General features: G+C 35.6%; 6 protein-coding genes across 10 annotated transcripts in view; 1 reads left to right on the top strand and 5 right to left on the bottom strand.

The window, feature by feature from the left end:
- LOC113307838 overlaps positions 1-108 on the bottom strand; it is a 5,566-nt gene extending 5,458 nt beyond the window's left edge. For all 3 annotated transcript variants that reach the window (XR_003339349.1, XM_026556297.1, XM_026556298.1), the window contains exon 1: positions 1-108. This exon is cut by the window's left edge. The gene's annotated coding sequence lies outside the window, so the exon portion shown is untranslated.
- Positions 109-15,011: 14,903 nt separating this feature from the next.
- On the bottom strand, positions 15,012-15,341 carry LOC113312116 (auxin-induced protein 15A-like). The gene has a single exon (XM_026560875.1). It carries the CDS (start codon positions 15,339-15,341, stop codon positions 15,012-15,014), a length of 330 nt encoding a protein of 109 aa, XP_026416660.1.
- Positions 15,342-56,160: 40,819 nt separating this feature from the next.
- LOC113312115 (uncharacterized protein At2g39795, mitochondrial-like) lies at positions 56,161-57,268 on the bottom strand. Its single transcript, XM_026560874.1, has 3 exons — positions 56,959-57,268; positions 56,421-56,791; positions 56,161-56,320 (listed from the first exon to the last, which is right to left on the bottom strand). Exons 1-3 carry the CDS (start codon positions 57,244-57,246, stop codon positions 56,161-56,163), a joined length of 819 nt encoding a protein of 272 aa, XP_026416659.1. The 5' UTR covers positions 57,247-57,268.
- A 489-nt stretch (positions 57,269-57,757) lies between these two features.
- Positions 57,758-61,398, top strand: LOC113311002 (U-box domain-containing protein 14-like). The gene is made up of 4 exons (XM_026559836.1): positions 57,758-58,203; positions 59,004-59,120; positions 59,341-59,754; positions 59,841-61,398. Exons 1-4 carry the CDS (start codon positions 57,931-57,933, stop codon positions 60,921-60,923), a joined length of 1,887 nt encoding a protein of 628 aa, XP_026415621.1. The 5' UTR covers positions 57,758-57,930; the 3' UTR covers positions 60,924-61,398.
- Positions 61,399-61,417: 19 nt separating this feature from the next.
- LOC113311003 (acylphosphatase) lies at positions 61,418-62,157 on the bottom strand. Its single transcript, XM_026559837.1, has 2 exons — positions 61,898-62,157; positions 61,418-61,802 (listed from the first exon to the last, which is right to left on the bottom strand). Exons 1-2 carry the CDS (start codon positions 62,123-62,125, stop codon positions 61,536-61,538), a joined length of 495 nt encoding a protein of 164 aa, XP_026415622.1. The 5' UTR covers positions 62,126-62,157; the 3' UTR covers positions 61,418-61,535.
- A 45-nt stretch (positions 62,158-62,202) lies between these two features.
- On the bottom strand, positions 62,203-64,923 carry LOC113311000 (cysteine-rich receptor-like protein kinase 10). 3 transcript variants are annotated; one of them, XM_026559833.1, is made up of 7 exons: positions 64,093-64,923; positions 63,816-63,947; positions 63,598-63,719; positions 63,273-63,483; positions 62,928-63,165; positions 62,708-62,849; positions 62,203-62,593 (listed from the first exon to the last, which is right to left on the bottom strand). In XM_026559833.1, exons 1-7 carry the CDS (start codon positions 64,916-64,918, stop codon positions 62,285-62,287), a joined length of 1,980 nt encoding a protein of 659 aa, XP_026415618.1. In that variant the 5' UTR covers positions 64,919-64,923; the 3' UTR covers positions 62,203-62,284. The 3 variants fall into 3 exon arrangements, with proteins under 3 accessions (XP_026415618.1, XP_026415619.1, XP_026415620.1); XM_026559834.1 differs by having other exon boundaries at positions 62,708-62,786; XM_026559835.1 differs by having other exon boundaries at positions 64,173-64,467.
- Between the last annotated feature and the right edge of the window lie 7,166 nt (positions 64,924-72,089).

Below are 72,089 nucleotides of genomic sequence, written 5' to 3'. Positions count from 1 at the left end.
GTTATATTTACGTTCATCTATCCTTCTCGTTGATACAATATTTTGATGGGAAACGGAAAGCGAACTCGTGGTAAATTTCATTCTGTTAAAGTGATTGTTTGTCCAAGATCGACAAAGATTCGGTCTCTTAATGCAAGTTGATTAATTTGATGTAGGAAAGGGCATATAATTGGTGCACTTATTGGAACCGTGATATGATATATGAAGTAGAATTAATAGCATTATGTTTGTTGGGTATGTTTTGATTATTGTGAGATGGAAAAAATACTTGACCATCTTTCAATCGAAAAACTAGTATTATAATGGAATACAATAGAGACTCATAATCTGTAATTCAAGAGTTAAGTTTAGTAGATTTGTGTGTTAAAATTTTGATGAACCTATCCTAATAGGCATACTCAAAAAATTTGAGGCATACAAATAGATTATCATACCTAGGGTGGGGTGATAAGGGATGGTTTATGGGTAGTACATTACTTAGATATGCTTGAACACTTTAAATTACAAAACTATTTTTTATTAATTTGAAGCCTAATTTAAAATTTTAAAATCATAAACTTAATTACTACAAAATCAGTTTTATTTTTCATCATCTTCTCTTCTCAAAGGAACTTACTCGTGAAATCCCGATTTCAAATTTTCATCATCTTTGATTAATAAAATTTTGATTGCAGATTAAACACAACAATTGGGAAAGTCAAATGAGATTTCTACAGTGATAAGTATGATCTATGTACCTTGGTGACTATTACTATAGAGGCGGAATTCAGAATAATAATACATGAAAACTAGAAAACAAAACACACTAGAAACCAGATCCGAAGAAATATATCTTCTCTAGATTATGAACTAGAAAATATTCAAATTCTCTCATTGTTATGCTCATAATCTCTCTAGGTAAATAACCTTAAACTATTTGCTAAGATTGTTTTTATAATAATTAATTGTCTCACAAGATTCTCTCTAGGTATGTGTGTTAAACCTCCTGTTCTAAGTGTCAAACCACACTCTCTAGATGTCCTTAGCTATGAGATAAACATCTTTATTTATAGATTTTGGTTTGGTTTCTGAAACCTTCCAGAAATCTATTTCCTTATCTAGGAATAATTCAGTTTCAAGGTATATTTCCCTTTCTAGGAATATTACCTTGTTAAAGAAGTATTTCCTTATCTAGGTATACTTCCTTACTTTGGTTTGGTTTCTCAAACCTCCTAAGAATCTATTTTCCTTCTATAGGAATACTGCCTTAAATCAGTAATCCCTCCTAAATTACAATTTTATCCTCAATCTGTCTTGAGGATCATTAGTTCCCGGGGAGAGAAAGATACACATGTATCACCCCAACCCCCCACCCCACACCCCACCCCACCCCAAGAACTTGAACTCCTGTGAAAGTTATATTTGGAGGTTATGAAACTCAAGAGTTCATTTCACCCTGCTGAACCATCTCTCTTTGCTGGAAACTTGACCTTAACGTCTAATTTGAAAAACGTCCATATATGCTCCTCTTTTCTTAGTCACTCTTCGCTCCATAATACAATCTTTTTCGAGTGATTCTTTTTTTTCCTCGTCCTTTTCTTCAAAAACACCAGATGAAGACGTAGTCTTTTTCTTCGCCTTCGACTTGGGTGTATGAGAAAAAAAATATTCAATCAATTCTTTAAGGGTAGTTTGAATCAAATTCATGCATGTCTATTTGTTTTGTAGACACCTTTTCTTCCATAGTTTGTGGTTTGCTTTGCTTAGGATCATCATCTGACTTAGTCATCCTTGATTCCCTTATTCTCCTAAAGTATTCCAATTTTTGAGTAACTCACCAAGTTGTTTGTAGAGATATCTAGTGAAGACCATAAACCACAACAATCTTCCCAAAAAGAAACAAACCTTGCGCTCTGTTACCAACTTGATACGTATGATCTATGTACCTTGGTGACTATTATTATAGAGGCGGAATTCAGAATAATAATAGATGAAAACTAGAAAACATAACACACTAGAAACCAGATCCGAAAAAATATATCTTCTCTAGATTATGAACAAGAAAACTATTAATACTCTCTGTTTGTTACTCTTACAATCTCTCTAGGTAAATAACCTTAAACTATTTGCTAAGCTTTCTTTTACAATAATTAATTGTCTCACAACCTTCTCTCTGGGTATGTGTGTGTTAAACCTCCTTTTCTAGGTGTCAAACCACACTCTCTAGATGTCCTTAGCTATGAGATAAACATCTATATTTATAGCTTTTGGTTTGGTTTCCCAAACCTTCTAGAAATCTATTTCCTTATCTAGGAATAATTCCTTTTCTAGGTATATTTCCCTTCTATGAATATTACCTTGTTTAGGAAATATTTCCTTATCTAGGTATACTTCCTTACTTTGGTTTGGTTTCCCAAACCTCCTAGGAATATATTTTCCTTCTATAGGAATACTTCCATAAATCAGTAATTCCTCCTTTACAACTCTGTCCTCAATCCGTCTTGAGGGTCACTAGTTCCCGGGAAGAGGAAGATACACACGTATCATATAAACTTTCATAGATTTTTATATGAGAGTCGTTCTTATGATTACAAGTTGGAATATGTATGATTTTATTCTGCTTGTTAGAATTCCGGGAAGAGGAAGATACACACGTAATAAATATTTCTAGTGATTCTCAGACAGTATTTTAGAGAGTCTTTATAACTTGTAGAGACAAAAAACGAGATTTCTAAAGAGTTTCTGTGATTTATAGAGACAAAAAAATGTATAATATCTAACTAAAAAAGTTTTTACTATGCACGTTGTAAACGTTAATAAAATTACCATGGATACCTATTAAATTATTTTTTTGTTGCCAAAATAAATCTCACTGTTGTCCTATGCCTAATTTTCAGTCATCCCACATTTTTCTATTTTCTATGCTATCTCATTAGGGATGCACATCGGGTCAGTTAGGTTGGGTTTGTCCTCACCCGCCACCCAACCCACTAATGGAGGGTAACAGAAGCTGTCACCCGAAACCGATCAAACATCACAACGGTTCGGTTTTCACCTGATCCACATTACGGCGGGTTGGGTCGGGCGGGTGGCGGGTATACCCATCAAAACCAGCTTCTTATTTTTCTTATTCGATTCAGACCACCTCTTTCGAGAATTCCAATCACCCATCGATTCAGACCGCCTTTAGAAACTCCCAAATCTCTATCTGTTTCATCTCAAGAACAAATCCATTTCATTTAACTTCAAAAACACCCCAAAACAGATCCATTGTCGTTTCAATTGAAGCTTGATTACATCGTCCTATGAATCTGTTAACAATTCAGGCATAAACTTACTGGTGATTTATAACACCACTATATATCCTACCCAACAGTTACTTCTAATACAATTATAATTGTATAAACATTCAATCAATCATCTCAAATCAATCACCATAACACACTTCATCTACCTCCACCAGTTCTTCCTGCAATAGCGTTATTTCCTTCTCCAATTGTCTCATTCCTCACTATAAAATCCCGTTCCAACAATTCTTCTCAACTTCTAACAAATCCATAGCATCACGGCCATCAACAACAAACAACACAAGTCCTTGTTGTTGACATGGACCAAAATCCAGTTCTTATGGTGATGCGTGATTTTATTTATAAAAAGAAGAATGAAAAAAAGAAACTTAGAACTTGTTTGTTTGCAGCTGACTCGACGTCTGGATCTGAGTCAATCCCTGACTCGCGCCGAGTCAGCAGTTAGACTGTTTGTTTTCCATTTATCGTAACCCCTGACTCGCGATCTGACTCGCTACCAACCTCTAACTCGGACCATATGGACTCAGGTTTGAACATATCCCTGACTCAATTGCCCGAACCCCTGACTCTTGAGAATATACGAAAATACCCTCGATCCTTTAAATCACATATTTCATTTCCTTTCTCTTTTCCTCGTTTCTTCTGTCCAAGTTTTTCAGAGAGCAGAGTTGGAAGATGGGGAAAAACCCTAGATCTGATTTCTCTTTCATCCCTCTCTCAAAAAATCTACAAATATATCTTACTGATCATCTCCTTTATCAGTCTCAACTAATATCTCTATTCTTTCAACTCATCAGCTTGTTTTAAAAAGAGTCATCAACATCACGTATAATTTCAACATCCATAATTCTTCGTCCATATGTTTTGTATCATTTTCATACGGGTTTTTGATGATTTTGGAAGTTTTTTTTTTTTTTATATATTCTGATTTGAGTTCTTAATTGGCTTCAAGGGGGAAGGAAATAAGGAAGAGGGACGAAGATTAAAGTTTTGTGAAGGTATAATAATTTTGTTCCATGTTGTTTTCTTTTAGAGCCAAGGGTTTCCTATGCACATACTCACTTGATTACCTTTCTTCTAGAATGGTTTGCTTTGTTGGTTGAGTATTTGATGGGTATTTTTTTTAGCTTCTAGATGGTGTTTGTGAAAATGCCAAGGATAGAAGTATGATCATTAAGCATGATAGCATATGGATTTTCAATTATAGATTCCATGCATTGTTATTAGCCTGTTTTTAGTTGATTTGGATGCCTTTGATTAATAATCAATCTTCTGTGAAACAATCACTCTTGAGCATCCTCTGCATGGACCATTCTGCCTTGTATATATCGATACCAATATCAACATCTTATATTGTTCAATACGCATATACTAATGAAAGTATAAGAAGTGGTATAAGTAGTTCAGAATATCATCTAGCAAGTGTTTTAGTTTCCCCTAAAACTGCATTTTGTGTTTCGATTTGGCTATGTTATTTTGGTTTTGAACCTTTCTAACTATACGGTATGTTAGCAGTATCGATTTATCTTTTGTTTATCTTTCTTCCATCAGAAGTTGAACAAGTTACTAGTCTTAAACAAGACTTCTTCCTATATTTCTATGAAAGTATTATTACATAGTAGACTACTCTTTTCTTGTGTTCCTTCGTATGTGACTCGTCGTACTTTTTATGTGTTTGTTTAAAATTTCAGTTAGAAGATTTCTTCTACTGTGTAGACTTTGAATTTATGGATGAACCACTTCTGTGATCTTTGCTTTATTCTTGTTGTATATGGAATAATGATCATTACTTTTGTATGGTGCAGGTAGTAACATTAGCTAAGTAGTTAACACGCTCTCTTCTGTTTCAAATTACTCACGTCTTGTATTTTTTTTTACTTTATGCTAGTTCTCTATGGAGAAAAAAGAAGATGAGAAAGTAAATAAGATAACTTTTAGGAGCGCCCCAGAATTTTAAGGGTTATTTATTGACCAATGTTTGGCACAAAGTATGGGTTTTCTGGAACTTCTTTGAAGCAAAATTCGTGGGGGAAATTTGTGCAAGTTCTTTTCTGATAAGTATGAATGCACTATCACACAAAAGAAGCTGAGAAACCACTTAGATTACTTGCGCAACCAATATGTCACTTGGTCTTGTCTCTTAGCAAGAACCGGGCATGGGTACAACGCGGAGACGAACACTTTTGATTGGAGCGAAGAGCAATTGATTGAATTAGACAAGGTAAGAGACTATTTGAGTTTTGTTTGGACTTTATGGTTGAATTAAATTTATTTCTACTAGATGTCAATTGTAATCAATAGGTGTTGATTATGCTTTGCTAACTCGTTAGTGTTCTGAATACTTCCTTAACTTCAATATGGAATTTCCAAAGGCAGCAACGGTTATCAAACAATGCCTTGTTATCTACGGATGAGTTCAAATCCTTTATGAATATAGTTTCCTACCCACTTTTTGCTATACTGGGATCACGATGAGAGAACATAATCCTGAACAAATCCCTAGCATAATTGTTAGGTCATGAGTTATGATGTTTGGTTTTGTTTGCTTTTGGCATTTCCTTGGGTTTGCCCATTATGGACTCATTGATCTTGAAAAGTACCATTTAAATTTTTCTGTTGGTGGTTTTCAATGTTATCGAACGTCATGAGCTACTGCTTGGTACTAATTTTATTATGTGCATCTTCCCTGTCAAATGTTTGCATAACCTTAATGAACCAATAATGTTCTGCTTGGTGCATCTAATTATAACTTTGATTGTATAATCAGCTAGACATATTTATTGATTTTACTTTCTAATTGATGCAGACAATAAAAAACTCCAGTCAATTCAAGAATAAGGTACTGGAAGATGCAGAGAAGTTGCATACTTTATTTGATGAGATAGCTAGTCTCCTTTAGATTTTATTGCTTCTTTTATGTTTGTAGGAATTAAATCTTTAGATTTTATTGTTTTGTAATGTCGAATATGTTTAATTCCATAAAAACTGAAGGTTCCTTAGAGTGCAATGGAACAATTTTTGATGTTTTAATAGTGGTAGATGATATGGTTTAAAATGTGCACCGGGGCATTTTCAGATCTGACTCACAAAACAAATATATTTTCTGACTCAGACTTTAGTGAGTCAGATCCAAATGAGTCAGGTGATTTCACTCAGATCCAGACGACTCAGATGAGTCAGCTACAAACAAACAAGGTGTTAGTCTGAGTCTGTGAGGGAGAGAAGAGACTAAAGAGAAGTGAAGTGAAAATAGAAGTGAAATTTAGCGATGTGATTAGGGTTAGGTCTTACATATCATTACTTCAACGGTTGTGATTCATTTTGGGATAGGTATCTAAGGGTCAAAATTACTTAGAAATATTTAGGGAGGTGGCGGGTTGGGTCGGGTGACAGAGGTTGCTACCCGGACCAGACCCTACATACGGTGGTTTTTGATGTTGTCAGCCATAGTCGACCCGCCCCTAGGAGAGTTGGGTCGGGTGTGGGTATTTTTTGGCGGGTGAGGTTTGGGTTGGCGGGTTGGGTCGGTTTTGTGCAGCCCTATATCTCATCACCGGTTAGCATGTTTTCGTTGTTTCATCTTAGGAGATGTCCTTTGAAGTGGCAAAGAGAAAGCTCGGTCGATGTACACAAGGGAAAAGGAAAGGAGAGAGGAGATTCCAATATATTCGTATGAGATTGGCTGTATTACTGCACAAATGGCTCGTCCTTCGCCATCAACTCAAAAAAAAAATGGTTCTACTCTCAAAAACAAATATCCCATGAATTTCTAAGTCTCCCAAAATATCACCACTTGAGGAGAGATTTATACCATGCCTATTTTCATAAAAAAATGTCTCCAAAATTCTTTGAAAATTACAAATTAATGACTTTTAGTTCTCCTTCAAATAACTGGGTTGTTGGAGTGACTCTTATAAAATCCTAATTTAATAACATGGAGTTCCAGAGAATTTAAATGACTTAAAAAAAGTTTCTAACAAATAACAAGAGACATTAGGAGACTTTCCAAAATTCTCTATGGACTATCAGTAGATTTGGAAACTCTCCAGAAGTCATTTGAAATCTCACTTGACTACCTCACTGTAAATTATTTGCACGAAGAATCGTAATTGAAAAAGCGGGGGTTTAACAACCACACTCAATATTTTGCTTAGAAATCTGTATGGACTAACTCCAATATACTTTTAAGAGAATCAACTAGACAGTCAGACTCAATCTTGATAAAAGTATATCAAAGAGTTATATCTCACTTTCTCGATTCAATACTTACTTAAGCAAATAGAAATCTGCGAGTCTAATTGAATACAAGAGAAAATATTTGAACGGTACCAAAGACCAATGTTCAAGGATCAATCAATTTCAATCAACAACCAAAGGTTGGATTTCCCAATTAATCGATTCAACGCACAACCTGTGATATTTCAATTATATAACAAAATATAATGCGGAAAAGAAATAACACACACCAGAAGTTTTGTTAACGAGGAAACCGCAAATGCAAAAAAACCCTGGAACATAGTCCAGATTAAACACACACTGTATTAAGCCGCTACAGACACTAGCCTACTACAAACTAACTTCGGTCTGGACTGTAGTTGAACCCCAATCAATCTCACACTGATCCAAGGTACAGTTGCGCTATTTACGTCTCTGATCCTAGCAGGATATTACACACTTGATTCCCTAAGCTGATCTCACCCACAACTAACAGTTGCTACGACCCAAAGTCGAAGACTTTAATAAACAAATCTGTATCACACAGAAAAGTCTACGGTAATAGATAAATCTGTCTCCCACAGAAATACCTACGAGCTTTTGTTTCGTCTTATGATAAATCAAGGTGAACAGGAACCAATTGGTAACCCAGACTTATATTCCCGAAGAACAGCATATAATTATCAATCACCTCACAATAATCTTAATCGACTGCGAAAGAAGATATTGCGGAATCACAAACGATGAGACGAAGGTGTTTGTGACTTCTTTTATATCTTTCCTATCGGAGAAATCAATCTCAAGCCAATCTTACGATTGTACTCAAATACGATAGAAACAGCAAGATCAGATCACGCAACTACAAAGAGAATAGTTGGGTCTGGCTTAACAATCCCAATAAGTCTTCAAGTTGTTAACCTACAGAGTCTTGAGAAGAAACCTAAGGTTAAAGGAGAATTGACTCTAGATAATACAACTAGTATCACACAGAAGGTGTGGGGATTAGGTTTCCCAGTTGCTAGAGTTCTCCTTTATATAGACTATTAAATCAGGGTTTGCAATCAATGTTATCTTGGTAACCAAGCATTCAATATTCACCGTTAGATGAAAACCTGATTAGATTCAAGCTAATATCTTTCAACTGTTAGATCGAACTTAGCTTGTTACACACAAATGAAATGCATGTTTATTTAGGTTTGTGTGACCGTACCCAAACATGTACACTTAGTTGGTTCAATAGTAGTTAACCAAATGATTATCCATATGATCACTTTCATATCAACCATATTCTTCTTTACCACAACTTGTTCAAATGACTCAAATGAACTAGTTAGAGAGTTGTTCAATTGCTTAGATCTTATAGACGTATACAAGAAACAATCGAAGAAAAAATGATTTGATTCACTCGAATAAATTCATGAACTTTATAGACACGGTTTGCAAGTATGCATTCCTTAGTTTATACAAGTTTAAGTTCACGAATAACCGTTTTTAGAAAATAACCAACTTAAGTACGCATACTAGTACGTGGACTTAAGTACCCGGGATAAGTTTGTTTTCAGTTCACTAACTCCAGCAGAAATTCTCGGGACGTGAACTTCCGACAGTGCGCGTACTGGTACCCGGACTTTAGTTCCGGTTTTACTGAGTAGCAAAGTACGCATACTTTGGTTCAAGGAATAAGGACTTACACACGTATGTGTTACCACACAATGTTTATATCCTTCCAAGGTTATATATTCTAAACTCTCATTTCAATCATTGAAACATTCTTAGAGGACGTTATATAGTTGTTGTTCACAAGCTATTTTTCGTCAAAGCGATTTTCAAATAATTGAAACTAATATGACTTTCGTCACTAGTAAAGATAAACTTGGCCAAAGCGAAAGCTTACCAATACATATTTCGATAAATAGATAAGCGAGATAAACTCGGCTCGAAATAGCAAATGTGTATAATCAAAGCCTATATAGCAATTAATACGACTTTTGTCTCAAGATAGGAGATAGAGTAGATAGAATTTTGAGTGATAGATAATTTCAAGTCTCCACATACCTTTTAGTCGATGAAGTTACACCAGTTCCTTGAGTAGTTCTTCATCTTTGTATGATGATCTCCATGGAGTCTTGAGCTAAACTACACTTTCTATCCTAGTCCGAGACTTAGCTATAAGTAGACTAGAAATCAAGACTTATAGTTTTAATTACTAACATTGACAAACATGCTTGAGATAGCAACGCATGCGAGTTCGACCGAGCAGTGCTCTAACAGTAATAATTCTAATGATTCTTCCAATCCGTGAACTGAAGAAGAAGAAGAAGAAATCATAGCGAGTAAAGTTATGTACAAAGTATTTCCTACAAACTCATGTCTTATTTTCTAATGTTTGATTGACATATTAGGTTTAAATCGAAAAACCTAAGGTGTTATGGCATTACAAAGTGAAGTTTGGTTGAAAATTAAAACGAACTAACAACCGAACTTCTTGTTATTCTTCAATATGAAAGTGCTGATGACAAGTTCTGATTATAATTAAACATGAAAATATAACCGAACTTCACTTTGTTACAAAACACACCAAGCTTGGATTTTCAATTGTTTATTCGAATCAGCCGAACCTAAGTTCGTCAATTACAGAGTGAAGTTCGACTGATAACTTGTCAGACGAACCTATATTTTTTGAAAATATACCTAGGTTCAGCTGAAAAGTTATCAGCCGAACCTCTGGGTATTCTTCATATAAGAAGAACACCCTAGTTTCGGCTGATAACTTTTCAGACGAACTCTAGGTATATTTTCGCAAAAAACATAGGTTCGGCTGACAAGTTATCAGCCGAACTATTCATCTGGTCAGTAGATCTAAGTTGTAAAAATTCAATTTTTTGACAAAATCAACTTAGAAAAAGGACATTAAACCTCGTTTAGAAGTATACCTTTGTGTTAACAATCTATTAGTTCAGCTAGGGGTGTAAATTCGGGCAGGCCAGGTCATCCGGCCCAAAAACTAAGATAGGTCGGGCAGGCCAGGCTTAATATTTGCGAGCCCGTAAAAAAATTCAGGTCGAACAGGCCGGGTAAAAATAGATAATTTGCTACCCAAAGTCCTCCCAAAGCCCGTTTTTATACGGGCAGGCCAGATCGAGCTGGACATGCCACTATTTTGATAATATTTTTTTTGTTAAAAAAATTTAAATTTTCAAATGGATGGTATTAAATTTATTTATTATTAACACAATATCATTTTCTTTCTAACATTGCATATCATAAGTGATAGTATTACTTTATATTTAAATTACAATGACAAATTTCTTATTTTAGCCTATATAATAAATAATTAATTAGAGTACAATAAACTTTCTAAATAAGAAAATATATTACCATTAGTGTTTTGAAAATGTTAATTATAAGTAAAAACAACTATATATTTTATTTTTCTAGATACTAATTGACAATTGGTAACTTTTAAGTCTTTTTAAGAGGATACTAAATGATTGATGGCATAAAGAAGGCTTTCAGGCCGGGTATCAGGTCGGGCATCATAATTAATTGCAAAGTCCAAGCCCGCCCAATAATTTGATCCAGTCCAGGCCAGACAACCCGCGACTGGCCATAACATACTTTGGACTACTTCGGGTACAGGAAGGCTCAAGCGGATACAGGAAGGCCGAGTATTTTCGGGTATTATTTACACCCGTAAGTTCAGCCGATCTCAAAAGTATAATTTCTTCCTCTTCTTTTTCTTCTTTAACAAACCCTAAACTATCTCTCAAAAGAAAATATCTTTGAAACTAACACTTTATAATCATTAACATTAACCACTAATCATTAATATTAGATTTTAATTATTAATCATTAATTAATTCTAATGAAGTAAGGGCATTATTGTCATGATAAAAATATGATGGATAAGAGGTTACTGATTTTACCACATAGTTACTCTATTTTGTCATTACCTTGTATGTTTCAAAAATTTTGAGTATGCCTCAAGACAGAATTCTTTTAAATAGCAAATGAAGGATGTATTTAAGAAAAAAGGGATTACAGATTGTCCTGGTCTTGTTGGATTGAAATTCTAATCCAATTAAGCCATTTATTTGACGAACTAAAATCATTTCCTTGAGTTTTTGCGGACTTAGCTAAAGAATCCACTAAGTTGCGTTTGTTTGTAGAATTCACGATTTCGAGGATTCATAATCCCATGGGATTACAAATTTTGGGATTGATCTAAACCCCTGTGTGTTTGGTAACTCATTTAAAATTCATAGGATTCATAGAATTATCTTGTTTTAAAGTCCACATACTGTTTGGCATTACCCTCAAAATCTTAAAATTGTATATAGATGAGATTTAAAGTTAAAAAAAGTGGGTCCATAAATCCCTTAATAAGTTTCCCAACAAATCTTAGGGGGGAGGGGTCGAACTCCAAATGAAGGATTTGCTGGAAAACTGATTCCCGTGGGAAATGTAATTCCAGGTATTTGGGCAACCAAACATATCGAAGGAAACGTAATTCCACCAAATCTCATGGACCCATAAATCCCATATTTAAAACTCTACATCCAAACCCAATCCATAAAGGATCCCTTGACACTTTTATTCTCACACTATCTCACATGTTGGACGTCATTTTTATGAATAAAACCTAAACCATAACGTATTTAAAGCTAATATTTTGGGGATATTTTCTCTTACCGAGTTCTACATGCCTGTCAAAAATGATCTCATTCCGAAGTATAAAACCTCGCAATCTACCGGTCTAAAATTCAATGGTTAAAAATCCGTTGATTTTCAACGGTTCATTTTCAAAATAGTGGATGGTAGTGTTATACGACTCGGATTACACTCATTTTCAATAGGACGTAGAGTTTTGTAAAAGGAACATAACTCCAAAAATGTTAACTTCAAATTCGTTATGGTATGAATTTTATCCACACAAAAATAACGTCCAACGTTTGAAATAATGTGAGAATAAAAATATAAAGGGATCCCTCCTCATGATTAGTATCTCTGTAGACATAACAACAAGTCCAACTTTCAAATGTATTCACAATAAATCATGGTACTCATAAAACTGGATAAGTACTCTTTTCTCATACAGGTTGGCAGGTTGTGCAGCTCAAGTGATACAAAGTACAAACACCATAACCGACACATTCTACGAAAAAAAAATTAAAAACAGCAAAAAGCTTCTTCTTCTTTTGTCGGACGTTGCTACGCACTTGTATTTCACAAACTAGTTACTTTCTTTTTTTTCGATGGAAAGACAGTATATTAGAAAGGGAGAATGTACAAGATCTATCAGAGGTAGATAAAGAACGAGAAAAAAACTAAATTACAGGAAAAGGTTTTCCCAAACATTCAGTACATCACCAGCAAAATTAGCATGGACTCTCCTCCTTCCAGCAGCTGCAGCCCAAGAAAGTGTTAGAAAATAAGTGACCTGTAGATTGAGAGAAAGTAATCTAAAAGGAAAGATTGATATTAGCCTGAGTCGAGGATTGCTCTTTTCTTAAGACAATATTTGCACTTTCTTATTCCCACTGCAATGAGTTACAGCAAATTGTCTCCCAAGATAAAACAGGTTCAGTTCTTCCCTATTGGATATCACTTGCAGAATGATAACGAATTCACAAACAACAACCAGAAGAAAGATATGATCGTTTTTTCATGTCTTTCAAAGTCTGAACATACGTCTATATATAGAGTTTGAATGGTTTCCTTGAACAGTTGCAATCTTTTGGAACTGCTTTATCCAAACCATACGCCTGTTCAAGTATTTCAAATTTGAAATACCTCTTTGTCAACAGACACAATTGTTAAGCAATATTTGTAGTTATCCGAACTGATTTGCAGTTACAAGCAGTTACCCAAATATTCAAAATTCCTAACAGAAACGACCCAAATCATCAAGAAGAGAACTAATTAACTCCAAGAACCAATTAGATACAAAATCACATTTACATGAAATGCACTAAAAAAAACTTTTGAAGGAATGTACCTAAATATTTGGCTGCGTTAATTATTTACTCTACTAGTACTAGGTGGCCGGTGGCCTCATGGGCGGAGCTAGAAATCTTTGTATGGGGGAGAAAAATATTTTTAGGGGTAGCAAGTATGCTTAAATGTGCTTGCAACTCCAATTTCTCTAAAAATTTAAGCTTGATAGCGAGCTGGGACGGGTGTGCAAATGCACACCCTTGCCTCCAGCTGCCTCCGCGTGCAACCCCCTGGACTGGAAGTGGATGGAAAATTTTATTTTTATTCACCTGTTCTAACAAAATAAACAGCCTTCTTGAATATACGAAGTAGGAGAGAGCACTAGTCTACCAGATAAAGCTCTGCAAAGATAAACCGGAAATCTTCTAGCTGGAAGTTGGTTTATTTGGAGAAGACTCGGAAGAGCCTATTTATGTTTGTCTTGTCACTGTCAGACTGTGCGTCGTAATCTTGATGTCTATGTTCTGTATTATGGAGTACATTTTAGTACATACCTACTGTGTATATACGCGGGGAAGAAAGTCAAACTTGAAAATCCATTTTATTTAATTTTCTTCATCAACGATTTTAGTTGAGGCCAGTGAAGTATAATGATCAGAGACATCCCATAAATGACATGTTTCTCAACTACTAAGCTCAGGTATACTTTCTCCTAACTTTATTTTATTTTTTTATTTCATAACAAAATAACAAAATCATATTTCTGTTTTAATTAAAGACGAGGAAATATCAATATGGGCGAAACCAACGTCAAAATAAGCTCAGCATCGATGGCATGTGAGACCAATAAATGAAGAAATATTGTGTATTTGGGTCTTGAATTTGTCAATCCATGTTCGGGACGTTTCTTTCACCATTGCAAAGAATACTGTTAAGTAAGTCTAACAATTTGAGAGACAAGAATGATTCTCAGCTGAAACTTGCGAGGCTTTTCGCGGTGAAAGACGTGTCTGGTTACTGTAACCGCTAAATAAAGATTTTGAAATATGTTTCCCGTGAGCACATATTATTTTCTTTTAATTTAGCTTTCCTACTAAAGTCATCAACGTTCTTCATGTGGGATGTTTTTCCCCTTAAGTAACTTACTTTGCTAACGTGGAATTCTAAATTCTTCTCTTGGAAGTAATACAATTCTACATATTGAGACTCTGAGTACTCAGACTTGAGGTACCCTGGCCGTAGTCGAACCACCAAATTCCGGCGACGTCCTAAACTTGGTCCTTACTATCCAAATTTTGATGAGAACATGATACGTGCTACTTTTGGAAAATAAATTTAGAATCCATCATTTTCTGTTCGGCTTAGGGCTTACTATCCCTCTCATACGTGAAATAATACATAAAACTTTGGAAGAAGTACTAGCACTCTGGCATGTTCGAATTGTTCTTGTTTGAGTCTAGTTGGAGTATAATTAAGACAATAAAATGGCAAAACAAGTAAAATTAATTAATTAATAGCATCAAATTTCTTAGTTATGGACATAAAATTTACCATTAATTATCATCGGAAGCACTAATTTCTTCTACCAACTCTAGTACTTAAAACTCTCTTGAGCTCATCTGGTTTACAAGGCAGCGCAAGGACTCCACCTTGTTCGAACCCGAATTCCTGTTCAGCTTTCTCTAACAGTTTCAAGAATGCAGGATTATTTAGACAATCCAGTTCAACGATAAACCTCTTAGCTTCATTTCCTTCGGTTGCAAATACCGCAAACTGCCCTTTTTTTACATCGGCTGGTAACTCCAAGGTATTCATTTTCTCGTCTTCAATGAACCTGTTGTACTTGTAAACATCGCGCCTTTTAATTAGCAGTTTTTCGATCATTACCTTAAGCATCACCATTGTGCTCTTTTTCTGGCTCTTGTGTTTCTATATGCTAACTTACACCTTACTCAAACTCTGAGCTCAGAATTGATACTGAATTAGAAGGATAAAGATCAGAATGAGACTAAGACGGGTCGAGTAAAATGTGTGAGAGGGATATGTATCCGGCATATGCATATGTTGGATATATATAGAGGAGATATTATGATTAGTATGTAAGGATTCTGTGTGTGTTAAATTTCGTCCCTCTACGTACCATTAATGCTGCTGTTTGTTTTAGCAATGTAGGGTCTAATGCTGTCGTACGGGTTCTCTACGGATCACGCGGAGAAACAAAGGTCATCATCCATTGCCTATTTCCTCGATCCATCCTTTTTCCTACTTGCATTTAAGTCTTTTTTGTAAATTTTCTCTTTTTCATAATCAACCACAAAGAAAATTGTTTTGCCAAGGAAGAACATGATGGTCTTGTATGTTTTAAACTTCAAAAATGATCGACCCACAGAGGGAAATTTTTCGGTGGGCGATCAACCACACTGAACTTGCATGAGTATGATAGCTGAAATTTTCACAGTTTGAAGTTAAAAGAACAAAAAAAAAAAAAAAAACTTGTTGAATCCATTGAAACGGAAACACACTTTATGGCATTTAGCCATTGGTTGTACATGACTTCTGTATGAGACAGGTCATTTCGAAAAGTTTCACCATATTCCTATATCTAGATTGTGTAAGGCGCCTAACCTAAAAGTCAGTTAGTCCTTCCTTCAAATTGGTCCTTCCTTCATTTAGACTAATCAAATTGGTCCGTTGTTAGTCCTTCCTTCATTAAATGAGTCAGTTGTAGGTTAAAAGTGATTATGGACAGGAGCTTTTAGATTGAATGCGATTTGATTTCATAGTTTCATGTGAAGCTCGGAAGAGAGGACTAATATCTAATGCCGTATATCAATCACATGGGGGTGGTGTCAACTATTACACCCTGGACAGACAAACTTTTCTTCAAACTGACTAGATATGATATGTCACCTAAAGGTACAGATTTGAGTTGAGTCCTTTGCACTGTCCTTTAGATTTTTGTTTTCCTTAAAACAGTTCTTAGTAAGTTGGTGATTCTTCTTCTTTTTACTTCAACTTGCCATAATCTGGAATTCCTTGTGCTTAATTTTGTGATTGATGTTTTTCTAGATCTATACCATATGTGCATCGGATGCAACTAGGAAATTGCCGTTAGTGGCTTGCAAGTTGCAAGGCAAACCGCTACTTTGCTTGTACTTGTAATTGGATAGTAATTTGCAACTAGCGTAAAAATTTAAATTTGGCGGCATCCTTCAAAATACTGCCGACTTCCTCTTAGATGTAACCAATCCTTGCCAAACCTAGGTGCTATAATTTCCGTGGCCATAAGCATGCCGAACGCAAAGGCTGCATATAGTTCGATAGTAGGTTGAACTTTCAAGGTATTAAAGTTTCTGTCTTTGAAGGTTTTTCTTCTCTTTAAAGTTCAACGTTCAAACTTGGGGTGGCAAACGGTACTGCATTTTTGTCTGTACGGATAAAGCAGTAATATTTAAGCTTTTACATTAATCGTCAAATACATCGGTGCCTTTGGGTCGAATTCATTTGGAAAGTTTATGAACTCTAACTGGATATGTCTGACATTTAGCCAAGAAACCTCCATCATGGGTTCTCCAATATCCGTACTACCCAAGTGTTTCATATTCTTGCCTTACCCAGTCGGCAAATTGTGGAACCCTGACACGTCTTGAGAAAACAAAGCCTTATCATACATGTACCTCATGATTAAATTCGTGTGCCGGTGACTGACAATTAATTGAGAGACATGAAATGTACTGTGTCATAGCTTAGGAGCTAGACTTGTAGAAGTAGCACATTGACTAAACCAGAACGAAGCATTATGGCATAAGCGAGTTACGTTGTCTCAATGTCGTCCAGAAAAAAAAGAGAGGTTCTCCTCATACTTGTACAGTTATGCATATGTTGTTTTAATGGTCAGGGGCTTTTGGATCTGATTTCACAGCTTCATGTGAAGCCTAGAGGTGAGAACTAAAATCTTTTGCCGTAGCTCACCTGGATGGTGTCAACTGAATCAACCAATTACAATCTGGACAGACAATATTTTCCTTGAAATTGAGCTGAGAAGTCACCTAACACAAAATATTCCTTAAAAGCTAAAAGCTATAATGGACGGGACCTTCTATCCGGGATTCGGTTTTAATGCATTGTCTCATACAATTTTATGAGGTTACATATAACGGGCGTTTTGTAAGTGTCATGTGAATATCTAAACAGAGGACTAATATCGGGTGTTAATTGTCAACCACATTACAACCTGTACAGACAACCTTTTCTTGAAATTGACCTGAAGTTACGTACAGCTTAGAGTCCTTCAAAATTGTCGTTTTGATTACCGGTAATTAATCTAGTTTATGAGTTACTTTAAAAATTCCTGCATTTTGTTTATGATTGTTGATTAAATATATGATTGGTGCTCCAAGGCAACATGCTCTATCTCTTCATTTTCTTCCCAAGTTGTTAATTAAGGATGCCTTTCTCTTGAATTCGTAACTGATCAACAGCGATGAAAATTGTGTCGCCAAAGCATATTGCCGATTACATATGGAATAGAATGAGTACTTCTAGCATCCAACTTATACTGTCGAGGCCACGGACTCAATTTCTACTAAGGACTCTTGAATTCAATTTCTACCCTCACGGACTCCTCAAATTGCGAAAACCGCAAAGGGAAATATGTCCTATTGTACTTTTACAGCATAATTAAGTGTACTGGGTGATTGAGAAATTATTGAGGGACACACATTGTACTGTGTCGTAGCATAGGACAGAAGAATTGTAAACCAAGAACCGATCAGTATCACATAAACAAAAGTAGGTTGTCTCTATGTGAGAATGATGCATGGGGTTGCTCTGGTAGCATTCAGTAACAAACATGGGTGCCAAAACAGGACACGAATGCAAAGTAAAATAAGAGAAGAAAAAATCTTAAGTTCGTAAACAAATTAAATTAGAATCAGATTTTTTTGAGTTCTCTTGATTCCCAGTTGGACATTTAGTTATTCAATTTCTTCTCTTACAGAGACACCTTAAAGGAAACCTTGTCAGTACTTTTACCTCATGATTAATTCAATGTACCGGGTGATTGAGAAATTATTGAGGGGATATAAACTGTACTGTGTCGTAGCATTGCAAAGAAGAAGCATCTGCAGATTGATCCAACCAAAGGGTACGTACCATTATTGCAACAAAATAATAACGTTGGCTCAATGTCGTCCAGAAAAACGATGGGGATGGGGTTCCCTTTTTCTTATAGCATTTAGAACGCAAGGTTACATAAGTTTTAAAAGACAGACTTTTTTGGATGAAATTTGATTTGATTTCACGGGTTCATTAGAAGCATTGTAGAAAAGAAGCACTTGCAAATTGATCAAACCAAAATGGACCATGATCCAGAAAACAAATAGCGTTGTCTCGATTTCGTCCAGAAAAACGATGGGGTTCCCTGTCTCTCTTATAGCATCGTATGCATTTGTACTATCCATGTTATGCATATGCAGATTATAAGTTTTAATGGACAGAAGGATTCAGATATGGAATTTGATTTGATTTCAAAGAAAGGAAAGCATCTGCAGGTTCATCAAACCAAAATGGGCCATTATCACGAAAACAAATGACGTTGCCTCAATGTCGTCCAGAAAAAAGATGCGTTCCCTTTTTCTTATAAAATTATGCATTTGTATTGTGCATATGCAAGTACCTGTTATGCATATACTGACTATAATGGACAGAACCTTTTTGAAGGAATTTGATTTCATAGGTTCGAGTGAAGCTCAAGGTGAGGGAGCCTAAAGATCATATGGTTACTTCCATAGATCGAATGCTGAAACTTCCGATTAATCTACCGTTTACAAAAGCAACCGAAGTAGCATACTAACTTCGCAGTATATGGAGATTTAAAACAACAATTAACCACAACCAGAAATGTCTGTAATTTAGTTAACAAGCTTCACTCGTGGGTTCTCCTGTTCTCCATGCCAGAAATTTGTGCCTGCAAAGTACTCTTCTATTATTGAGTTTCTTCCCTTGCACACACTCCACATATTGTGGAATCTGTGAAGCATACATGTCCCAGGATAATACATCTCATCAGTACTTTTACCGCATGATTGAAGGTGTACCCGGGAACTGCAAAATAATCAAGGGACACAATTAGTACTGTGTCGTGGCATAGGACAGGAATAAAAGTATGTGTAGATCAATTATACCAACAAGGATCATAGTAGCGAAAAAAATAACGTTGTCTCTATGTCGTCCAGGAAACAAAAAAAAAAAAGTTAAAAAACCTATATCTTGGCATTCGTATGCATTTGTCCAATGCATATGCGAGTTACCGAGGCCTAGGGCATAAGTGCTAAAGAAATAACCTTGTAGATAGGTCATGTGTGTTTCCTATTTTCAAGATTGTTTGCCACAATCCGGGGGTCCGGAGGGGAATTTTTCCCGGTTTTACTTTGGAAAACCTAGGAATTTCCATTCAAATTTGAACATACGGGTCTCTTTCCATAAGCCACCATTGATGGCTTTTGGAAGCATCTATTGGTGATGAAAAGGCATTACTAACAGGCATGAATATCCCTATAAATAGTGAAGGCGTTCTCCCATTCTCAATCAATCAATTCAACTTGTTTTCTCTCCATCTAAAACATCATCAGAAATCTGTCTCGTGTGTTCTTGATTGGGTCAAGGGGTGCAAACCTTGAATCCAATTTCTCTGTTGCAGGGCTTTCATTGTATCCTGAAGGCATTATTTCGCATACCTGTTGCAATCGCCAATTGATATTGGGAGGATAGAAATAATCGTCTAAAAGAAATCTATTCGAGCCTTGAAAGTCAATGGTACAACAATTTCTTTGTGTTTATTTCATCCTCTTTTGTGAACCCATTTTCAAAAAATGTGAAGCTCAAAGAGGGGGCGACCAGTAAATGCACATCTGAGCACTTTAAAGGTTTCCTTCTGATTAAGGTGGTATGATCTACATTTTAATCTAATGAGGTCGGGCATTATGGAACCTCATTTCCCTTCCCTATCCCCTATTTGTAGAGAAGGGATATGGGTCACAAGCCAACTTCCCTGTGGTCAGTTTTATCCCTTCTCTACATTACACACAAAGTTTCCGTGTAAATATCTGTTTCAGTCAACTCATTGACTTGACGAAAACGAAAACTAAGTATCTGTTTCAGGGGCATAAGTATATAGAAAACGCACGAATTTCCCATTTCTCCCTCTTCACTCTTTTTTCCACTCTCAAAACCCTCTCAAACACTTTTATCCCTTTTTGATTTTCATGGTGATTTTGTGCGACTCTTTGGTTGATACTAAAAGAGTTTTGAAAACGTGGGGTTGTTTAAATACACCACCAACTTTTTCTTAGTCAACTTGTATGGACTAAACTCAGATATAATTCCGAGAGTTCAACTTAATGAATCTCAATTAGGAAAGATATGAAGATCTTATATCTCCTTCTCTCACAATCAGAATGTTACAGAGACTAGTCTGTGAACCTGATTACACCGTGAGAGTACTTAGACGATTCCAAAAATCAATATTCAAGAATCAATCAAATCGTGTCCAACAATTGTGATGTACTTTTTAACTTGAATTGCGTAGAACCTGTGATATTTCAATTATAAAGATAAACAATATAATGCGGAAAAGAAATAACACAGGCACCAAAAGGTTTGTTAACGAGGAAACCTCAAGTGCAGAAGTACCCCAAAACCTAGTCCATATTTGAACACCAAACTGTATTAATTCGTTATAGACTCTAGCCTATTATTAGAACTTCGGACTGGAATGTAGTTGATACTGAATTAAACTGTCACAGCAATTCAGTAACAGTCGCGTTCGTTATGCCTCTTGAATCCCAGCAGGACTCCGCGCAATTGATTCCCTTAGATGACGTTCTTTACATCCTAAGAGTTGCATCAACTTAATTGAATATTTTAAACCAATATGCCTCCCACGGATAAGCCGATATGTGATTTCCTTTCAGATCAAGGTACGGTAGGAAATCGATTGCAGTATACAAAGTCTAGCGAACCTCAAAATCCGGTATTATGACTCCCGAATGGAAACTGGATTATTATTCACCTCACAAGTATAAACTTGTGGAATCACAAAGTGTGAGACGAAGAAATCTGTGATTCTATTTATCTTGTTTGTTTGAGCTATACTGAACAATCAAAATAAGATCAGGATACACGAACTATCAAGATAACCATAGTTCGACCTGGCTTCACGAATCCTTATGTGAAGTCTTTTTAGTCGCTAAACTATAAAAGGGTTTTAAGGAGAGGACGACTCTAGTTTACAACTAGGACACACAAGAATAGTGTCAGGGATTTAAAGATCCCAGTTGTTTGAGGTTCTCCTTATATAAACTTTCAAGGTCAAGGTTGCTTTAGTTTTAAGCTAAGTTAGCTTTGGAATCAAGCAATCAATAATCACTGTTAGATGAAAAACTTGACTTGAGATTAATATAACAAAATATACACTCTGGTTAGGATGAACAGTAATCGAACTGTGTATAATGTTTGGTTCATAAAAGTTAGCTAAAACTAGCCAATTGAACAATAAGCTTACCATTTTCATATAACACTTTAAGACTTTTGTTGAGTCATAAATGTGAAGAACTGTGTATAATGTTCTCAGAGAGTTATTCAACTTTCGATTATCTCATAGAAATAATTATAATGCGTCTGAAATTATTCGACAGGGTAAGTACGTGTAGTGTACCTGTTCGTGAATGTTCTTGTCATAGTATGTGTATCGCGTATGTGTACACTTAAGAAAAAAACAAGTCAGGAACTTACAGATCTTTTATGGTATGCTTACCTTTCTGGTTTTGAAGCTAACAGATTTTTTCTGGCTTGCATAATAGGTATGCGTAACTTCCCGGTTCACGAGTTCACATACTTTTTGTAGTATGGATACCGGATATGCGTACCAAAAAGTCTTTGACGAACTATAGCTACGCCGATGCGTTACTGGATACATGTACTGCGGCTATAGACTTATAACAGTTCTCCCAATATGTGGACTGGTATGCATACTATCATGTATCCAGATTTACAGTAGTTCTATATCTCTCTAATAATCAGTAAGAAACATTCCCGAATAAAATCAATGACAGATGAAAAAGCGGGGGTCTAAGAACCTTACCCAATATTTCGATTAGCAATCTGTATGGACTAAATCCAATATACTTTCTAGAGAATCAACTAGACAGTCAGACTCTAGATAAAAGTATATCAAAGAGTTAATATCTCAATCTCTCGATTTGATCTATACTCAAGCAAGTGGAAATCTGCAAGTCTTTATCAAACACTAGAGAGATAAACTTGGATGGTACCAAAGACCAATATCCAAGTGTCAATCAATTTAAATCAACAACCAAAGGTTGCATATTCTAATTGATTGATCTTAACGCACAACCTATGATATTTCAATTATATAACAAAATATAATGGGGGATATGTTAGAGCAATGGTCGGTCAAACTCGCATGCGTTGCTATCTCAAGCATGTTTGTCAATGTTAGTGACCAAACTATAAGTCTTGATTTCTAGTCTCTTATAGCTAAGTCTCGGACTAGGATAGTAAGTGTAGTTGAGCTCAAGGACTTCATGGCGATTCATCATACAAGTAGAAGATCTACTCAAGGAACCGGTGGAACTTCTCGACAAAAAGGTATGTGGAGACTTGAACTTATCTGTCACTCAAACGTCTATCTATTTTATCTCCTACTCTTTGAGACAAAAGTCGTATGCTATATATATAGACTAGATCATACACATTTGGTATTTCGAGCCGAGTATACCTCGCCTATCTATATATCGAAATATGTGTTCGTAAGCTTTTCGCTTTGACCAAGTTTATCTTTACCTAGTGACAAAAGTCATGAATGTTTCAATCACTTTGAAAATTGCTTTGACGAGAAATAGTGTAACAACTATATAACGTCCTCTAAGAATGTTTCAATGATTGGAATGAGAGTTTAGATTACATAACCAATGGATTCCTTGAACCGAAGTTTTCGAACTTTGTTGATCAAGAGAACCGGAAGTATGGCAAGTGCCAAGTCCGCGAACTCAGTCCGCGAACTGCCCAAGTTCTCAAACCCGAGAATTTCTGCTGGAGTTGACAAACTACTTGCGTGAGCCCAGTCCGCAAACCCAGTCCGCAAACCCAGTCCGCGAACCGGCGTAGTTCTCGAACCCGAGAATTTCTGCTAGAGTTTGTAAACTCTATATGGTTTCTTAATTCCGCGAACCTAGTCTGCGAACTTGAGAAGGTTATATATCTAAAGATGATTTTTAACTTAATCTTAAAATACTAAGGAGTGCATTAGAAAACCGTGGCTATTAAAGTTCATGAACCGATTCGAGTGAATCAAATCATCTTTGCTTCAATTGTTTCTTGTGTAGTTACATAAGATTTCCTTGCAATTGAACAACTCTATTAACTAGTTCCTTTAAGTCAATTGAACTAGTTATGGTGAAGAAGAACATGGTTGGTATGAAACGCTCATATGGTTAACCTCTTTGGGTAGACTATTGTTGAACCAACAATGTATACGTTTGGGTGCGGTTAACAAACCTAGAAGCGTACAGTCATTTGTGTATGACAAGATAAGTTTTCGATCTAACGGTTGAGAAATATTAGCTTGAATCTAAATCAGGTTTTCATCTAATGGTGAATATTGATTTCTTTGTAACTAAGGAAAAACCCTGATTTGAAAGGCTATATAAAGGAGACATCTAGTATTGTGCAAAATTAATCCCCACACCTTACGTGTGATACTAGTTTGCGTGCTAGAGTCTTTTCTCCTTTAACCTTTGGTTTTATTCTTCCAAAACCAGGTTAACGACTTAAAGACTTCATTGGGATTGTGAATCCATACCGATACTACTTTTATCGTAGTTGTGTGATATGATCTTGCATCTTCTATCGTAACAGTACAATCATATTGATTGGATTGAGATCGTGAGAGTTCTCCGATAGGAAAGATATTAAAAGTAATCACAAACACCTTCGTCTCATCGTTTGTGATTCCACGACATCTTGTTTCGCTACCATACGATTAAGATTGTTGTGAGGTGATTGATTAATCTATGATGTTCTTCGAGAATATAAGACCGGGTTATCAATTGGTTCCTGTTCACCTTGATTATTATCAAAAGACGGAACAAAAACTTTTAGGGTTTTTCTATGGGAGACAGATTGATCCTTTGATAGACTTGTCTGTGTGAAACAGATTTCTTTATTGTCAAAGCCTGCGATTTTGGGTCGTAGCAACTCTTAGTTGTGGGTGAGATCAGCTAAGGGAATCAAGTGCGCAGTATCCTGCTGGGATCAGAGGCGTAGGGAGTACACCTATACCTTGGATCAGTGGGAGATTGATTGGGGTTCAACTATATTCTAGTCCGAAGTTAGCTTGGAGTAGGATAGTGTCTGTACCGACTTAATACAGTGTGTGTTCAATCTGGACTAGGTCCCGGGTTTTCCTGCATTTGCGGTTTCCTCGTTAACAAAATTTCTGGTGTCTCTGTTATTTCAATTTCCGCATTATATTGTTTTATCTTTATAATTGAAATAATATAGGTTGTGCGTTAGATCATCAATTAGAGTAATCCAACCTTTGGTTGTTGATTGTCATTGATTGATCCTCGGATATTGGTCTTTGGTACCATCCGAGTTATTCATTTTATTTGATTAGGACTCGCTGATTTCTATTAGCTTGAGTAAATCAAAATAAGAGAGATATTAACTTCTTGAGATACTTTTACCTAGATTGAGACTGATTGTCTAGTTGATTCTCTAGAAAGTATTTCGGAGTTAGTCTATACAGATTGCTAAGCGAAATATTGGGTGGTGTTGTTAGACCCCCGCTTTTTCAATTGGTATCAGAGCAGGCAAACACGTTAAAGACCTTATAAGTCTGTGTCTGTAGTGATCTGATTATGGACGAGTCTATCTCTAATAACGTACCAGTTCAGAAATTACCAGATGATTCTAAAAGCTTGGATTCACCTAAGAGAACTATCACATCTAAGTCAATATCTAAACATTCTCTTGATGTAAGAACTGTTGATTGGGAAACTCTCCTAGAAGAACAGTTGGATGAACTTTCTGATGAAGGTGATTCACATATTGATAGAGATGTTGATGAGGAAGTCTTAGAGTATGTTAAGTTTTTGGATTCGTGGAAGATGAAGAAGATTACAACTTCTCATATCTCACCTCTTATGACTCCTCTCTGTCGAGAAAACAAGAAGTTGAGAAGATGTTACGCAGGTGTTTATTTTTCGAATCGTTCTAACGAATCGATCCTCAAGGATTCTGAGGAAAACTTATGTATGAAGTCACTTGAATGTGATAGTCTTTATCAAAAGTACTTTTTGTTGGAAGAGAAACTTGCAGAATCTGAAGCAAGGTTTAACTCTCAACAAATTAGTTTTGATGACAGAAAAAGTGCTTGTCTCGCTCGAGAAAAAACGCCTTGAGGCTGATTTAGCTGCTGCTCTTAATAAAATCAAGATGTTGGAAGATGACTTGAAAAATTTCAATACTATTTCAATCAAATTAACCACTATGCTAGGAGCAAGTAAAAATCATCGTGATACACGAGGATTGGGCTATAAGGGAATAGATGCTCCAAGTATTAGCAAAGAGGTCAAATTTTTCAAGGCTAGTGATTCTTCTCAACAAATGGTTTCCACTGATGGCAAAAGTGAAATACCTTCACCGGAAATTAAGGTTCGAAAGAGCAAAGAATATCAACCTCCAAAGTCAGCACATACGGATCGAGGTAAGAACATTCCTTATGTTTGCCACTATTGTGGAAATAAAGGTCACCTGGAAAGGAGATATCGTTTTCGTATAAGGAATAAGAAACTTCATGATGTTCTTGTTTGGGAATCACAAGAAGTTGTGAAACCAAGATCATATGCTAAGGCTAGTCCCCTTAACATTATAGGTTGTAACTTTCCAACCTTTAGGCAAAGGAATCGTCGATGTGATAAACCTAGATTTGCCTATAAACGTTATACGAAGCCTTTTCACAATCGTAATGGTTATCAAAAGGATAACTTCGTAAAGACAAAGACAAGATCCGATGCTCCCAATTGGAGAAATACTAACTTGCAAAAGAATAGTCAATCCAATTCTCTTCCGAGAAATCTTGAAGAGAGTAATGGGAAGAAGGTTCCGGTTGTTCCTAAACGCACTCAAAAGTGGGTACCAAAGAAATCTAATGATTCTTTGAGTGGGAAAAGGAATGATCTTCCAGAAAATTCCATGACTATGGAGAAGGCAGTATCCATGATGTTGGAACTTAACAAGTTTTTTGGAAAAATGGAATTGGATGTGAAAGTCTCTAAAAGTGATCCCTTTCATGATAATCCAAAGGTCAATTGTGGTGAACAAGACATTGTTCATCCCAACACAACTTGATTGTGTTGTAAGTGCATCCTCACCAAGAAATGCCCTGCTATGTATACGGTGAGGGAAGCACGAAAATTGGGGCGCACAGATTATATTCGGTAAGGCTATAGAATTCAATTGGACTTTTCTAAAAAGGTGTGTCTATAAACTTGAGAAAGTTTTATGTTTGAGTACTTATAATGATCCATGTACCTTGCTTATCGTTCATTTCTATCTAACTTGATATGTGTTTAAGGTTCTTAAATATTTAGGTTTGAAAACATTAGTTCGGGATGTTTGGACTTCATGGTACACATACTAAGTATGCATAACATCATTTAAAACCAAAATACAGGGGTTTAAGTTCGCAAACCCCGTCTGCATACTGCCCCAGGATACGAAAATTCGTTTGCAAACCCGTATGCATATTTGACGTCGATATTCGGTAAACTTGTTTTGGTCGAAACTTCTTCGTACGAACTCGAATTTACCTCATTCTTTTTGCGATCTCTTCCTATTTGGATTCTCTTCAAAATGGAGATGAGAAACCTTGAATTTGGATGAGTTAAGATTGGTATTTGTCCCATCTCTTGTTTTTGAGTATTTTGCTCCGTTTCGTTGCGCTTGTTCCACTTCTCTTGAACTTGGGCACTTGGATTCTTGGGGTAATACTCTTTTAAGCTAATTTTTAGATTTTACAAGAATGTTGTTGGTTAATCACAAAGAAGGAAGTTCAAGATTGGAAAGTAGTACGCAGTGCTATGAAATTCTTGAATGTTCACAATCATCCTTTGTGAACTATGGTGCATAGTCGTTATTAACTTTGTATGTTCTTCTTTGTTAAAAAAATCTTTTTATACGCCTTTGGTAGCTATTATTGGTGTAAATCCATGCGAAAAAGATTGATTCTATCCTATAAGGACAAATCATCTTGTATGTGCATTACGAGTTTGTCTTGTTGCCTAGGAAACTTCTTATGAGAATTTATTCTTATTTTTGAGAAGGATTACTAGAGTTTGGAATAGACATTATTGTGATTACACATTGTTATGTCCAACGGTTTCATCTTCATGTTTTTATATTTATTTGTTTAAATTCTAAAAATATTTGGAGGATGATGTTTTTGCAGTATTTAATCTTTATGATTTGTTATATTGCAACTTGTTATGGGATATTGGTGTTTACGTCTGTGAACTATGTTTGTCCCATACCTTGTCAAAAGTAAAGTCGTTTGTGATCGATATTCATGTATTAGTTAAAGAATGAATGGACTTTTGACAAATACAAAAGTTAAGCCTATATTGTCAATCCTTGACAGAAGATAGGTTAAAATCTTTTGATTGCAAGGATTATGTCTAATGAATGTCGTTATGCGAATAGTGATGGAAGATAGAATGAATCCTTGTGTATTCCACAGTATTGATCTTTACTGATCCATATTTTATCTAATACTGTGAGGCTCCGTAATGTATCTTATGTTGAGCACTAAACAACCAAATCGATTATTTTTTATTGGCTTTGTTGTTGCTCCGTAAGGTACTATATGTCGAGCATTATGTGCTAAATTAATCATCTTGTTTGGTTATTTAGTTATTACTCCATAAGTTTTTCTTGTGTTGAGTATATGAACGATTAAGCTAATCATTCCTTATGGTTAAACTTAGTCGTAGCTCCGTAAGTTTACTTATGTTGAGCATAATCAATTAAATTGATCACTTTTTGTGTTTAATTTGGTTGCGTATTCCGATTAAATTAATCATGGGTTTACTTGTGATTAATTTGATTGAGTTTTTGGATATAAAAATCATTCTTATGGTTTTGGTGTCCAATAAAATCCTTCTTTTCTTTCGAAATTAAGGTCGTTCTTGTTGTTCTCTCGGAAATGACATGAAATGGGGGAGAGTTCTTTTGAACTTGTGCTTAATGGTCATATCTTGAGGGGTGTGCGGCTGTGGAATTTTAGAGGGGTTATCTTGTATCTTTAAACTCCTTGATGAATGTTGTTAGCTTCGGCTATATGATTGCATCTAAATAAGATGATGTGTGTTTCTTTCTCTCAGAAATGTCTCTTACGGAAATTTCATTATGATCCCGTTCTTGTACCTTTGCCAATTTTATTGAAAAAAAAGGGGAGAATTAATATGTAGTTCACACTACAAATACATATGGTTTTCGGATCATTGTGTAAGGGGGAGTGGTTTTCATGTGAGATGGAGTATTGACTAAGGGGGAGTGATACATATCACCATAGTATTATTGTTGAAGTTGTGATACAATTGGACTTTGACACTATGTAATAATACTATTACACTGTATAAAAATGATCGAGACCAAAGCTTTATCATTGTTATAGCTATGAATCTTCAACAACGGTGATGCTAAACTTACAACCTTTGGGATCATTGGAGTACTTGGAAGTGACGAAGATTTCGAGGAATGTTGAAGATTAGACATGTGGAATATGAGCTACTAAAGTTTCACTATCTTTTTTGTATTCCATATGTATTGATAGTTTTGTCACTAAAATTGACAAAGGGGGACATTGTTAGAGAACTGCTCGGTCAAACTCGTATGCGTTGCTATCTCAAGCATGTTTGTCAATGTTAATGATCAAAACTATAAGTCTTGATTTCTAGTCTCTTATAGTTAAGTCTCGGACTAATAGATAGTAAGTGTATTTGAGATCAAGGACTTCATGGCGATTCATCATACAAGTAGAAGATATACTTAAGGAACCGGTGGAACTTCTTGACAAAATGGTATGTGGAGACTTGATCTTATCTGTCACTCAAAAGTCTATCTATTCTATCTCCTACTCTTTGAGACAAAAGTCGTATGCTATATATATAGACTAGATCATACACATTTGGTATTTCGAGCCGAGTATACCTCGCCTATCTATATCTCGAAATATGTGTTGGTAAGCTTTTCGCTTCGACCAAGTTTATCTTTACCTAGTGACAAAACTCATGAATGTTTTAATCACTTTGAAAATTGCTTTGGCGAGAAATAGTGTAACAATTATATAACGTCCTCTAATAATGTTTCAATGATTGAAATGAGAGTTTAGATTACATAACCAATGGATTCCTTGAACCGAAGTTTTCGAACTTTGTTGATCAAGAGAACCGGAAGTACGAAAAGTGCCAAGTCCTCAAACTCAGTCCGCGAACTGTCGAAGTTCTCAAACCCGAGAATTTTTGCTGGAGTTGACAAACTACTTGCGTGAGCCATGTCCGCGAACCTAGTCCGCGAACCGGCGTAGTTCTCGAACTCGAGAATTTGTGCTGGAGTTTGTAAACTCTATCTGGTGTCTTAAGTCCGCGAACCTAGTCTGTGAACTTGAGAAGGTTATATATCTAAAGATGATTTCTGAACTTAATCTTAAAAGACTAAGGAATGCATTTGGAAACCGTGGCTATTAAAGTTCATGAACCGATTCGAATGAATCAAATCATCTTTGCTTCAATTATGTCTTGTGTAGTTACATAAGATTTCCTTGCAATTGAAAAACTCTCTTAACTAGTTCATTTGAGTCAATTGAACTAGTTATGGTGAAGAAGAACATGGTTGGTATGAAACGCTCATATGGTTAACCTCTTTGGGTAGACTATTGTTGAACCAAAAATGTACACATTTGGGTGCGGTTAACAAACCTAGAAGCGCACAAATGACAAGCTAAGTTTTCGATCTAATGGTTGAGAAATATTAGCTTGAATCTAAACCAGGTTTTCATCTGACGGTGAATATTGATTTCTTTGTAACTAAGGCAAAACCCTAATTTGAAAAGTTATATAAAGGAGACATCTAGTATTGTGCAGAACTAATCCCCACACGTTACGTGTGATACTATTTTGCGTGCTAGAGTCGTTTCTCCTTTAACCTTTGGTTTTTTTCTTCTAAAACCATGTTAACGACTTAAATACTTCATTGGGATTGTGAAGCCAGACCGATACTACTTTTATCGTAGTTGTGTGATCTGATCATGCATCTTCTATCGTAACAGTACAATCATATTGATTGGCTTGAGATCGTGAGAGTTCTCCGATAAGCAAGATATAAAAAGTAATCAGGAACACCTTCGTCTCATCGTTTGTGATCCCACGACATCTTGTTTCGCTACCATACGATTAAGATTGTTGTGAGGTGATTGATTAATCTAAGCTGTTCTTCAGGAATATAAGACTGGATTATCAATTGGTTCCTGTTCACCTTGATTATTATCAAAAGACGGAACAAAAACTTCTAGGGTTTTTCTGAGGGAGACAGATTGATATACTTTGATAGACTTGTTTGTGTGAGACAGATTTGTTTATTGTCAAAGCCTGCGATTTTGGGTCGTAGCAACTCTTAGTTGTGGGTGAGATCAGCTAAGGGAATCAAGTGTGCAGTATCCTGCTGGGATCAGAGGCGTAGGGAGTACAACTGTACCTTTGATCAGTGGACGACTGATTGGGGATCAACTATAGTCCAGACCGAAGTTATCTTGGAGTGGGCTAATGTATGTAGCGGCTTAATACAGTGTGTGTTCAATCTGGACTAGGTCCCGGGGTTTTTCTGCATTTGCGGTTTCCTCGTTAACAAAATTTCTGGTGTCTGTGTTATTTCAATTTTCGCATTATATTGTTTTATCTTTATAATTGAAATAATACAGGTTGTGCTTTAGATAATCAATTAGAGTAATCCAACCTTTGGTTGTTGATTGTCATTGATTGATCCTCAGATATTGGTATTTGGTACCATCCGAGTTATTCGTTGTATTTGATTAGGACTCGCTGATATTAGCTTGAGTAAATCAAAATAAGAGAGAGATATTAACCCCTTGACATACTTTTACTTAGATTGAGTCTGATAGTCTAGTTGATTCTCTAGAAAGTATTTCGGAGTTAGTCCATACAGATTGCTAAGCGAAATATTGGGTGGTGTTGTTAGACCCACGCTTTTTCAGATTATAAATAACACAGACACTAGAAATTTTGTTAACGAGGGAACCGCAAATGCAGAAAAATCCCGGGACCTAGTCCAGATTGAACACCATACTGTATTAAGCCGCTACAGACACTAGCCTACTATAAACTAACTTCAATCTGGACTGTAATTGAACCCTAATCAATATCACAATGATTCAAGGTATAGTTGCGCTCCTTACGTCTCTGATCCCAGCAGGATACTACGCACTTGATTCCCTTAACTAATCTCACCCACAACCAAGAGTTGCTACGACCCAAAGTCGGAGAATTTAATAAATAAATTTGTATCACACAGAAAAGTGTACGATGATAGATAAATCTGTCTCTCACAGATAAACCTAAAAGTTTTGTTTCGTCTTTTGATAAAATCAAGGAGAACATAAACCAATTGATAACCCGGACTTATATTCCCGAAGAACAACCTAGAATTATAAATCACCTCATAATAATCTAAATTGTATGGTAGCGAAACTAGATATTGTGGAATCACAAACGATGAGATGGAGATGTTTGTGATTTCTTTTTATCTTGCCCTATCGGAGATATAATATCAAGTCAATTATTCAATTGAACTCGGACGATAGAAAATGGCAAGATCAGATCACTCAACTACAAGAGAAGTAGTTTCGTCTGGTTTTACAATCCTAATGAAGTCTTTCAGTCGTTAACCTACAGGGTCTCGAGAAGAAACCTAAGGTTAAAGGAGAATCGACTCTATAAAAACAACTAATATCACACATGAGTTGTGGGGATTAGTTTTTCCAGTTTCTAGATGTCTCTTTTATATAGTTTCCAAATCAGGGTTTGCAATACAAGTTACCTTGGTAACAAAGCATTCAATATTCACTGTTAGATGAAAAACCTGATTCAACCAAGCTAATATCTTTCAACCGTTAGATCGAAACTTAGCTTGTCACACACAAATAAAATGTATTTCATTTAGGTTTGAGTAACCGTACCTAAACGTGTACACTTAGTTGGTTCACAGTTAGTTAACCAATGGTTAGCCATATGAGCATTTCCATATTAATTATATTCATCTTCTTAACATAACTAGTTCAAATGATTCATAATAACTAGTTGAAGAGTTGTTCAATTGCTTAGGTCTTTATGAATAGACACAACTGAAACAAAATCGGTTTGATTCACTTGAATCGATTCATGAACAATATAGCCATGGTTTGTTTAAGTTCATGAACTTCCGATTTGAGAAATATAACCATCTTGGGTACGCATACGGGTACGTGTACCATAGCTATCGGATTTGAGTTTGGAAACTCAGCAGAAATTTTCGGTTTAAAACTTTCGTGGGTACGTGTACCTAAGGTGACGGGTTTAACAGTTTGCAAACTTACAAACTCAGCAGAAATTTTCGGTTCGAAAACTTCCTCTGGTACGCGTACCCAACGTGTCTCCTTCACCAATACCATATGCATACACTTGGTTTCCGGCACATGGATTTATACACTAATGTGAGAACACACTATATATGCTTATATCCATAGTTGGTTACGTAATCTCAACTCTACATTTCAATCATTGAAATATTCTTCTATAATGTTATAATAGTCGTTATTCACAACTATCGTCATCAAAACTATTTTCAAGATTGAAACGTCATCATGACTTTCGTCACGGGTTAAGATAAAAAGTGGTTAAAGCAAAAGCTTACCAACACATATTTCGATAAAAAGATAGGCGAGTAAACTCGGCTCGAAATAGCAAATGTGTATGTATGAAAACTATCATACTTATACGACTTTGTCTCAAGAGTAGGAGATAGAGCAGATAGACTTTTGAGTGATAGATAAGTTCAAGTCTCCACATACCTTTTGGTCGGACGAAGTTCTACTGGTTCCTTGAGTAGTTCTTTGTCTTCGTAAGATGATCGCCATGGAGTCTGGAGCTCAACTACACTAAACTGTCCTAAACCGAGACTTAGCTATAAGTAGTCTAGAAATCAAGACATATAGTTTTCACAACTAAACTTGACAAACATGCTTGAGATAGCAACGCATGCGAGTTCGACCGAGCAATGCTCTAACAATCTTCCCCTTTGTCAATTTTAGTGGAAAAACTATCAATACATATGGGTTATAAAATGAATAAAACTTTGTAGCTTATCGTCCACATGCTTGATCTCCTTGGTGCTTTAACATTACTCGAAAACTTCGTCTTTTCCGAGTACTCCCATGATTCCATAGATGTTCAATTCAGCATCATAGTTTTTGAAGATCTGTATCCATAACAATGAGAAAACAAAAGCTTTCAATCATTGTTATACAGTGTCATAGTATTATTACACGGTATCGCAGTTCTTATATCACAACTTCGACAACGATACTATGGTGATATGTATCACTCCCCCTTAGTCAATACTTTCATCTCAACATGAAAACCACTCCCCCTTACATAATGATCTGTAAAACACGTAAACCATATGTATTTGTAGTGTGAACTACATATTAATTCTCCCCCTTTTTGTCAATAAAATTGGCAAAGGTACGAAAACGGGATCCTAATGTTATTTCCACGGAGATGCTTCAAGACTAAAGAAAAGTACATATCAACTTTGTTTGGATGCAATCAACTAGCTGAAGCTAAATGCATTCATCAAGGAGTTTATAAAGATACAAGATAACCCCTGAAATATTCCACAGTCGCACTCCCCACAAAGATATGGAAATTAAGCGCAAGTTCAAAAGAACCCTCCCCCATTTGATGTCATTCCCCGAAAGAACAACAAGAGCGACCTTACTTTTACACGAAAATAAGGATTTTAAGATAACACTAAGATACTTAGAAGATACATCTACTAGAAAAAAATGTGCAATATAGCCTTACACCTCAAGACATTCCAAACTCAATTGCCCAAAAGATCGAGATAATAACAGGGGCAAGAGTTATGGAAGACTAATGAACCAGAACGACACCAATAGACTATCGTAAGTGTTGAAACGTAGCAGTATCTAATGGTTTGGTGAGAATAGCCAATTGTTGTTCTGAGGGCACAAACTCCATATTAATGATACCATTTTCATAAAGATCTCGAATAAAATGATACCTTATGTCAATGTGCTTAGTCCTTGAGTGCTCAACTGGATTTTCTGTTATGCAAATTGCATTGGTGTTGTCACATAAGATTCTCATTATTGCATTGTTGATTCCATAATCAGCAAGCATTTGTTTCATCCATAGAAGTTGAGTACAACATGAGCCTGCAGCAATGTATTCTGCTTCACATGTTGAGAGGGATTGTGAATTTTGTTTCTTGTTATGCCAAGCTACAAGATTCAGTCCTACATAGTAGAAACCCCCTGATGTACTTTTTCTATCTTCCACACATCCTGCCCAATTTGCCTCTGAATAGGCAGTAAGATCAGTGTTAGTATCAAAAGTGTAAGAGAGACCATACCCTGCAGTGTGATTAATATAGCGTATGATCCTTTTTGCAGCTGCAAGATGAGACTCCTTTGGATTTTCCTGAAACCTAGCACAACAACCTACACTAAAAGCAATATCAGATCAAGTGGCTGTGAAATATAGAAGGATTCCAATGATAGATCGATAAAGTTTTTGATCAACATTTACACCTTTATCATCTCGATGCAGTTTACCAGTGATAGGCATGGGAGTTAGTTTAAAAGTAGACTTATCAAGCCCAAATCTTGAAACAAGATCTCTGGCATATTTCTCTTGAGATAAGTAAATTCCATCCCTGTGTTGTTGAATTTGTAAACCCAAAAAGAATTTTAATTCACCAACATTGCTCATTTCAAACTCCTTTCCAAGAGACACTTGAAACTCTTGTGCAAGTTTCTCTGATGTTGATCCACAGATGATGTCATCTACATAAACTTGAAAAATCACAACATCTTTTCCATTCCACTTGGTAAACAATGTTTTATCAGCTCCTCCTCTCGAAAAACCTTTCCCAAGAAGAGATGAGGTCAGTTTTTCGAACCAGGCACGAGTCTTGTTTCAACCCATATAACGCCTTATAAAGTTTAAGGACGTGATCTGGGAAGTCAGGGTTTTCAATCCCTTAGGTTGAGCTACATAAACTTCTTCCTTTAAGGTTCCGTTTACAAAAGCGGATTTGATGTCCGTTTGAAATAGCTTTACCTTAAGAAAACAAGCATGAGATAATAATAATATGATGGACTCAAGGCATGCCACAGGAGCAAAGGTTTCGTCAAAGTTGATTCTTAAATATCCATTTGGTTTCTAACAATAGTGCCAAACTCATCAGATTTATTCTTAAATATCCACAGGAGCAAAGGTTTCTAACAATAGTGCCAAACTCATCAGACTTATTCTTAAATATCCATTTGGTGCCAACAATGTTGACATTTGGAGGACAAGGTACAAGCTTCCATACATCTTGTATTTCAAATTGATTTAACTCTTCATTCATTACATTCACCCATATGGGATCGCTGAGAGCTTCATCAATATTTCTTGGTTCTACATGAGACAAATAACAACCAAAATTGCATAAATTTTGAAGTTGTCTTCTAGTCTTTGCAGTAGAATCTCTTCCTCCAATGATACTGTTTGGATCATGATTTCTTTAAACCCAGAGATGTTGCGGTGGGACACGTTCTTGTTCAACAAGCACGGTCTGATCAGTGTTTTTCTCCTCGTCACTAGAGAGATCAGGATCAGCAACAGTAGGTATAACTTCAACTGAATCCGGAATCTCTTTGACTTTCTCAGTTGTCTCGGTTGGAGGAAGCTCAGCATGAGAAAAATCATGATGAAAATCACTAATATCATCAATGATAACGTTAGAGGATTCCATCATTACTTGTGTTCTGAGATTAAATACTCGAAAACCACGACTATCAGACGCATATCCCAGAAAGATACCTTCATCACTTTTAGTATCAAATTTCCCTCTTTGTTCTCGATCTTTCAGGATGTAGCACTTACTTCCGAACACTCTAAGATAGTGTAAGTTGGGTTTTATACCATACCACAACTCATATGGAGTGTTTAGGGTTTTAGACCGTAGGTAGACACGGTTGATCAAGTAACATGCTGTAAAGACAGCTTCTCCCCAAAACCTTAGAGGTAAGTTTTTGTTGTGGAGCATTACCCTGACCATTTCCTAATTATTCCTATTCTTTCTTTCAGCAACTCCATTAGCTTGAGGAGTGATGGGTGGTGAGTATTGTTGAATAATCCCTATTTTATCACAGAATTCAAATACTTTGGTATCTTTGAATTAAGTGTCACGGTCGCTTCTAATTTTCTTTAGTTTACGACCTTGTTCATTCTGGATCCTATTAACAATAATCTTAAATTCACCAAGGGTTTCGTTCTTATGAGATAGAAATGCTACCCAAGTGAATCTGGTGTAGTCATCTACCATAACTAAGGCGTACTTCTTTCCTCCAACAGTGGGTTGTTGAATTGGTCCGGAGAGATCCATATGAATTAAATCAAGTGGAGCCTTAGTGAGAATATCTCTAGATGACTTATGTTGAACTTTAGTTTGCGTACCCTGTTGACAGGAACCACATACACCGTCAATCTTTGCATTGATTTTGGGAACGCCTCTAACAAGTTCCTTGTTAATGATCTTAGTTAAGAGACGATAATTTATGTGACCAAAACGCTCATGCCAAAGATGTGTGGATGCCACCTTAGTCAAATTGCAACAGTTACTAAACTGAGTATCAAGAAGATAACAGTTATTTTTGCCACGAGTTCCCTGAAAAATCACTTTTCCAGTTTTGTCTACAATGTCATATCCATTTGCATTGAAAACAACTTTATGGCCTTTGTCACAAATTTGACTAATAGAAAGAAGATTTGCAGTCATACCTTTGACGTATACTACATCATGAATTTTTGGAACACCGGCAAGCTTGATTGTGCCCTTCTTGCTAATGTAGCAACATGTCCCATCTCCGAAAGTAACTGGTCCTCCTTCAAAGTCGCTTGTAGAAACAAGCCATGAAAGATCTCCAGTCATATGTCGGCTACAACCACTGTCAAGAAACCATTGAAAGGGTGGTGTTGATTTTAAGGCAAAATCTCCCATACTAACACTACTTTCCTGTTTAGAATTTCTTGTTAGTATTGTACACCTTTTTAGACAAGTAAACAGTTGTTCAGTTTTCCTGAGAAGATTACTCGCAATATTTATACTTTTCTGAAAGCGTATACACGTATGTTGAGTGTGATTGTGAGACTCACAAAACATACAGGGGACAACATCAGTAATCTTATTTGAGAAGTTCTTCCTTCTATCAAGTTTCTCAAAGCATGCACTTTGTTTAACATTTGACTTACTATGATTCACTAGAGAGGAATCATAGGGATTATTCATCACAACTGAAGGAGTTTTGACAGATTTCAAATTTTGCAATTTTTGCAATAAGATCAAGGTTGATCTGGAATTTTCATCCAACTTCTTTTGAAGAATAACAATATTTTTTGAACATTATATAAGATTGTGTTTTCTTCCTGGTGAAGCGTTTATAGAGACTTTACTGTCCATCAAGTCAGATCGCTTACAAACACAGACTTTTGAGGTCTTAAACGTATTTGCCTTCTCTGATACCAATTGAAAAAGCGGGGGTCTAACAACCTCACCCAATATTTCGATTAGAAATCTGTATGGACTAACTCCAATATACTTTCTAGAGAATCAACTAGACAGTCAGACTCAATCTAGATAAAAGTATATCAAAGAGTTAATATCTCAATCTCTCGATTTGATCTATACTCAAGCAAATGGAAATCTGCGAGTCTTTATCAAATACTAGAGAGATAAACTTGGATGGTACCAAAGATCAATATCCAAATGTCAATCAATTTAAATCAACAACCAAAGGTTGGATATTCTAATTGATTGATCTTAAACCACAACCTGTGATATTTCAATTATATAACAAAATATAATGCGGAATAGAAATAACACATACACCAGAAATTTTGTTAACGAGGAAACCGCAAATGCAGAAAAACCCCGGGACCGAGTCCAGATTGAACACCACAGTGTATTAATCCGCTACAGATACTAGCCTACTAAAAACTAACTTCGGTCTGGACTGTAGTTAAACCCTAATCAATATCACAATGATTCAAGGTACAGTTGCGCTCCTTACGTCTCTGATCCCAGCAGGATACTACGTACTTGATTACGCACTTGATTCCCTTAGCTGATCTCACCCACAACCAAGAGTTGCTACGTCGACCCAAAGTCGAAGACTTTAATAAACAAATCTGTATCACACAGAAAAGTCTACGATGAGAGATAAATCTGTCTCCCACAGATAAACCTAAAAGTTTTGTTTCGTCTTTTAATAAAATCAAGGTGAACAGAAACTAATTGATAACCAGGACTTATATTCCCGAAGAACAGCCTAGAATTATCAATCACCTCACAATAATCTAAATCGTATGGTACCGAAACTAGATATTGTGGAATCACAAAAGATGAGACGAAGATGTTTATGATTTCTTTTTTCTTGCCCTATCGGAGATATAATCTCAAGTCAATTATTCAATTGAACTCGTACGATAGAAAATGGCAAGATCAGATCGCTCAACTACAAGAGAAGTAGTTTCGTGTGGCTTCTCAATCCCAATGAAGTCTTTCAGTCATTAACCTACAGGGTCTCGAGGAGAAACCCAAGGTTAAAGGAGAATCGACTCTAGCAAAACCAACTAGTATCACACAGGAGGTGTGGGGATTAGTTTTTCCAGTTGCTAGATGTCTCATTTATATAGTTTTCAAATCAGGGTTTGCAATCCAAGTTACCTTGGTAAAAAAGCATTCAATATTCACCGTTAGATGAAAAACCTGATTCAACCAAGTTAATATCTTTCAACTATTAGATCGAAACTTAGCTTGTCACAGTCAAATGAAATGTAAGTAACCGTACCTAAACGTGTACACTTAGTTGGTTCACAGATAGTTAACCAATGGTTAGCCATATGAGCACTTCCATATTAACCATATTCATCTTCTTAACATAACTAGTTCAAATGACTCATAAGAACTAGTTGAAGAGTTGTTCAATTGTTTAGGTCTTTATGAATAGACACAATTGAAACAAAATTGGTTTGAATCACTTGAATCAATTCATGAACAATATAGCCATGGTTTGCAAAGATTGCATTCCTTATTGATTTAGTGATTAAGTTCATGAACTTTCGATTTGAGAAATATAACCAGCTTGGGTACGCGTACGAGTACGGGTACCATAGCTACCGGATTTGAGTTTGGAAACTCATAAGAAATTTTCGGTCAAAAACTTCTGTGGGTACGCGTACCTAAGATGACTGGTTTAACAGTTTTCAAACTTACAAACTCAACAAAAAAATTTGTTCGAAAACTTCCGCTGGAACGCGTAAGGGTACGCGTACCCAACCTGTCTCCTTCACCAATATCATATGCACACATATGCACACACATGGATTTATACACTAATGTGCGAACACACTATATATGCTTATATCCATATTTGGTTACGTAATCTCCACTCTAAATTTCAATCATTGAAACATTCTTCTATAATGTTATAATAGTCGTTATTCACAACTATCATCATCAAAGCTATTTTCAAGATTGAAAAGTCATAATGACTTTCGTCACGGGTTAAGATGAAAAGTGGTTAAAGCGAAAGTTTACCAACACATATTTCGAGAAAAAGATATGCGAGTAAACTCGGCTCGAAATAACAAATGTGTATGTATGAAAACTATCATAGTTATACGAATTTGTCTCAAGAGTAGGAGATAGAGTAGATATATTTTTGAGTGATAGATAAGTTCAAGTCTCCACATACCTTTTGGTCGGATGAAGTTGCACTGGTTCCTTGAGTAGTTCTTCGTCTTCGTAAGATGATCGCCATGGAGTCTGGAGCTCAACTACATTAAACTGTCATAAACCGAGACTTAGATATAAGTAGTCTGGAAATCAAGACATATAGTTTTGACAACTAAACTTGACAAACATGCTTGGGATAGCAACGCATGCGAGTTCGACCGAGCAATGATCTAACAACAGATATCATTATTCCAGGCTATTTTCTTATTATTGAATCTTGAATCATAATTTAGGTCATGGGCAATAAACTTTCCTTTAACAAATTCATCAAGTATGAACAGATGCTCTTAAGCTTAGCATATTTCGAGAATTATATTCAAGATAAACTTGACTCGAAATTTATATTATGCATGTACTATCTAATTTAGTCATGCGACAATGCCTTATAGATAGAAAGGTGAAAACTTGAGAAATAGGTGGTTCAGTCTTCACTTACCTTTGTTGAAGAAGTTCTCCAGAGCTCTTGTTGATCTTCTCCTTCAAAAGGTATACCGTAGTGATTTCTAACCTAATTCTGGACTTGACTAGATGTAGACTAGAAATTAAAATATAGTTTTGACGACTAAATTTGACAACAATCTTGAGATAGCAACACTGGTGAGTTCTACCGTGTAATATTCTAACAATCTCCCCCTTTGTCAATTTTAGTGACAAAACTATTAATACATATGGATTAAAAAATAAAGCTTCAAAACTCCATAATCCACCATGCTTGATTTCCTTGGTTCTTCAACTGTCTTCGTTACTACAAGTTGCAATGATTCTGAATGTGTTTAACTCAGCATCGTTGTTGTTATACAGAAAAGTAGTATTATTATCTTCTCAAAAGTTCAATTGTATCACAATTTCGAAGTAATACTATGGTGGTATGTTTCTCCCCCTTACTCAATACTTACATCTTTTGCATAATAGGTGAAACCTATAGATGTTGATTCACTCCCCCTTACGTAATTATCCGTAAACCATATGTATGTAGTGTGAAACTACTAACTAATTCTCTCCTTTTTTGTTAATAAAAATTGGCAAAGGTACGAAAACTATGAGATTGTAATGAATTCAAACAAAAGATACTTTAATACTTTAAAGGAATTACATATAATGATATCACAGAGTATAAAATACTTAGTGCTCATCTAAGAGACTTAAGATACAAGCATCCCCTGTAAATTCCACATCCACTCTCCTTACAAAGATATAGCAATAAAGCACAAGCTCGTTTAATAACTGTTAGAGCATTGCTCGGTCGAACTCGCAAGCGTTGCTATATCAAGCTTGTTTTTCAAGTTTAGTTGATCAAAACTATATATAGTCTTGATTTCTAGTCTACCTATAAGAGTTTCGGACTATGATAGATTGCATAGTTGAGATTTAGACTTCACAGCGCTTACAACTGAAGATGAATATCTATTGTACACTCGGAGGAACTTTATCAACAAAAGGTATGTGGAGACTAAAACTTATCTATTCTCATAAAGTCTATTTATTCTTACTTATCTCCTGTTGAGATAAAATTCGTATACGATATAGTCTTTCGCATCATACACATTTGATATTTCAAGCTGAGTATAACTCGCTTATCTATTTCTCAAAATACGTGTTAGTAGCTTTCTATCTTAGCTAAGTTCATCACTATTCTTGACTTTATGTTAAAAGATGATCATGTGGAAACTGTCTTGAAACATCTTACATGATTTGTGTGAGACGGTCATTTGATGTCAACTTGGAAAGTTTCGTATTGATCATTCGATCACTTAAAAATTGCTTATTAGCTAATGGTGTGTGTGAGACATCCATTGTCGTCTTCTAAGAATGTTTCAATGATTGAAATGGGAGTTAAGAGCTAAAACCCATGTCTGGATACATTACGGTTTGTGTAGTTAGTGTACGAACTGTTTTGACGGAATTCAGGACCGGAAGTTTGCATACCCGTTCGCAAACTTATTCAACTGTTTAAGTCAGGTCCAGAGCTAAAGAATGTGTACCCGTTTGCAAATTATTGGCTTGTGACCAATGTCCGGAACTTAAGTCTGCATACCCGTTCACGAACTTAAGTGGTTCAAGTTCTTAAATCGTTAAAGTATGATTTCATACTCAAGAACAAATACATTTATATAATAAGGAATGCAATTTTGCAAACCGTAGCTTAAAATTTCATGAATTGATATTTTCGAATCAATCGGATTTTGCTTCGATTCGTTCATGTATTTTAGTATAAGATAATGAAAAATTGAACAACTCTATGAAGAACACAATTAGATCCTTTGAATATCTTTGATCATCATAATTGATCTCGATGTGTTAGATGAATGTGGATTAGAAAAAAATGTTCATATGGATAACCTTGGTTAACTATTATTGAGCCAACCTCATGTACACGTTTAGGTACGGTTACCCATATCTAAATGAAGTATATTTCATTTGTGTGTGAAAAGCTAAGTCCATATAACCATGAAGAGATATTTCTTTGGTTTCAAGAAAATTTAGTTTGTATCATAAATCAGGATTTCATCTAATGGTGAATAATGAATGCTTTGTTTCTAAACAAACCCTGATTTGAAAGCTATATAAAGGAGAAATCTAACAACTGAGAAACTTAATCCCCACACCTTCTGTGTGATACTAGTTGTGTATTAGAGTCCGTTGCCTATATTTTTCCAATACCGTGTAAGTTAACGACTTGAAGACTTCATTGGGATTCTGAAGACAGATCCAACTTTTTTCTCTGTAGTTGCGTATTCTGACCTTACTTGTTTTATCGTATTGATTACTATCTTCTCTAAGATTGACTAGAGATTTATCTCTGATAGGTAAGATATAAAAATTAATCACAAATCTCTTTGTCTCATTCTTTGTGATTCCACAATAACTCGTTCTACTACCATATAGTTAAGTTATTGTGAGGTGATTGATATTTCTATGCTGTTCTTCAGGAATATAAGACCGGATGATCAATTGGTTCCTGTGCACCTTCATTTATCATAAGATGGAACAAAAATTCATAGGTATTTATGTTGGAGACAGATTTATCTATCATAATAGATATTTCTGTGGGAGACAAAATTGTTTACAAGTCTTAGACTTTGGGTCTTAGCAACTCTTAGTTGTGGGTGAGATCATCTAAGGGAATCAAGTACGTAGAATTCTGCTGGGATTCAGAGGCGTAAGGAACGTGACTGTACCTTGATCAGTGGGAGATTGGTTAGGGTCAACTACATTCCATTCCGAAGTTAATATTGTAGTAGGCTAGTGTCTGTAGATGCTTAATACAGTGTGGTGTTCAAATCTGGACTAGGCCCCGGGGGTTTTCTGCATTTGCGGTTTCCTCATTAACAAAATTTCTGGTGTATGTGTTATTTCTTTTCCGCATTATATTTGTTTATATAATTGAAATATCACAGGTTGTGTGTAGTTCAATCAATTGGTAAATCCGACCTTGCTTGTTGGATATGAATTGATTGACGCTTGGATATTGGTATTTTGTACCATCCAAGTTATTCCTCATATAGATCCGTCTCACAGATTAATTTCTGTTCAATTGCAGATTGATTTGAAAAATAGAAATATAACTCTTGGATACTTTTCCGTGATTGAGTTTGACTGTCTAGTTGATTCTCTTGGAATTGTATTGGAGTTGTCCATACAGATTTCCGAACGAAATATTTGGTGTGGTTGTTAGACCCACTTTTTAAATAACTCTCCCCCATTTGATGTCATTCCCAAGAGAACAATATGAGTGACCTTGCTTTAATGAAAAAGAAGGATTTTTTCGGACATTAACAAATCACATGGATTTGTACCCTAAACATCGACATAGATTAATATCAACGTCAGTTACGAACAAAGAGACGATTCTAAACGATATGACTCAACATAAGAAAATCTTACGGAGTGGATAGTGCAGTAATTTCACAAAAGTATGATTAGGAATGATCAATACTACGAAAAATTCTCTCAAAGCTTTTTCTATTTTCAGTTCATAAAACTTAATAGATTAACTTTTGAGCATGTATGAGATATCAGTTCAATTCACAAAAAGTAAAGGATGCATATATCTCATAATACTTTGCAATATATTGAACCAATAATGATTACATACTGCAATTTCATCTTCCAAAAACTCTAAAATTAAAATAAATAAATCTAAAAATATTCAAGATGAAAATCGTTGGAAACAGCTTGTGTACTCACAATATTTGTTTTACCAAACTCTAGTTATCATTCTTGAATGCAAGGATTAATTCTCACAAGGAGTTTCCAAGCTATAAACCAAAAACAAAAGAGTTCACTCTGAGATTCCCAAATTAGTTTTCACTATTTCTGTATTCATCAAGTTCCTCTTCAATAAGGTCCAACCTGGATTCAACAAGTTCTATCTTCTCCTCAATTTACTTTGTATAGGATTGTAGTTCAAATCTTAGTGCTCGAACTTGTTCTAACACAATATTCAACTTGAGAGATAATTCATCAAATTGAGAACCTGGAAAATTGTTAGAGGATTTATTTTCACTCTTGTCCTGACATGAATCACTCTCTGATGATTCAAACCGGATTTTCCTTGTGGGAAGTTGCACAGTCCAGAATTCATCCTCCTTGATTGAAAAACTTGAAGAAGACATGGTTATCGTACCCTAAATCGATTATTCTAAGAGAAGGATACCTTTGTGAAACCGGTCACGGAACCTTAAGAGATTAGATATATAGAGATAACCACTAATTCATGTTACAGCCTTTACCTTAGGCTTAACGTTTTTTACATATTTTTTCATAATCGCATGATCATGTGGCATATAAGTATTCTTTATAAACTATTATTTACTTAGCTCAATAAATAACGTTAGAGCGCAAGAAGTATCAGACTTGTGATTTCATGGATTGTTTGAGGGAGAAGATCTCAACCTTATCACAATTATTACTATGTCAACGGATGATACAATGGATTAGACACCCATTCTGTTTAGTTGTTATTCTCATCCAACAGAGAGATGAGAACCAATTTAGAGTTATAACATGATATAATTCCATCCATATTGTTGAGAATCAGGTGGTTTTTCAGGAACAGATATAAAAAAGTGGGGGTCTAACAACCATACCAAATATTTCGTTCGAAAATCTGAATGGAAAACTACAATACAATTCCAAGAGAATCAACTAGACAGTCATAATCAATCACGGAAAAGTATCCAAGAGTTATATCTCAATTTCTCAAATCAATATGCAATGGAACAGAAGGAAATCTATGAGCCGGATCGATATGAGAAATAACTTGGATGGTACCAAAGACCAATATCCAAGCGTCAATCAATTCATATCCAACAAGCAAGGTCGGATTTACCAATTGATTGAACTACGCACAACCTGTGATATTTCAATTATATAAAAATATAATGCGGAAAAGAAATAACACAGATACCAGAAATTTTGTTAACGAGGAAACCACAAATGCATAAAAACCTCGGGACCTAGTCCAGATTGAACACCACAATATATTAAGCCGTTACAGACACTAGCCCACTACAAGATTAATTTTGGTCTGGAATGTAGTTGAGACCTAACCAATCTCACACTGATCAAGGTACAGTCTCGTTCCTTACGCCTCTGAATCCTAGCAGGACTCTACGCACTTGATTCACATAGCTGGTCTCATCCAAAACCAAGAGTTGTTGCGACCCAAAGTCGAAGACTTATAAATAAATATGTCTCCCACAGAAATACCTATGAAGTTTTGTTCCATCTTATGATAAATCAAGGTGCACAGGAACCAATTGATAATCCGGTCTTATATTCCCGAAGAACAACCTAGAAATATCAATCACCTAACTTAACAATATGGTAGTAGAACAAGTTATTGTGGAATCACAAAGAATGAGACAAAGAGCTTTGTAATTACTTTTTATATCTTACCTATCAGAGATAAATCTCGAGTAAATCTTAGAGAAGATATTACTCAATACGATAAAACAAGTAAGATCAGAATACGCAACTACAGAGAAAATAGTTGGATATGTCTTTAGAATCCCAATGAAGTCTTCAAGTCTTTAACCTACACGGTTTTGGAAAAATCTAGGCTAATGGATAACCGACTCTAGTACACAACTAGTATCACACAGAAGATGTGGGGATTAGGTTTCCCAGTTGCTAGATTTCTCCTTTATATATCTTTCAAATAAGGGTTTGCTTAGTTACATAGGGAACAAAGGATTCATAATTCATCGTTAGATGAAATCTTGATTTAAGATGCAAACTAAGTATTGCTTGAAACCAAAGAAATATCTCTCCACCGTTAGATGGACTTAGCTTGTCACACACAAATGAAATATACTTTATTTAGATATGGTAACCGTACCTAAACGTGTACATGAGGTTGGCTCAATAATATTTAACCAAAGTTTGTCATATAAACACTTTTGTCTAACCCATATTCGTCTAACACATCTAGATCAACTATGATGATCAAGATAATCAAAGGATATAATTGTGTTTTTCATAGAGTTGTTCAATTGTTCATTATTTTATATTAAAATACATGAACGAATCGAAGCAAAATCGTATTGATTCGGAAGAATCAATTCATGAACATTTAAGCCACAGTTTGCAAAGATTGCATTCCTTATTATATAAATGTATTTGTTCATGAGTATGAAATCATACTTTACCGATTTAAGAACTTGAACCACTTAAGTTTCGCAAACTTAAGTTCCGGACATTGGTCACAAGCCAACAGTTTGCAAACAGGTACGCAAACTTTAGCTTCGGACTGAACTCAGTTGAAACCGTTTGTGAACGGGTACGCAAACTTGGTTCCCGGACTTCAACAGTTAAATCAGTTTACGAACGGGTATACAAACTTAAGTACCCTGACTTAAATAGTTTAATAAGTTTGCGAACGGGTATACAAACTTCCGGTCCTGAATTCTATCAAAACAGTTTGTACATTAAGTATACAAACTGTAATGTATCCATACATGGGTTTTACCTCTTAACTCCCATTTCTATCATTGAAACATTCTTAGTAGACGACAATGGATGTCTCACATACACCATTAGCTAATAAGCAATTTTCAAGTGATCGAATGATCAATACGAAACTTTCCAAGTCGATATCAAATGGTTGTCTCACACAAATCATGTAAGATGTTTCAAGCCAATTTCCACATGATCATCTTTTGACATAAAGTCAAGAATAATTATGAATGTAGCTAAGACAGAAAGCTACCAACACATATTTCGAGAAATAGATTAGCGAGTTATATTCAGCTCGAAATATCAAATGTGTATGATACGAAAGACTATATCGTATACGAATTTTGTCTTAATAGGAGATAAGTAAGAGAAGGATAAACTTTCTGAGAATAGATAAGTTTTAGTCTCCACATACCTTTTGTTGATGAAGTGCCTCCGAGTTCTTCAGTAGATCTTCGTCTTCAGTTGTAAGCGCCGTGAAGTCTAAATCTCAATTATACAATCTATCCTAGTCCTAAACTCCTTTAGGTAGACTGGAAATCAAGACTATAGTTTTGATCAACTAAACTTGACAAACAAGCTTGAGATAGCAACGCTTGCGAGTTCGACCGAGAAATTCTCTAACAAGATATATGTCTAGGTATTCTATTTACAGAAATAAGAGTTTGAAATACAAGGGTCGAGTTTTTTACCTTTGATTTACGCAATTTTTCCTTGAAACTGCTGATTGATTTTCGTAATTTGTGAATATCTTTGTTCAACTCTCTTGAGAGTTCTCACTCTTTCCTTTTTTGGAACTTCTTCTGTTTCCGAAACAAAGTATAGTTATAGAAGAGTTAGACTTTAAAACCCTTTTTATCCTTCAAGTGATCATGATCCTTGCACAAGAAACACTTAAGTGTTGTCTCCTTGTTTTCAGTCAGAGGTTACCCTTGTTTAGGTGTGGACGAGTTCTTCAGGATTTTAGGACATGGAGAGTTGTGTTGGTTACTCTTATAAGAATTTTTCCGAAAAGACAGCTTCTTATTTTTATGAGAAACAGAATCAAGCGGATAACACATCTTTTTTCGTTCCTGATTTAACTTAATCAGTTCACATTCCAAACTTTCAATCCTTTTAGTCCACATATCTTTTTCAAGTTGAAATTCAGCCTTTGTTGAACAAATTTCTTCAATCAAGAGGTCGATTTTTTCTTCTGAATAAGACATATTTTTTTGTATTGAATGGCTAGAACTGCTTGAATCATGAATCTGATCATTAACACATGTGAGAGAAACTGTATTGGCTAATTTATCGACATGACAATAGTATATGGTTATCATCTAGGATTTTGTTTTCTCACAATAGTCCTTGTTGGGGAACACAAACTTATGATGACCATGACCAAGATATTTGGAACAAGATCGATAATCTTTATCAATTTGAACCTTTTTATCATTTTTATTAATTGATAGTTTTTATAATTTTTCCTCTTTCTCTGTCTGAGAGTTTTCTTCAGTTTTTGTATGGACAGTGATAGAATGCAATTAAGAATATTCTCATCTTTTTCATCAATTTTTTCAGGACTTAGAGATTTTTCATCAGCGTTTCTTCCCACATTCGAAATATAAAGACTGTCTCTTTTATTGAGTTCTAAATCAAAGATTTTTACTTTGCAACTAAGGTATTTCTGGAAAATTTTAAAGGTTATTTCCTTCCATGATGGCATGTTTCTTAGACTTGTATCTTGCTGGTAAAGATCGGAGAATTTTCACCACACTGTCCTTTTGGGGATAGTCTTCCCTAACGCATAAGATGCATTCACAATTCCAGACACGTTTTGATTAAAATCACTAAACGAATCTTCATCAAACATATGAAGATTTTCCCAATCAGAAAGCCTAGCTTCTTTCTCTAAGGTATCTCCTTCGATTACGGTTTCTAACATATCCCAAGAATCTTTAAACTTAGTGCACGAAGTCATATGGTACTGAAGATCTGGGCTTATGGCGTGAATTATAACATTTAATCCGTCAGAATTATGCTTTGTAGCACTTATCTCATCTTCACTATATTCTGCTAAAATTTTCTCATCAGTGGTTCCGTCTCTAACAGTAATCGGAGGATTATATCATAAATCCACAAGTTTCCATGTTTTAAAGTCACAGGCTTGTAGAAAGGAACCTATATAAATTTTCCACCATAAGTAATTTGTGCCATCAAAGGATGACGGTACGTTTATCGAGATTGCACTCCTTTCCATATAGTCAGATTGCTTCAAACATAGACTTATTAAGTTTTAAACTTATGTTTTCCTGCTCTGTTACCAATTGAAAATGCGAGGATACCAAAATACACCACCAACTTTTTCTTAGGCAACCTGTATGGACTAAACTCAAATATAATTCCGAGAGTTCAACTTCACGAATCTCAATCAAGAAAAATATGAAGAGCTTATATTTCTTTCTCTCACAATCGAAATGTTACAGAGACTAGTCCGTGAACCCGATTATACCGTGAGCGCACTTGGATGATTCTAACAATATCCAAGAATCAATCAAGTTTTATCCAATAAGTGTGATGGACTTTTATACTTGAATTAATTTCGATGTACAAGATGTGATATTTCACTTATCAAGATAAACAATATAATGTGGAAAAGAAATAACACATACACCAAAATTTTGTTAACGAGGAAACCACAAGTGCAGAAAACCCGGGGACCTGGCTCATATTTGAACACCAAATTGTATTAAGCCGCTACACACTCTAGCCTACTATCAGAACTTCGGACTGGAATGTAGTCGCGACCGAATTAAACCGTCACATGAATTCAGTTACAGTCGCGCTCCTTACGCCTTTTGAATCCTAGCATGACTCTGCGCAATTGATTTGGTTAGTTGATGTTCTTTACAGCCTAAGAGTTGCTTCAACTTAATTGAAGACTTTAAACCAATCTACCTCTCAAAGATAAGCCTATATGTGATTTCTGTTCCGATCAAAGATCAATGTGAGGTAGGAAATCGATTGCAATAGAAAAAGTCTAGCAGACCTCAAAATCCGGTCTTATGACTCCCGAAAAGCAGTCTAGATTATTATTCACCTCACAAGTATAAATTTGTGGAATCACAAATTCTGAGACGAATAACTTTGCGATTTCTAACTATCTTGTTTGTTGGAGCAAGACTGAACAATCAAAACAATATCAGGATACACGAACTATCAAGATAACCATGGTTGAAAATGGATTCATGAATCCTTAGGTGAAAAGACGAGAGTACCCAAACACGCCACAATATTTTACTTTTGATCACAACCTATCCATATTTTACCAAGTAATAATCACTAAATGAATATTTCAACATGGTGTCCACTTGAGATAGGGTTAGTCCGAACTGGCCTAACACGTGAATATATATATCAAAGTCAAGTGGAGAAATACAATATACTTTGTGTGATCGTCTATGGATATGAAATCGAGACAATACGACAACAAAGTGTTCACTTGATAATAGGTATAGTAATAACCGAAATCTTATAGGATCAATATCAAGTGCCTAGTTAACGTAAAAATGTATTTACTTTAAATTATATAAACAAATATAATTACGGACATGTAAAGTAAATGACACAACAAGATTTTGTTAATGAGTAAACCGAAAATGAAGAAACACCCCGGGGCCTAGTCCAGTTTTGAATACTTTTAGAATTAAGCCGCTATATAAAATCTAAACCAACTTCATATAGTTGACACCAAGCAGACTACCCCTAGCTACTAAGTTTCCTTAGTATCCCTGCCTCTTCGACTTCTAGAGTAACACACGTGAATAACAAGTTCATTGATCGTATTCCAAACAGCAAAGGAAGAATCTGTTTGGTAACCACTCTAATCAATCTTTGCTATAAGATATAGATGAGTCGTTGACAAAGGCTCTTCCGCTTAATCTAATAAACTCCTTTGTCTGTTTAGATCAATCTAACTTTAACTACCGAAATAGTCAAGTATAGATTCACACTCAATCAAAATAAATCTCAAAGAGATATATTAAGAATGCCGATCTCACACAACTAATCAATCAAATAAAATTTGATTCTAGTTGGATCCCAGCCAATCAAGATTTTTGCACACAAATTCACAAGATATGAAAACCAATAAGAACTCTTCTTCGTCTTCAAATCTTTTTTTAATCTTCAATAACCTGCACAACAACACTTGAATCTCTTGTAATCATTTTGAGCAATATGATCTTCATTTGCACCTAAAGGCTTCCTCTACTAACATATCTTCATCATATATACAATCCATAGGAGAATATAAGATAATCTTACCATCAACACAATCATGTTTGTTATTTGAACCTTCACCAACATCATTTCCTCCACTTGAATCACTCATTTCTAAAAACCCTAAGTCCCCCCCCCCAAAAAAAAAAAACTCCTCTTCTTCTTCACAACACACAAAAAACACAACTGCCCCCCCCCCCCCCACAAATTTTAATTCTTAAATATGATTTTATCCTAACCAACTAATTAAGTATAAGAAATCTTCTTCGTCTTCAAATCTTTTTTTAATCTTTAATAACCTGCACAACAACACTTGAATCTCTTGTAATCATTTTGAGCAATAGGATCTTCATTTGCACCATTATTCAAGGCTTCCTCTACTAACATATCTTCATCATATATCCAATCCATAGGACAATATAAGATAATCTTACCATCACAATCATGTTTGTTATTTGAACCTTCACCGACATCATTTCCTCCACTTGAATCACTCATTTCTAAAAACCCTAAGTTCCCCCCCCCCCCCCCCAAAAAAAAAACTCCTCTTCTTCTTCACAACAAACAAAAAACACAACTTTTTTCCCCCCAAATTTTAATTCTTAAATCTGATTTTAACCTAACCAACTAATTAAGTTAACTTAACTAATTATTAACACAAATCACTTAGGGGTAGTTTAACCATTAAAAATAATTGGATAAGGGGTAACCAAATATAGGTTTGGGCGAACTTTTTTATCATGTAGTGTGAAGCCCCTAATTATTTTTTGGGAGCGAGTTCGGTTTGTTTGTAAAAATTTTAAACTACAAAACAACCGAACTTAGCCAATAGACGCTGGAAATTAATACACTTCATTTGGAGGTTCGATTTTATCGTAGCCCAAAAGCATCTCATGTCACCGGCCCAACCGTTTGGGCCATCTTTGGCGAATGAGACAACTGCATATAGATTAATCTCATAATGTCGTTAGCATGTGCGTTGCTGGTGACAAAAACAAAATAAAAGAAGAAGATAAATTTACGGTGACAATGACATTGATACGATTCTCTGGCGGCATTTGTCTCTTGCCCTAGTAAAACACTGTTTCTGATGGTTCGTGTTTACAGACGATTACGTGAATTTGCATTTACATTAACATTTTCCCAGCATAAATAACGTGTAATCGGGGCAAATGTCCCTCGTAAGAATTCGGCAGGTTGCTCTTCCTAATTAAAATAGAGAAAAAGCACACTGGCACCACTAGTCTAGAGGTGCCCACGCTCCAGTTCTTAATCATTTCAGCGGTCAGTAAGTAAAGAAAGACGCATGATTCATGTCCTCTGGATAGAATGACCAATGAAAGGGGAGAAGTAAATAAAAATGGCAGACTGCCGGACTTTATAGACATCATGCATACGACTTCAACAACCTCATAGCATATTATTATTTTTTAATGAAAATTCATGCAATATATAGTCAGAAAGGACGAATCATCATATGTCATGAACTGTTGCTTTCGTTTACCTAATAGTTAGTAACATCATGGGGGAACAGGGGATGCCATTCAAGAATCCAGTGTTCTTGTGTGAAGCCTAAAATCAAGCATCCAAAGATTTGTGAATGTTACACTTGAAAGTATTATAGTTCATACGAGAATGTTTGGATAACAAAAGTAGAAGTCAATTTCAGAAGTTAAAATTGCTTCCAAAATAAACTAGCTATATAGAGTTTGGGCATCATAGCCGTGATTGACATTATTGTTCTGGGACCAAAACTTGGGTGGGTGGTTGGATTCATACTCGATCATTGCTGAAAGATTAAAAAGCACACTATTCTTTCTTTCCTTCTTTGAACAAACTTTGAGAAAGGAAAATTCCTTTAGATGGACTGTAAAGCAATTTTACTTGTTGAATGGGATCATGGATGTTTTGTTGGAAAATCATTGCGGAGATCTTCCATTTTTGCAAGTTGGTTATTACCTCATCTATTTGAACCATGTTTTAAAAATATTTGGACAAATGATCCATTTTCTGAAATTTTAAGGGCTGCAAAGAAGCAAAAATATGCTTATATTTAGAAAAAAAGAAATCTTATTGAGCATAAAATACGCTTTGGAACCAGCTAGACAGGGGGTGTAAGTGCACACCCTTACAATGGGATGATTCCGCCCCTGGCAGAGGGTTCCAAAGCGCCAAGTTACTAAATGTTGGGGTGCAAATAAGCTTATGTTCTTTTTTAAAGTCGCTTTTTAGTAGTTTTTTTTAGCATGAAGAAAAATGACCATGTAAGATGGGTTCCAAACTTTTTCCCACAAAGATAACTTGAAAAAACCTAACTTGAAAGCCTGTTTCAAACTATTAGGCTCCTAACTTGTTTGAATACAGGTTAAGAAGTTATTTTTTGGCTTCTAGAAATAAAATAAAACTCTAGAAATTAGTTTGGTAATACAACAGTAAATTGATTTTTAAGACCAAAAGGTCAACTTTCGTGAAATAAAAACATTTTGCCTTCTGATATCCAAGTACTCTCTTAATCTTCCACGCCTCTTTGTGTTTTTTTCTTAGCTTTAATTTCCTCGATTAAACTTGCTCTTACTACGATATTCCTTAAGTTCATAACACAGTACACCCACATAATCACATTCGTTCTAACTGCTTAAAAATACAGTAATCAATCACAAGTGGGAAGATCGACTCTCACACATAAAATCATAAGGTACAATAATCTATCAGAAGCGAAAAAAATTACTCTCATATTTGAAGTCAGTAATTTCGGATTCCATTCCATGTCCGACTAGTTAGAACAAAAATATCAAACTTAAATAGAATACCGTGTAGGTGCCGGCAAAGGATAACCAAATCGGGGAAATTAGGGGGAGACCCAAAAAAAAATATTCTCATTCTCAGGCCCACAATTAATTTTGTATACCGTGACACCCATAATTATTTCTCTGACACCCAAAATTATCCAAAATTATTAAGAATTAATACATAACTCGTTATGCATACTAATTTTTCAGGCATAACTCGTTATGCAGCCTAATTTTTCAGGGGTATAATTGGCAATGCAACTTGGATATAACATATCTAAAAATCCGCGCCTTGGAATTTTACAAATTTTATATCGTTGGAAATCTTTTTAAGAGAGCTACGCAACGAGTACAAACAACAATATTAAATTTTTGTTTTTCACGAAAAAATCGGAGGTGATCATCATTTTAGGAAAAATTTCGAAAACTGACTACATATCCATTATGCAGCCACCAAAAAAGATGCATAACACATTCTGCAGACGCATAACGAATTATGCAACCATTTTCTCGACTGCATAACAAGTTATGCATCTATAACAAGTTATGTATCCATTGTTTTGGTTGATTTTAGTGCGTACATAAAAAATTGATGCATAATGCATTATGCGAACATATTTTCGGATGCATAACAGGTTATGCATCTATTTTCTCGATGCATAAAAGATTTTGCAACAAATTTCTCGATGCATAATGCATTATGCAGCCATATTTTCGGATGCATAACAGGTTATGCATCAATTTTCACGACTGCATAACATGTTATGCAGATATTATTGTAGGTGCATGACAAGTTGTGCAGTCTTTGTTTTTGTTGGTTTCAATAGTGATGAAAAAGTTGATGCATAACGTGTTATGCAACCGTTTTCTGGACTGCATAACAAGTTATGCAACAAATTTTGTAGATGCATAACAGGTTATGCATCCATTTTCATAGCTGCATAACAACTTAAAACAACACCCAACAGACTAAAAACCAAATCTGATCTTGACATGTTATGCAGTCATAACAAACTCTATCCGATGCTGAAACAAATTGGTACCCAAGTTAGATCACCCTACTGGTTTCTAATTAACGCCACATCCGTTGCAAACAACCCTTGTACTCATCCCACAAACGCACAACAAACTAGCAAGGAAACGGTGCGGTCAAGCAGCTGCAGCTGGTTATGTTCTTGTTGTTTAGCCTTGACCAAATCTTCCACAGCACTAACCAAATCTCCTAACGGATTATGCAACGCGGCTAAGTGCACCTTCTATCGGCTATTGCACATCACCACAACCTGCACAGCTCGATCCTGTATTTAACCATGATCTGCAGACACTAAACAGACCAACACCAGCAACGGACCCCAGTATTTGTCTCTCAATTTCTAGTAAACATCGTCCAACACCAGAAAAAACATTCATTTGTGAACACCCAATCTGTTTTCCTAACCCTGCGCAAGAGTATTTAACCTTCAAAAGCTCTTGAACTCGAGCAACATCTAGTTGGCAATGAAATTCTTCAAGTTCTTCAACCACGCAGTGTATTCCTTATGCTCTTTCTTAACCATATATTCATGTGAGAAATTGGCAATGCTTGGTTTAATGCCTCTGACTTCCAAATATGTGTGGAAAGCTTCCTGCAGTTCCGCATCCAAACTCCTTCAAAACAAAACGCAACAAAAGACCAACATCAATAGATAACTCCAAAAACCAATAGCAAGAAATATAATAACCAAAACTCAAAATGAACTCAACTTACGAGAACTCAGGTCCTTCGTAAGCAATATCCTCATCCGAAACATTTGGATTCTTGACATCCAAATTGTTGATTGTAATTTCATCTGCCTCAACCATAACATCGAATTCCAAAGTTGGACCGGTTTTTTTCGTAACAGTTACAACCATATCAACAGGCTGAGAACCAGCTTCTTCTTCCACCTCCTCACCACCTTGATTTGCTTCCTGGTCGTCTTGGTCTTCCTCATCACCCTCTTCATAATCACCAGAGAGATCATGCTTGAACACTGTGACTTTGATCTCCTCACCTTGATAGTTCCTAGTCAGTGTAATAGTTTCAGCTCCATCATTATCCACAATCTTGAATGGAAACTCACTTGGTGCCTCACCAACCTATTGAGAACACACATACAGACAGTAATCTTGTTCAATTGATGAAGACAAGGGCAACCAAATTAATCTCTTACTATGAAATCACAATTAAAGTAACTAATTACAAAATTAACACAAACCCATTACAGAAATTCATAAACAAACTTTCCAAATTTAGAAAAAAAAAACTCAAAATCTCCAGCTTCCTCCTCAGCATCAACGATTTCAGAATCAATAACTCTGAGAAGAGTGTCATCGAAATCTGGTTTCTTCTTAGCTAGAGCAGAGAACTGACGATGAGTTGGAATTGAAGTTGTTCTAAATAGATTACTATTGCCGGTGACAGTTTTAATGGCGGTGCTGGTCTTCAATGGGGTAGTGAAGATGGCAGAGGTGTAGTTTCTACAAGGAGTTCTGGTTGCTAGCGGGATTACTGAAGATGCGGCTTTATTCATCATTCTACTCAAAGTCGCCATTTTTGCCGAGGGTTTCTCAGAAATCTCGATGTTTTTAGGGTTTTAAAAGGAGGAGAAGTAGTTTTATTGAATTGGAAATCTCGGAAAAACATGATTTTTATATATTTTGGGTTTGAGAATAATTTTCTTCCAGAATTTGGGTGCGCGCCTGTAATTTTGGGAGCGTGGGTTTCACAGTAGAAACATCAGAAGAATGGGTCTCACTCTAGGTTTCACTAACCAAAAAAATCTTCCTACACGTTAGTTGACCAAACCCGCCATGTCCACCATCCCCGCAAAACACTACAACCAGTGGGACCTCAGAAAAAAAACTTTCCAGTTTCCAGTCAAGGAACTTTTCTAATTACCCAAACACCCTCATCGGTGTTCACAATTTCAAACACCATTCAAGGGCAATACGGTCAAAATTTAGTCAAACTTCGTCAAAATCATAGACTTGACTTTCATCTCCTTTTTCTCACTACTATTCTATATAATCGTTTCAAGCAGACTTTTTTGTGCAATCAATAATTTCAATTTCTTTATTCTTTTTATTTTATTATTTCTTCAATGGCGAATTATTAAATTTCATATCTTGTAGAGAATTTTGTCTTCTGTAAATCGAACCCCAGGAATCTTACTTTATAATCAGCTCAGAAAAAACCCATTTCTGAAATAGTTTCGAATTTTTTTTTTTGAGCTTTAATGGAGGATTCAGAGAGAGTAGTAGTAGTAAATGAATTATTTGAAATTGTAAGAGAAATATCAGGGTTTCCTGAATGTAAAAACACATCAAAGAAATTGTATAGTAATTTATTAAGAAGAGTTAAATTATTAAGTCCTCTGTTTGAAGAATTAAAAGATAGTGAAGTACTTATTGATGAAGATGAGATTAGAGGTTTGGGTTCTTTGAAAGTTGGTCTTGAAGCAGCTAAAAATTTACTTAGATCTGTTAATGAAGGAAGTAAGCTTTTTCAGGTAATCTTTTAATTTCAAGTTCTGGGTTTTTATTAGATTTTGTTGCAGAGATATCTTTGATCTACTCCCATATTTGATGTGATAAAGTCCATTTTTTCAGTATTTAAGAGAATCAGATTGCAATATAATTACTATTACTATTATAAGTTAATTTAGATTAATTTGGATATAGGCTAAGAAGGGTTCAATGTGATTCTAGTATCCCATCATTTTCATGACCCATATATAGCAAATTGTAGTATACTACTTTTTTTTTTTTTTTTGATCTGTCAGTAGGAGATTACTAGTTTTGCACTCTGTAATCGTAATATACTACAATTACTTTTGAATTGATTGAAGCTGCAACTGGCATCAGTTAGGTGGATGTCCAAAGCGAAATCAGATGCATGTTAGGTGCATGTCTTAGTGATTTATTTTGATGGTAGTTCTGATTTATGATTAGAAGTTTTCTAGTATCCAGCATATTCATGAATCATATTTGTCATATACGCTTTACATTCTCTTGTCGAACTGATCTGAAGCTGAAATTTGGTTTGGAAAAAACCCGACAAAAGCTTTAGATATGGAGTAGAACTAATAGTTTTCCTGCATTATCCAAATCATTATGATATGATGTTTACTACTTGTGGGATTGGATCTTGTACAGATATTATAATAGTTCAGTTATGTTCGTCTTTTATTAAAACGACCGGGCAGTTTCAACTTTTGTTCTATTAGGTGTCTGTATGATGTGATCAAGTAGTTTCAGGGAGCTGTAAACAAGATATTATGGGTCTTTAAGTAAGCTTCCTGTGGTGCAGGCCTTACAAAAAGACAATATTGTGAAGCATTTCCATGACGTGACAGAGCAAATTGAGCAAGCATTGAGTGAGATTTCATATGATAAGCTCAATATTTCGGAAGAAGTTCATGAGCAGGTAAATACATAACCATACATATTTCTAAATAGAACAACAATTTAATTTTGGTCCGACTTTGTTGTTTCTTTCTTACAGATGATTCATGGAAACTTCAGAATAGCTTTGCTTCTCTATTTGCATACAGTCCTATAGTTTTATGTACATTATATGAGCAGTATAATATTATGGCTTCAGGAAAATATTAAGATACTGGCTGTGATTGTTTCACACTTTCCAGATTGAGCTAGTGCACGCTCAGTTCAGGAGGGCAAAAGAAAGAATGGACTCACCGGATGTACAACTGTACATGGATTTGTACTCTGCCCAAAATGAAAAGGATCCTGACCCTTCCATCCTAAAAAGGCTTTCAGAAAAACTGCAACTTAAGACTATAAATGATCTAAAGAAAGAATCTCTTGCTTTGCATGAAATGGTTATCTCCAGCGGCGGAGATCCGGGAGATTGGCTCGAAGAGATGTCTGTACTGCTTAAAAAGCTTAAAGATTCTGTACTCGCTGAAAATACGGGTGCAGAAACTTCCGAAAATGAGAAGGTCTTTATGAGAAGTAGATCCTCGGTCATCCCTGATGATTTCCGGTGCCCTATATCCCTTGAATTGATGAAGGATCCAGTCATTGTCTCTACTGGACAGGTCTTGATCTCCGGCTGCCTTCAAAACTGTTGGTTTAGTTATGGTCTGGTTTCTCATTCTCTAATGATTTGAACTTTCTTTTGCAGACTTATGAGCGTACATGCATCCAAAAATGGCTAGACGCTGGGCACAAGACTTGTCCCAAAACTCAGCAGACCTTGTCACACACAGCCCTCACGCCAAACTATGTATTGAAGAGTCTAATAGCTCAGTGGTGTGAGAGCAATGGGATCGAACTTCCGAAGAATCAAGGGAGCTGTAAAAACAAAAACTCGAGCAATTCTGTTCCAGACCGTGATCGGGCGGGTATAGAAGCCTTGTTACAGAAACTGTCACATGGTAATCCAGAAGAACAAAGAGCAGCTGCTGGTGAGTTCCGATTGTTAGCAAAAAGGAATGCTGATAACAGAGTTTGCATTGCGGATGCTGGAGTTATCCCCTTGCTTGTAGAGCTATTGTCATCCCCTGATAATAGGACTCAAGAACACGCGGTTACAGCACTCCTCAATCTTTCAATAAATGAGACTAACAAGGGGAATATAGTCAATGCTGGAGCAATACCTGATATAGTCGAAGTGCTAAAATCGGGCAGCATGGAAGCGAGAGAGAATGCAGCAGCAACCCTTTTCAGTTTATCTGTGGTTGATGAATACAAGGTGGCAATAGGCGCAGCAGGAGCCATCCCAGCTCTAATTGACTTGCTGTGCCAGGGAAGCCCTCGAGGGAAAAAAGATGCTGCAACTGCAATATTTAACCTTTCAATCTATCAGGGAAACAAGGTAAGGGCTGTTAGGGCAGGAATTGTGGTGCCTTTGATGAGGCTGCTTAAGGATGCTGGTGGTGGGATGGTGGATGAAGCACTTGCTATAATGGCAATCCTTGCAAGCCACCATGAGGGGAAAACTGCAATAGGTCTAGCTGAACCAATCCCTGCTTTAATCGATGTAATGAGAACTGGATCACCAAGAAACCGAGAGAATGCTGCAGCTGTGTTGTGGTCACTCTGTACTGGTGACGTGCAACGTCTAAAAACTTTGAAGGAACTTGGAGCAGAGGAGGCATTAAAAGAATTATCAGAGAATGGTACTGATAGAGCCAAAAGAAAAGCGGGTAATCTTCTTGAACTCATGCAACGGAAAGCTGAACCTGACGCCGAAGATAGCCCATGAAATTACATGACCTCATAAAACAGGAGAGTTGTCTCTGTTCTGTGATTGTCATGGCCACAATATATGCAAACTAGTAGGTAGTTTTTTGGGTAAATGTATGTAGTGAAGGTGTTATTGTTGTTGTTGTATAAAAGGATTAAAAGTTGAGAACAGTATTTACTGCAAATGGGTATTGAAGATGAAGAAAGCTGCATCAGTGAGTGGAATGCAGGCAGAACAGCAAAGAAAAATCATTGTAGGCTGCAGCATCATCCACAAGCCATCTAAAGCATCTGTCAGTAAGCTAAGATGTGATTAGCTTTGTATTGTTCATGTTTGTTCAGTGTTTTGTTTCTTCCACTTTTTTTGTTCTCTCTCGAGTTTGTATTTTTGTTCGATTAGATTATGTATTCATGGAACTGTACACATCAATTTTCTGCAACATTTCCTTGCTGGATGTAAGAATTAAGATATGCAATGGCCATGTCATGCACCAGAGAGTTGTTTGCTAGCAATATCAATTAAAAGTAACTTGAGTTCATTGATACAATTACAAACAAAAGAGTCTGCATTAGGCATGGCGCCAACATGAGCTCGCAAGTGACATATTTTCTATTATTTTCGCAAACAAGATTAAAGAGTTGGGTAGCGCACAAAAGTATCTCCCGGTTCATCAGTAGAAGGAAAAACTTGAAGAGAGGTAACAAGGGCATCTCTTGGACCACGTCTACATCTTTCTTCCATGTTACCGACTGAATCAGGATCACCAGAGAAAAGTGCTTCAACTGAACCATCTCTTCTGTTGCGTACCCAACCTTTCAGACCTAATTCATTAGCATTCTCAATTGTCCAATTCCTATAAAATACTCCTTGAACTCTTCCTTTCACCACAACCCTAACCTGAAAAAACCCATCAAAAATTACAAAAATAAAATCAAATTAATGCCCAGAATGATATTGAACACAGATGAAGGAAAGGAGGGTAAGGATCTTACTGTTTTGGTGGAGATTGGTGGTGGATTGACTGGAGATTCACCATTGGTGGGGTTACTGTCACTGCTCATGGAAGCTGAAAGAGGTGTGAAAGGAGAGGAGGAAGTCTTAATTGGTGTGAAAGTAAGAGGGGAAAAAGGAGATGAACATCTAATCAGGGAAGAATAAGAAGAAAAGATGGGAATTCGTTTGAGTATATGGTTGAATCTAGGGATGATTGTGTTTGCCATTAACAACAGGGATAGAAATGGAATGAGCAGTGAGAGAACTGAACAAATACCACAAGATAAATTTATTTAAGCACCCAAACAAGTGTTAGACTACACTCTGTGAAGATCATAGTGGAGAGTATACAATACTTTGAAGTGTACTTCAATTTTGTGGCATTATCAGCGAGGGAATAATTCAGTAATTGAAGCTTCATTAACACTTGATGGGTCTGTATTCGCTCCCCAAGTAAAATCATGATTCTTGAAACTATGAGAAAAAAGAGCAGGCACTGATGGTACTGGTAGATTAGTAGAGTAGTTGTTAAGCATTAGAACGATTTTGGCCATAGTGGGTCTGTCAGCTGCATTCTCCTGAACACATAATAATCCAATGTGGATGCATCTCATTACTTCACTTTCAGAATGATTGTCTTTCAAATTCGAACTTAACATTTCTAATGCTGTCCCGTTGTTCCAGTGTCTCCATGTCTGCAACAATTTGTCATCGGGTTCTTGAGTTCCAAGGTAGCCTTGAGTTATGTCCAACTTAAGGATTTACAGAAGAAAAAGAGATACATTACACATGAAACTGTTTCAACTCACATAGCTGAGAAGGTCTCCAGAGATTGCTGGATCGTTGATCTTTTTTCCGATAATAATCTCCAGAACTAAGACACCAAAACTGAAGACATCTGTTTTGTCAGAGAATTTTCCATGCATTGCATACTCTGGAGCCATGTACCCACTGCAGGTAAAATTATTCAACAATTGCCTCGACCAACGAAAGTCGAATATCAATGTTGTGCTTAATATGAATACTTACTATGTTCCAACAATTCTATTTGTACTGGCTTGAGTTTGATCCACCTTGAAAAGTCTAGCCATGCCAAAATCAGCAATCTTGGGGTTCATGTCTGCATCTAATAATACATTGCTGGCCTTGAGATCACGATGAATAATCTTAAGTCGGGAATCCTCGTGCAGGTAAAGAAGCCCTCTTGCGATCCCTCCTATAATCTTATAGCGTTTTTTCCAATCCAAATGTGTGCGTGGAACTGGGCCTACACATTCATTCGAGCTAATGATGAAGTAAGTCATTATTTACATACAACGAAAGAAACCATAGGAGCATAAATAGAAAGAAGCGGACACGGCATATGGTGCAAACCGAATATCAATCTATCCAGGCTTGAATTCGGCATGAAATTGTAAACAAGTAGTCTTTCTTGTCCATCCAGGCAGAAACCGAGAAGCTTCACAAGGTTTCTGTGCTGCAGTTTTACAAGTAAAACAACCTCGTTCTTAAATTCTACTTCGCCTTGACCTGAATTTTTAGAGAGCCTCTTCACAGCTATCTCTTGGGCATCAGAAAGTGTACCCTGATTGGAAAAAACATGAAAACAGACGGAATGAAGATTTGACAATGTAGAACATTAACGTTGAAGAATACTAGTATAATTACAACTTCAGTATTATTAGAATGTTTGTAATACCTTGTATACGGGACCGAAACCACCTTCCCCGAGTTTGTTAGCAGTAGAGAAATTGTCAGTGGCAGCTTTTATTGAATCGAAGTTGAACTGGACAGATTCAGCACTCTGAATCTCATAAATTTCTTCAGCAACGCAACAAGAGCAGCAAAATGAGAATCTTAATGACTAAAACAATAACTCTTTCAGAACATGTTAATTCAAGCCTTCTGGGTACTCACTATCAAATTTCTTTGTTTTCCTTGATGCTTTTCGTGAGCATAAGCACCAAATTGCAATTATGCAGAGTACTGCAATAACTGAAAGAACGGCCATAATAATAGCAAATTTGCCAGAAGAGTTCTTTCTCTTTGCTGCAAGAAACATATAGAACATGCATTGGAATGGATATATGAAACAACTAGTTCAATTATTGATTTCAGATCCCAAAAACTACGTTTTTGCTCTATGTTACAGATTGAACTTCGGAAAGATCATGGACGTAAACACACAACTTACCATTTGTTGAAGTAGGCAAGGACGATTGAGGAGCTGTTGCATTCATAACCTTGGATTCATAGAAAGGATGTAATTCATACCTGAAATTACAAGTTGGATTAAGAACTCTTGCACCAACTTTTCCAAGGCAGCATACTGATAAATTCCTGACAACCCGGTTAAGGCAGTTCCTGCAATCACTTGACAAAATATCTGGTGTACATTGCACCAATCCATAAATCTTCCTAGATTCTGTTAAATTTGCTTCTCCAGTAGCAAATTGGTGACTATCTTCAGAAGCAGTACTTTCTCTGACTAGCTCATCCATCAACCCAGCTAAGGTCTTATTAAACTCATCTCGATTACTAGTAACCTTAGTTTCGTTTACGATATAAAACACTGGTTTTTCTTGAACAACTGGAATAAACGATTCGTTCGAGTACCTTAAAATGCATTCTTCGTACCATACAATCCCTTGTCTAGAATTTGGACATCTAATGCTATTTAAAATATCTCCAGTTACTGAATCAAAACAACCTTCACAATCTTTCGATGTAAGATCACTTCTACACTGGTAAGACCCATAAGCAGAATCAGGCTCTGAACCATAACTTGCACTTCGATGTTCGTTCACGATACTGACTACGCTTCGAAAGACAGTGAGTGATGAAGAGAGTAGGAGGTTGAGGTTAGACTGGTAAGTACTGTTAGCAGTGTAATTACCTCCTGAACAGTATTCTCGAAGAAAAACTGGTTCTGCAAATATACAGACACTGTAGTAATTGATTATGAGTATTATCAGCAAGCAGTATCTCATTCTTAATTTCATGTTTTTTTCTGTTTTCATTTTCATTTTCGTTCTTCAGTCTTTTTTAAACTCACTCACTGCTACTAAAGTAAGCTACTGGTAGAGAGGGAAGGACAAGGAAGTTTTGCTTCTGTCTGGCATGATTTGTTGCCTAACGAGTGGGGCACCTTGTTTGATTTTTCGTAAACAGGTCGGTAGATGAATTCCTTGGACAGTTGAAAAAGAATATATATTCAGCGCCCCTTTGACACGCCAAAATTTGCTGCCCCACTTGCAACGAAATGGGGTTGAATTTTGAAAGGAAAAAATCTAGAGATAATAATAATGTCATAAAGATTTGACCAAAACAAAGATATACGACCGAAAATGGAGAAAGGTCACACGTGTACAAGGGGTCAAGTGGGGTCTATTGACTTCACTCAAATTATCATTAGCACATATGCTGAGTTATTAAATGGTTTTAATCGTTAGTGTTAACCCACTCAAACTTCACTTTGAGTAACTTTCACAGTTACAGTGTTTTCTTAAGTTTTCATTTAAAACATAAGCATTATATTTCATAACTTAATATATCAATATAAGACATTCACAAACATTGATATATTGTTCCTTAGGGAAGACCCCTTAGGCACTGTAGCAATGAAGCTGCAAATTTCGTTGGACCATTTTGCCCTTAATCCATGCCCATACAAGCGATGGGAAATAAATAATATAAGGGTATATTAGTAATTTAGTTTATTTGAAAATTAACTTTGTGAACTCGGACAAAAGTGATAGATCTGGACCCAGCTTGCACGTGCAGAACACTAGTGTCATAAAGATTTGACCAAAACAAAGATATACTCCCTCCGTCCCACCATTAAGTGACCTAGTTCAAGTTTGCACAATTTTTAAGGCAAACAAGGGAAAAGAATATATTTAAGTTTTTTTTACAATTATACCCTTGTGGATAATAACTAGTGAAATTTTGAAATGGTTTATCTCTCAAACTACACCATGGATGTTCGCAATCTTCATACCATTGAAAAGCATTTTAAAACACTTACGTAACGAATATAAACATGCCTATCAAATTATGCATATTTCTAGTTTTTCTTATAATCAATTAAAAGGATAATTTTATAAATATCTCTTGTTTAGTGATATAGGTCACTTAATGGTGGGACAAAACCTAAAAACAAATAGGTCATTTAATGGTGGGACGGAGGGAGTACAAGGAAAAATGGAGAAAGGTCACACGTGATGTGGCGGATGTACATGGGGGTCAAGTGGTGTCGACTTCACTCAATTTATCATTAGCATATACTGAGTTACTATCTGGTTTTAATCATTAGTGTTAACCCCCTCAAACTTCACTTTGAGACTTTGAGTAACTTTCACAGTTACGGTGTTTTCTTAAGTTTTCATTTAAAAGATAAGCATTATATTTCATAATTTAATATACCAATATAAGACATTCATAAATATTGATATATTGTTCCTTGACACTTAGATCATAATAAGATGATTAAGCTTTTAATACTAGAGTTTTATGTATATAACTCTGTATGTTATGTTTTCAATCATAAATGACTTGAAAGTTTACGATAAAGAAATGGAAACTAGTCAAGTCATGTACAACTAACCTCAAGTGGAAGGATGATGTCTTCGTTGAAGTCGATACGTCTTCGGATTTTTCAGGTCTTCAGAGTAATACTTATATGTCTCAATAATTTCTAGATTCCTAGTCTAACCTAACGAAGTTGACTCTAGTAATCTAATCAACCGACTTATGAGTTTTGATACTAAAATATGATAACTAACCTTGACATACCAACGCTTGGTGGGTTCAGGGTTCAACCGAGTAGTGCTCTAGCAATCTCCCATTTTGTCAATTTTAGTGAAAAACTCTATTATATATGGAGAATGCACGAATTAAAAGATAAAGATATTACACTACATAACATTCTCTTAACTCATTATTCATACGCTTGATTCCAAGTTTCAACAACACAATAACCTGCACAAAATACTGATGTTGACGCATTTGAATAACAAAAACTTTAATACCTCTCAAGGAAAGCTAGGTAGATACTCAATCTGAACCTGTCTGTTAAAGGGGATTTTGACACCGATGGTTAACCAAGGATCAGTCCTGCTAGAGATCCTTATTTACAATGATGGTCATGAACATCACCCGATTTTGGTTAGACGTTCTTCAACCAGAAAACACATACATTTTAGTCCTTCACGCACATGTATGTAAAGACCAGACCTACACTGAAAAAGTCTCCAATGCATAAAAATGTATTGCCACATGATATGCACAACTAAGAAAAAACAACGGACTTTATGTGTATGTTGATGCATAAAACCAAGGGAGTTGGACAGCCTAGTTGTCTAAAAATGATAACAAGTTAGAATCAGCAATAAAGTTGACACCAAAAATGGAAACCTTAAAATTTTTCAAAAGAACTAACCATTTTACCTGGTTATGTTTCTCCAACGGCATCAACAATAGAGATTGGTATAATATAGTTATCATTTTAAAAGGAGGCGGTAATAGCATTCAATATATCTTTAAGACAAAAAATTTATGTACCTTGACGGATTGATTATTTTAGTTTCTACGCATTCTCAGCTCTAGCACTACTATCTAAATTTTGTTCTTCTCAACAGATCTTTGTTGGGACTTACTTTGTTGGTGGAAAATGTCGAACATGGTACGTATCATACCTTTCTCTACATCTCTACTTAATTAGCAAATTTGACTTGTATTTTTGTAGTAATAATTGAAGTAGTAGAACTGTAGAAGTTATCAGTTAATAAACCAAGTCCACTAACAATAGCCCGTCGGAAATCAGTGCTTAATTAATGCAGAGGAAACCCCAAATAAATTAAGCATATTTATTCCTTGTACTGTACATATGTAAAAGGTAATATTTGTTTATTTATATTTTTTTAATGGAAGTAATCGATTCATGAAAAAAATGCAAACAAGTAAACTGATGAATATACATTTTGGTTTTGTATTTTAGATATATTTTTGTAAGATGGAATATCATGACATAGGAAATTTTTGGTACGTCTGAGTATTCCTAAAACCGGTACCTACACATAGAGCTCAATCAACGGGCAATTTAAATGTATCTAAACACCATATCCACACTTAAAAAGTCTCCATTGCATAAATATGTATTGCCACATGACACGCACAGTTAAGAAAAAAACAACGGAGTTGGACAACCTAGTTGTCTAAAAATAATAACAAGTTAAAATCAACAATAGAGTTTGTTAGAGCACTGCTCGGTCGAACTCGCAAGCGTTGCTATCTCAAGCTTGTTTTTCAAGTTTAGTTGTCAAAACTATAAGTCTTGATTTCTAGTCTACTTATAGCTATGTCTCGGATTAGGATAGAATGTGTAGTTGAGATTTAGACTTCACAGCGTTCATCGATTGAAGACTAAGAACTACCAATGGAAGTTTAATTGTGGAACTTCATCAATAAAAGGTATGTGGAGACTTGAACTCATCTATCACTCAGAAATCTATTTTTATTCTATCTCCTATTGAGACAAAAGTCGTATGGCTATATAGACTTTAAATTATACACATTTGATATTTCGAGCTGAGTTTAACTCGCTTACATATTTCTCGAAATATGTGCTGGTAAGCTTTCGCTTTAACCAAGTTCATCTTTTATTCTTGACGAAAGTCAAAAGATGATCATATGAAAACTTCCTGGTAACATCTTATATAATTTGTGTGAGACAGTCATTTGATGTAGACTCTGAATGTTTCGTATTGATCATTTGATCCCTTGAAAATTGCTTTGAAGCTAATAGTTTGTGTGAGACAGCTATTCTCGTCTTTCTAAGAATGTTTCAATAATTAAAATGGGTGTTTAGAACAATTAACCATTGATTGGATATAGCACAGTATGCGTACTTGTATGCTAACTGTTGCAAGAGTATTCCAAGTACGGGAATTAGTATGCATACCTGTATGCGTACTGATTCAACAGTTGAAGTCCGGGAACTATAGTATGCATACCCGTATGTATAATGATTTCAACTGAGTTTGATCATGAACGACAGTATGCGTACCCGTTTGCATACTGGTGAACAAGACCAAGTCCGGGAACTTAGGTATGTGTACCCATTTGCATACTTAAGTGGGTTAAATTCTAAAATCGGTTAAGTATGTTTACATACTCATGAGAAAATACATTTATATAATAAGGAATGCAATCTTTGCAAACCGTGACTATAATGTTCATGAATTGATTCGAGTGAATCAAAACTGATTTTGCTTCACTTGTGTCTTGTATACTTCTGTGAGAATATAAACAATTGAACAACTCTAACTAGTTTCATTTGAATCATTTGAACTAGTTGTGATTAAGATGAACAAGGTTGATATGAAAGTGTTCATATGGCTAACTTCGGTTAACTATTGTTGAGACAACTAAGTGTACATGTTTAGGTACGGTTACCCATATATAAATGAAGGTACACTTCACTTTTGTGTAACAAGCTAAATCAATCTAACAGTTGAAAGATATTAGCTTGAATCTAATCAGGTTTTCATTTAACGGTGAATATTGATTACTTTGTCCCAAAGTTATCAAACCCTAATTTGAAGACTATATAAGGGAGATCTCTAACAACTGGGAAACCTAATCCCTACACCTCCTGTGTGATACTAGTTGCGATTAGAGTCGATTCTCCTTTAACCTAGGTTTTTCCTAAAACCATTATAGGTAAGCGACTTAAAGACTTCATTGGGATTCTGAAGCCAGACCTAACTATTTTCTCTGTAGTTGCCTGTTCTGATCTTACTTTGTTCTATCGTATTGAGTACTATCTTCTCTAAGATTTGCTCGAGATTCAATCTCCGATAGGTAAGATAAAAAATAATCACAAAGCTCTTCGTCTTATTCTTTGAGATTCCACAATATCTTGTTCCGCTACGATACAGTTAAGTTTTTGTGAGGTGATTGATATTACTAGGCTGTTCTTCGGGAATATGAGTCCGGGGTATCAATTGGTTCTTGTTCACCTTGATTTATCAAAAGACGAAACAAAAACTCGTAGGTATTTCTGTGGGAGACGGATTTATCTATTCAATAGACTTTTCTATGTGAGACAGATTTTTTTATCAAGTCTTCGACTTTGGGTCGTAGCAACTCTTAGTTGTGGGTGAAATCAGCTAAGGAATCAAGTGCGTAGAGTCCTGCTGGGATTCAAAGGCGTAAGGAACGTGACTGTACATTGATCAGTGTGAGATTGGTTAGGGATCAACTACATTCCAGTCCGAAGTTAACTTGTAGTAAGCTTGAGTCTGTAGCGGCTTAATACAGTGTGGGGTTCAAATCTGGACTAGGTCCCGGGGTTTTTCTGCATTTGCGGTTTCCTCGTTAACAAAATTTCTGGTGTCTGTGTTATTTCTTTTTCGCATTATATTTTTTATATAATTGAAATATCACAGGTTCTGCGTAGTTCAATCAATTAGATAATCCAACCTTTGGTTGTTGATATAAATCGATTGACACTTGAACATTGGTTTTTGGTACCGTTCAAGTTGTTTCTCATAATAATCAGGCTTGCGGATTTCTATCTATTGGATTTGCTGATTACATTGAGAAACAGAGATATAACTCTTAAATGTATTTTTCTTGATTGAGTCTGACTGTCTAGTTGGTTCTCTTGGAAATATATTGGAGTTAGTCCATACAAATTGCCTAAACGAAATATTGGGTTTCGTTGTTAGACCCCCGCTTTTTCAGAGTTTATCACCAAAAATGGAAACCCTGAAAAATTTAAATGGACCTACCAGTTTACCTAGTTATGTTTCTCCAACGGCAACACTAATAGAGATTGGTATAGTTATCATTTTGAAAGGAGGCGGAAATAGTATCCAATCTATCCTTAAGACAAGTTCCTTCACGAATTCATTATTTTTGTTTCAACGGATTCTCAACTCTAGCATTGCGTAACTAAATTTTGTTATTTTCAACAGATCTTTGCTGGGACGTACTTCGTTGGTGGTTACGAAAATTTCAAAGATAGTAAGTATCATATTTTTCTCTCCGCAACTCTATTTCATTAGTAATTTTGACTTGTATTTTCGTAGTTTAAATTGAAGCAGTGGAACAGTGCAAATTATCATTTAATAAACCAAGTTCAATAACAATAGCTTGTCCGTAATCGGTGCTTAATTAATGCTAAAGAAAACCCCAAATAAATTATTCTTTAAACTGTACATATGCATAAGCAGAGGTAATATTTATTTATTTATATCTTCTTAAAGGAGGTAATTGATTCATGGCAAAAAGGCGGACAAGTAAGATAAGGTATATACATTTTGATTCTGTATTTTAGGTAGATTTTTGTACGATGGAATATCATGGCATAGGAAAATTTTTGTATGTTTGGGTATTTCTAGGACCAATAGCTGCATATAGAGCTCAATCAACGGGCAGTATAAACGCACGTAAACACCACACCCACACTTAAAAATGCTCTAATGCATAAAAATATATTGCCACATGACATGCACAACTAAGAAAAACCAACGGATTTTATGTTTATTTTGATGTATAAAACCAACGAAGTTGGACAATATAGTTGTCTAAAAATAATAACAAGTTAGAATCAGCAAGGAAGTTGATCTACAAAAATGGAAACCCTAAAAAATTCAAAAGGACTTACCAGTCTACCTGGTTATGTTTCTCCAACAGTAATACCAATAGAGATTGTTATAGTTATCATTATGAAAGGAGATGGCAATAGCATCCAATTTATCTCCAAGAAAAAAAAAAGTTATATTCCGTGATAGATTGATTGTTTTTGTTTCAACGAATTCTCAACTCTAGCACTAATAACAAATTTTTTTCTTCTCAACAGATATTTGTTGGGACTTACTTTGTTGGTGGTTACGAAAATGTCGAACATGGGACGTATCATACTTTTCTCTCTACAACTCTACTTAATTAATTAGTAATTTCAACTTGTATTTTCGTAGTAAAAATTGAAGTAGTGGAACTGTAAAAATTATCATTTAATAAACCAAGTCCAATAACAATAGCCCGTCGTAATCAATGCTTAATTAACGCAAAAAAAAAAACAAATAAATTAAAGGGTTTCATTGATTTTTTTGTCATTTACTGATCTTCCTTTAATTTTTAACTCTTACGGATTATCAGCTTTAATTTTAAGGATTTTACAAT

Source organism: Papaver somniferum, chromosome 9 (assembly GCF_003573695.1).
Source record: "Papaver somniferum cultivar HN1 chromosome 9, ASM357369v1, whole genome shotgun sequence".
Classification (NCBI taxonomy): domain Eukaryota; kingdom Viridiplantae; phylum Streptophyta; class Magnoliopsida; order Ranunculales; family Papaveraceae; genus Papaver; species Papaver somniferum.
Note: the sequence above shows the minus strand (reverse complement) of the source record. Positions and strands in the feature narration are given on the sequence as shown.

Bases quoted from the DNA above. Each gene is read 5' to 3' on its own strand.
- LOC113312116 (XM_026560875.1), bottom strand. From the start codon at position 15,341: ATGGTGATGCTTAAGGTAATGATCGAAAAACTGCTAATTAAAAGGCGC.
- LOC113312115 (XM_026560874.1), bottom strand. From the start codon at position 57,246: ATGGCGACTTTGAGTAGAATGATGAATAAAGCCGCATCTTCAGTAATC. The intron at 56,792-56,958 runs TTTTTTTTTTCT...TGTTCTCAATAG, and splicing joins AGGAAGCTGGAGATTTTGAG to GTTGGTGAGGCACCAAGTGA. The intron at 56,321-56,420 runs GTAAGTTGAGTT...TTTGTTTTGAAG, and splicing joins TACGAAGGACCTGAGTTCTC to GAGTTTGGATGCGGAACTGC.
- LOC113311002 (XM_026559836.1), top strand. From the start codon at position 57,931: ATGGAGGATTCAGAGAGAGTAGTAGTAGTAAATGAATTATTTGAAATT. The intron at 58,204-59,003 runs GTAATCTTTTAA...CCTGTGGTGCAG, and splicing joins AAGGAAGTAAGCTTTTTCAG to GCCTTACAAAAAGACAATAT. The intron at 59,121-59,340 runs GTAAATACATAA...CACACTTTCCAG, and splicing joins CGGAAGAAGTTCATGAGCAG to ATTGAGCTAGTGCACGCTCA.
- LOC113311003 (XM_026559837.1), bottom strand. From the start codon at position 62,125: ATGGCAAACACAATCATCCCTAGATTCAACCATATACTCAAACGAATT. The intron at 61,803-61,897 runs GTAAGATCCTTA...GGGTTTTTTCAG, and splicing joins CACCAATCTCCACCAAAACA to GTTAGGGTTGTGGTGAAAGG.
- LOC113311000 (XM_026559833.1), bottom strand. From the start codon at position 64,918: ATGAAAACAGAAAAAAACATGAAATTAAGAATGAGATACTGCTTGCTG. The intron at 63,948-64,092 runs GTAAGTTGTGTG...TGTTTCTTGCAG, and splicing joins CTTGCCTACTTCAACAAATG to CAAAGAGAAAGAACTCTTCT. The intron at 63,484-63,597 runs GTATTACAAACA...TTTTCCAATCAG, and splicing joins GTTTCGGTCCCGTATACAAG to GGTACACTTTCTGATGCCCA.